The sequence below is a fragment of the Palaemon carinicauda genome, chromosome 9, assembly GCF_036898095.1.
Source record: "Palaemon carinicauda isolate YSFRI2023 chromosome 9, ASM3689809v2, whole genome shotgun sequence".
Lineage (NCBI taxonomy): Eukaryota > Metazoa > Arthropoda > Malacostraca > Decapoda > Palaemonidae > Palaemon > Palaemon carinicauda.
The window spans coordinates 918,387-990,475 of NC_090733.1; the positions used below are offsets into that span (position 1 = coordinate 918,387).

The 72,089-nt window shown below is 38.8% G+C and overlaps 1 pseudogene; it reads left to right on the forward strand.

The window, feature by feature from the left end:
- The first annotated feature begins 7,327 nt into the window (after positions 1–7,327).
- Positions 7,328–42,513, forward strand: LOC137647344 (frizzled-10-like; annotated as a pseudogene).
- The last annotated feature ends 29,576 nt before the right edge of the window (positions 42,514–72,089 follow it).

Consider the following 72,089-nt stretch of genomic DNA (forward strand, 5'->3'; position numbering starts at 1 on the left):
GGTTTGTACTAACTTTATTCTATTAGAATTATGCTCTTCATTTTATGATGATTTGGGATATTTTTTTTTTAAAAAGATTTATATAATGCATTTATACATGTAAATAGTCTTCAAATATAAATCGAAGTTGGTTTTTCTTTAGTTTTTGTCGCCTTTATTATATATTAAATCATATCGCACAGTCTCTTATATTCAGCATTGTTACCAGTAGCGTAACAACATATATAACTATATATTATGTGCATGTATATTATTATACAAACTCAAGTTCTTTACTCGTAAAAGCATTAAACTGAGGCCCTCAGCAAGGGAGAGGTAGAGTTAGGAGAAAAATCTGTGGCCTTTAGTGAACTCTAAGAGGGTAGAAATGTCCATTCGTCCCGTGCAGCCTTTTCAAGTGGGAGAAGGGTGCAAAGTATCTCAAGATGATTAAGATAGTTTAAAAATAGAGTAAAGCTTGATATCATTATAACTGTCCAAAATTGAACTAGGATGGCAAATATTAGATTTTGTCGGTTCTTTTAAAATATGGTCTGGATAAGTGTATTCCCTAAAACCAGATTGACTAGATTCGGAAAAAAAAGGCTTGGATGGACGAAAGTGGTTTCTACATTCTGGGAGAGAGCATAGCACTCTGTTATCAGGAAATAAATTTTTTTATTGAGCTGATAATAGGGAACACACTGCTTGAACAGATATACAAAAGCATACTTTGATACCTTTCTGTGGAAAATATCTCTACCAATTTGACTATTTTAGCAATAATTAAATGTGAAAAGTCACTACTGGATGGGAAATGGAGACAGAGACCTGACATAGGAAGAAACGACAAACTTTGGTCTCTACACTTAGAGACATTAAGTTGAAGACCAGGAAAAGTAATGCAAACTTACCTCATAATTCCAAGATATGACATTGAAATACTAAGATAATACAAGCGAAAAGGATTTTTATAGTGCTGAAACAGATTTGTGGCCTTAGAAACGTAACCTGAGGATGAAGTGGAAATAGATTCGAATATCCATTGTAAAATAAGTAGAAATCTTTAGGGAATCTGCCAACATCACAATCAGACAGTGAAGTGGAGTAAAACGAAAGAAATGATTATTTTGTGAAACAAAAACAAAGAAAAGAATAGCAAAACTTGACTTTGAATCATTAAAGGAAAACAGCCGATATTTGACCTAATTAAGAACTAAATATGAGCTTTGATAGTGAAGTAAACGAGATGATTTAGAAGAGAAAAGAAGGTTCACAATTCGTTTTGTTTTTGGGCAAGAATGAAAATAGCAATATGATGACTTATGGAACCTGTTTTAAATACTAGACATATAAAAATGTATGAAGGACAGCACATACATTAATCTGTGAATATGCGTTTTTATATGATTATATTTAGGCCTATACGTATCAACATAAACGTTTCCTATCGTACTAAAATGACTACATCCTTATACATGGCTTGTACAATGCATTTTAATTTTCGATTGGTCATTTATATACAATATAATGCACATTTAATAAAAATAATAATGATTAGGTTAATTTTATATTGTTTTACCATTTGTATGCAGATCGAACAATAAGCTACGCCATGAAATTATGCCAGTCAGAAATGAAAAAATGTAATGTCCTTTATATGTGAATAATATAATGTAGCATAAATTTAATGAAATATTATAACAAAGTAATTATTTTAATAAGATAAAATAGTTATAGTAGTATTGAAATAAATAATTTTATCATATGATGAATAAATTTATGATACTTCACTGGAAACTGCATTATAATACACAAAATGGTCTTTGTTTTGTTGGCCCAAATAATGCCAGCATATGTATTAATTTTTCATATTCCGTACTGTATCCTCAAATATCGAGACACAAAGTAAATTGAAATACAATTAAAATTTATATATAAACCTTTTAAAAAGTATGAAAACTCTCATAAAGCCTAAATAAGTATTTAAAATAACAAAAGTAAATTAAAAAACTAGAGCCCCTTAACTTTTCTTTCCGGTATTGGATCCCAGGATGAACGAAAGAAAGAAATTAAGGAAGAGTTACTTTATGACAACACATTTGCTTCAGTGATATTTTTTAAAGCAAGAACTAATACGTTAAAACTAAATATTGTAAATAGACACAATGGAGGGAATGTAAACTGTAATTTTTGTGAAAATGAGGAGGAAGATTTGATACATTTTCTGTTGGTTTGCCAGGAATATAGAAAAGAAAGGAATGAAGTAATTGAGCGACAACAACCAAACGAGGAAGACCTTAAGAAAGTAGTAAGATTATTTTGAATTAGTGAAACAGATATAGAAAAGAAAAAAAAAGAAAACCTGGTGTGGAGGAAGACAAAACGGGGTTATGTCCCACCTCAGAACTTGAACGATCATAAAACTAAAATTTATTAAAGGAAATGGCCCACAGTCGTATATCAGAGAAATAAATCTGGATAAGGCATCCCTTGTAATGAAAACAAGATTAATTATGCTCATTTTAAAAGCCAATTTCAGGGGAAAATATGAAGATAATTTGTATGACCTATGCAAAGATGAAGATACTACCGAACATTTATTTTTATGCCCAAAATTAGGACAGCTATTGAATGTAGACATAATTTAAGGTTCGCTGAAAAAAATCCTAGTAGGGATCTGACTGCATTTATAAGTAGGGCAATACGTATGAAGAAGAATTTAAGAAATCCAAACTGATTACTACAATAGGTTGCCAAAACTGATGATAGCAAGGTGTTATACTATCTAATTTCAAGGTAGAATGGAATAAAAGTAAAGATTGAGAATCTCATTATGATATTAATTTAAGACACAGGTGATATAAACTTAATAACAATAATAAGAAGAAGCTTAAAGAAGCTTTGCACCTATCTATAAAGGGATAGAGTGGCCGCAAGCTAATTTTGCGGCGTGAGGCTGAGCAATAACAAACCAGGAACCCAGCGGCCAAGGTAAATAATTGCGTAATATTGTATAATTGTATTACATTACGTAATTTATAATGTAATTATCATTACTCAAAAAGTAACTCTTAACTAATAGGAACACAGTAAGTGTATATAATCCTTTTAATTATAAGATAATCACGCTTGCTTGACGTGTAACTGCTAGCGGTACAGAATTGCGTTCGGTAAAGTTACAGTTTATCCTTATAGAAAGCAAAATTATATTGCATTAATTACATGTATGTTCATATTATGTTATTTTAACGATTCTTGTCATCTTTCTAACCCTTTTTGTCTTCGCATTATCCATTTTTGTCGTCGTAATATCCATTTTTGTCTTCGTTTTTTAACCATTTTTGTGTCTTCGTTCCTGGTTCCTGGTTCCTGGTTCCTTATTGCTCACTCCGCAAAGTAAGTTTGCGGGCACTCTATCTCTTTATAGATAGGTGCAAAGCTTCTAAGCTTCTTCTTATTATTGTTATTAAGTTTATATCATCTGTGCCTTAAATAAATTAATATCATAATGAGGTTCACAATCTTTACTTTTATTCCCTTATACTTTGAAATTGGATACGATAACACCTTGCTATCATCAGTTTTGGCAACCTGTTGTGGTAATCAGTTTGGGCTTCCTAAACTCTTCTTTTATATTCATTGCCCTATCTATAAATGCAGCCAGATCTCTGCTAGGATTTTTCAGCATACCTAAACTTATTTCTACATTCTTTAGCTGTTCTAACTTTGGGCATAAAAATAAATGTTCGGTGGTGCCTTCTTCCTCTTTGCATAAATCACACAAATTGTCATCATATTTTCCCCTGAAATTTGCTTTTAAGTTGAGCATATTTAATCTTGCTTTCATCACAAGGGATGCCTTATCCAGATACATTTCTCTGATATAAGGCAGAGGGCCATTTCCTTTAATAAATCTTAATTTTTTCATTATTTTCTTTTTTTCTTCTATAGTTTCTTCTATTTTTTCTATAATTCTTTTTTTGATTTCTTTTTTCAGGGTCCTTTCCCCCCAACTTCTTATTTCTTCCACTTCCATCCCATATTTACTGCAGATTTCTTCTACGCTCTTGCTCCAGCACTTCCCATACGGGTTCTTCAACTGATCCTCAATTATCTCTCTTATTAATCTTTTTTCCTCGGAGTTTATGATGTTATGGAAGAGCATTAATTTCTTATATTCTATTCTGCAGGACACCGGCCATATTCCTGTTTCTGCAAGTATGCCCCAATATGGAGTACTCGCAGGTAGTTCATACATATTTCTTATTATCTTGTATTGGAGGTTTTCTAGATCTTTCATATCTTTGTCCCTAATTACACTCCAGGTCTCCACGTTGGCAAATATTGTTGGTACAACTACTGTTTCATATATTTTCTTTCTGACTTCCAATGCCATCTTTCCAACTTTTCTCGTATCCCCATATTTTCTTATTTCTTGGGTCATATATGCAACCCTCTGGGTTTTTTTACTGATACTCAATTCTTTGTTTCCCTTCTCTGTATACCATTCACCCAGATACTTATATTCCTTAACTAAACTTACTTTTCCGTTCTTCACTTTTGTTTCAATCTCCACCTCTTTCTCATTCTTTCTTTTGTTAATTCTTAATACACCCGATTTTTTGGGGTTGGTGTTTATAGTGAATTTCTTTAGGGTCTCTAGGCTATGACAGTTACTTATGGCACTTTCGATACCATCTTTCCTTCCTGAGGGAAACATTATATCATCTACAAATACAAGTGATTCAATTTCAATATTTCTTATCAATGTGATATTTTTTCTGCTAATGCTATTAACTTTGTCAGTTGCTATACTGCATAGCTTGGGTCCATATATTGTTCCTTGTCTCACATTACCTTCAATCGTTATATCTTCTGTTGTACCTGCTGGACAGTTGATGGCTGCTCTACCTTTTTCATTCATTTTTTTAACTATCAATGCTTCTTTCCATCCTATCATTTTTCCCATTTCTTTTATGCAGTCCTTAAGGTCTAACTTATCAAAGCACTTATACGCATCACAGAACCATACGTATGTCGACCCTCCCAAGTAGGCGTTATAGTCTATTACTACATTTAGTGTAAGCAGATGATCGGCCGTAGATCTTCCTTCAATGCCTCCACACTGGAATCGACTCATCTCTTCTTTGAATCTGTCCTTATATCTTTTCATCCTTATTTTCTCGTATATTTTACTAATTATGCTTGTAATAAATAAGCCTCTTTTATTTTCTAGTTCCATTTTGTTTCCCTTTTTGTGGATTGAAAGTATCCACATCTCTTCCCACTCTTTAGGGATACATATGCTTTCATCAATTTCTGTGAGTATCAGCTTCAGACTTTCTATTATTTCTTTCCCCATCATTTTAATCATAACATTGTTCAATCCTTGCCTGTCCATTGTGTATTTGTCTTTCAGGCTTTTTACGATGGCTTCTACTTCTTGATATGTTATTTTCTCTTCCTCGCTGGATCTGACTCTGTCACTTCCTGACAGCCATTTATCAAACATGTTGTTGATTTCTTCTACCAGGGTCTCTTCTTCACTTTGGGGATTTTCTAGCTGTACGATTCTTGACTTCGTTTTATCGTCTCGAATTCGTTTCAACCATTCTTCTGTTTGTCCTAACGATTGTTAGATTTATTATAACGACTATTTTCATTATTTTAACGATTCTTGTCTTCATTATAACGATTCTTGTCTTCGTTTCTATCGGAAATAGAGTTTACGATGTACCTTACACACCACCCTTGGTCGAACGTAAAGAATACGAGACCACGGAAATCATTCGTCTAAAACAAATATAAAATAGTAATAGTTATGTTTTTGTGAAGGAAAAACCACAAATAGGTCATTTATTTGGTAAATACTTGCTATTTTACCTTGCTAATATGTGGCAATTCGTAGTTTATTGAGACGGACCCGGTCAGGAAATCCTGTGGGGTAAATCTTTACTGTAGTACAATAACCCAAATGAAGAAAATAAGAAGCTTTCTTGGTATATTTGTAAATACTTTAAACTGTACTGATGCAAATAATTAGGGGAAACATATTATACACATTTCAAATGTTTTGAAATTACAAAATTTTTTGGAAAAACTACATTTTAAAAGGGAAACAAACTTGACCCCATTTAACGCAGTCTAGGAGCCGTATCCTGACTTAACTACTGGGGAGGGGTTGGCCACTCCCCCATCAACCAGGCCTAGACCAGCGTATCCTGATCTAACCCTAAAACTAGTACTTAAAAGACAACTCATCGCCTCACTTATACTATATAGTATTTTATAGTAATATACACTGTTAGACAACTCGGAGCCACACTTGTACTGTATCGTATACTACTTTACATAGTAAGACAGCTCATATACACATAACCTTGTACATGTCAGAGTGTCATGTGTCCACACAAGAATATTATAAAGTTGTAACCAAATATTTGCTCTCCAAACACTCGGGTGTGACTTGCTTTAAGATAAGCCGGTTATAGGGATGGGTTGTTGGGAAGCAAACACAGGGTTACGACTTGTCTTAGGGTAAGAGGGGTTGTTGGGATGGGTTGTTGGGAAGCAAACGTAGGGTTTTGACTTATCTTAGGGTAAGAGGGGTTATAGGGATGGGTTGTTGGGAAGCAAACACAGGGTTACGACTTGTCTTAGGGTAAGAGGGGTTATAGGGATGGGTTGTTGGGAAGCAAACACAGGGTTACGACTTGTCTTAGGGTAAGTGGTGTTATAGGAATGGGTACTTGGGAAGGAAACACAGGGTTTTGACTTGTCTTAGGGTAAGAGGGGTTATAGGGATGGGTGCATGGGAAGCAAACACAGGGTTACGACTTGTCTTAGGGTAAGTGGTGTTATAGGAATGGGTACTTGGGAAGGAAACACAGGGTTTTGACTTGTCTTAGGGTAAGAGGGGTTGTTGGGATGGGTTGTTGGGATGTTTTGTTGGGAAGCAAACACAGGGTTTTGACTTTCCTTAGGGTAAGAGGGGTTATAGGGATGGGTTGTTTGGAAGCAAACACAGGGTTACGACTTGTCTTAGGGTAAGAGGGGTTATAGGGATGGGTACTTTGGAAGGAAACACAGGGTTACGACTTGTCTTATGGTAAGCAGGTTTATAGGAATGGATACTTTGGAAGCAGGGTTACCAGCACCATTTCAAACACTCCAGCCTGAAGGTGAGAGATAATACTTCTCAAAATGTGATGCTGTAAACTGTACTGTACCTTCTTTGTGTACTCATTTTGTAAATTGCATTATGCCCAATTTTGACCCGCATTGGATCTACCTAACCCATGATGATGAAGGATGAATTTTACCTTCTTATTGGCAGAATGCAGTAATGCTGAAAAGAAAATCATCAGATCTATTAACCCTTTTACCCCCAAAGGACATACTGGTAAGTTTCACAAAAGCCATCCCTTTACCCCCATGGACGTACCAGTACGTCCTTGCAAAAAAAATGTAATAAAATTTTTTTGTTCATATTTTTGAAAATTTTTTGAGAAAATTCAGGCATTTTCCAAGAGAATGAGACCAACCTGACCTCTCTATGACAAAAATTAAGGCTGTTAGAGCAATTTGAAAAAAATATACAGCAAAATGTGCTGGGAAAAAAATAACTCCCTGGGGGTTAAGGGTTGGAAATTTCCAAATAGCCTGCGGGTAAAAGGGTTAAGCAATGCTACCGAGGCAGTGATCATATTCAAAGAAGTAATCGGAAGAGTCACAATAACCCGTTAATAATGTCTACTCTAACCTAGGTCGCTGGGTCCTTATTGAAATGGGGGTGGGGGTGTGACGATTCGTCCCCTTTGCTTTATCCTTCAATAAGCCACTTGTGTGCTTGGGCTACTGGTGGCCCATTACATTTATTATCCCTTATTCGGAATAAGAAGTTGCAGATGGTGATTTGCCTTTTTGTGATGTCTGTTCTTTATCTGCATTAGGAAAAGCTAAATATTCATGACGTTTATTGTAAAATATACTGATGCATAATGTAGACCTGAAATATTGAGAGAGAGCAAGCTTAAATTGTAGTGCCTAGTATATAGATAAGGGTAAAAATGGAAATAAGCAAATTTAGTTCATCATTAGAGTCTACTTTGCGTGAATTATTGCTTCTCTTACTTATTATCACTACACATATCCCATATCGTATTTTGAAATTAGTTTTTATAGGATAAATAACATAGGAAATTGAAAATTTACGTTAAGAGAGCGTATTCTGAAAATTTAGGGCAGTGATCATACTACCATCAAATAACACAACTTAGGTCTATTCAAATGAGACTCTTTAGCTATGGTAAGCAGCTCTTCTAGGAGAAGGACACTCCAAAATCAAACCATTGTTCTCTAATCTTGGGTAGTGCTATAGCCTCTGTACCATGGTCTTCCATTGTCTTGGGTTAGAGTTCTCTTGCTTGAGGGTACACTCAGGCACACTATTCTATCTTGTTTCTCTTCCTCCTTTTTTTTAAAAGTTTTTCATAGTTTATATTAGGAAATATTTATGTAAATGTCATTGTTCTTAAAATATATTATTTTTCCTTGTTTCCTTTCCTCACTGTGCTATTTTCCCTGTTGGGGCCCCTGGGCTTATAGCATCTTGCTTTTCCAACTAGGGTTGTAGCTTAGCAAGTAATAATAATGATAATAATAATAGACTCTAGCTATGGAAAAATGAGTGGAGCCGATGTACAGCTTATATATGTATAGTGTGTGTATAAAATAATTACAGGGAACATGAAATTGAAGTTGGAAGGAGGGTATGTTTTACCCCCTGTTTGTGTGTTTGTTTGTGTACAGCTTCCTGGCCACAATTTTAATCGTAGAGTAATGAAACTTGTAGGATTAACTGTGGTAAAATGCTGGAAATTATTAAATTTTGGTTGATCAAGGTCAAAGTTCAAGGTCACGATCAAGCAAAATGTCCAATTTGCGTATTCAGCCATAAGTTTGAACATCGTTGTCACAGAGACTTCAAACTTGGTTCAATTGTGAGTGTATGAAAATGCACGCTAATTAATACATGATAAGGTCAAAGGTCAAGGTCGAGAAATAACCTGCCGTGGCAGAGGTCTACGCTCTACTAAGTGCCCCTCTAGTTTATGTATTTATTTGCCTGTGAGGTTACAAACATTTCTGTTGAATGATATTTCTTAAAGATTGTAAAGAAACAGGATAAGTGCCATAGTTGTTGTGGGTCTGGTTATATTATCGTTTCTAAATTGAATCCTCTCCCAGGCCAGGCTAATAATGAAATATGATAACTGACAGTGTTCCATCCATCCATATACCAAGGCACTTCCCCCAATTTTGGGGGGTAGCCGACACCAACAATGAAACAAAACAAAAAGGGGACCTCTACTCTCTATGTTCCTTCAGCCTAATCAGGGACTCAACCGAGTTCAGCTGCTACTGCTAGGGTGCCACAGCCCAACCTCCCACATTTCCACCACAGATGAAGCTTCATAATGCTGACTCCCCTACTGCTGCTACCTCCGCGGTCATCTAAGGCACCGGAGGAAGCAGCAGGGCCTACTGGAACTGCGTCACAATCGCTGACAGTGTTGATAGAGTTTAAAGTAGGATGACTTTGCCAAATTTTTCAACTGTGTTGGAGGGGATGTATAGCACATTTCTTGATTGAAATTTGAAAAAGAAAGGTGGAAAGTTAAAAAGAATAAAAGCCAAATGGCAGGAGTGGTTCCTAGCATGTTTATCGTTTGTCAAACTCCTGCGTCCCTTTAGGTTCAATGGATCATTGGTGGGATAGGCCATATACATCCGAGGGTAGTATTTAGATTTAGAGACCAGAAGCAATATTATTGGACGGGTAAAGTGCATGAGTGCTAAGATTGAGATTTTACTTTCCACGCATTAGTGTACTCAATATAGTGATTGATATCCGAGGTTTATAGTGACTTTAAGATAGCACAAAATTATTATAATGTTGATCCTGAAGTTAAAGCTATAAATCGTAATACAAAAAAGTTAAAAACGTAGGTGACATCATCTCTAACTTAGCATTGTTTAAACATAATCTAAATGTAGTTCACAGGTCGGCTTGGAACATTTAAAAAAGAAATATGAGCACCATGCACACCCTATAGGTAATTTTGATTAGTTTGGTAATAGAATATAGATTACTGGTACGATCACCCTACTGCTCCAACTGAACCAGCATTGACAAGATGTCATGTCACCTAATTATGAAAAATGCAAATTACTTGACCTTTCATTTAAAGGTTTAAAAATTGCTCATGAATGGCAGAGGCAAGGGACAGTGACATTGCCCTAGCAAGTAGGACAATGCTCTAGCAAGTAGGACATTGCCCTAGCAAGTAGGACATTGCCCTAGCAAGTAGAAAATTGCCTTATCAAGTAGGACATTGCCTTATCAAGTAGGACAATGCCCTAGTAAGTAGGACAATGCCCTAGTAAGTAGGACAATGCCCTAGTAAGTAGGACAATGCCCTAGCAAGTAGGACAAAGCCCTAGCAAGTAGGACATTGCCCTAGCAAGTAGTACATTGCCCTAGCAAGTAGGACATTGCCCTAGCAAGTAGGACAATGCCCTACCGAGTAGGACATTGCCCTAGCAAGTAGGACATTGCCCTAGCAAGTAGGACATTACCCTAGCAAGTAGGACAATGCCCTAGCAAGTAGGACAGTGCCCTAGCAAGTAGGACATTGCCCTAGCAAGTAGGACAATGCCCTAGCAAGTAGGACAATGCCCTAGAGACTGACCATATATACATATGATCAGCGCCCAAGCCCCCTCTCCACCCAAGCTAGGATCAGGGATGGCCAAGGAAAGGCTGCTGATGACAAAGCAGGTAGACCTATAGGCTCCCCCAACCACCCCCAAGCTCAGAAAGATGGTGAGGTTGCAGTGACCAAAGGTTCTAACGAGGTTTAAACGGGACTCTGACCCCAGTCTGGTGATTACCACATAACCGATTGAAGTAATGAACCTTTGCACACACTCAAGACTGAGGAAGAATGAAAATTGAAGGTTAGGGCTCCCCAATTCTTAAATTAGGTTCTTCTTGTATATGGGGAAATTATTTAGTAAACCCCAGTCATAAACTCTCAATGTGGAGTGACCCACAACATTTTCCTTGCCTCTATTATAGATGCACGTTTCAAGAATTAATTTCTGGGTGCTTAGAAGAATTAGCTTTAGTTCTGCGATTGAAAAAATCCTTGTTAAAGTCAAATAGATCATACAGGTTTTTATGTATTAAGATGTGTATTGTGTCAGCAAATTCAGATATAGTATAAATTTAGAGGGAATCAGTTTTTACAGACATGAATGGTAGATAGAAGTTAAAACTTAATAGATAATGGTTGATAGAATATTGGCTCTTTGGAAAAAAGTGACTTGTATTCTTATTAACTTTTGGCTCCAGAATGTTTAGCTAACATATGTGACATTAGCTAGAATAGTCAAGACTTATGTTGCAATTTATAGTAATTTTAATTAAATTATGGCACCAGAATTTTAGCTAACATTATTAGCATTAGTTAGAATACTCAAGACTAGTGAAGACCAATGTAACATATCTTCTTATATTTTCAGGGGAAATCTAAGTGCCTACCAGTCTTTAGGTCTTTCAACTTCTCGTGGCCAGCAGCTCTAGAATGTTCCCGTTTGCCAACACGAAGGAGTGCAGATGGGTTATGTTTGGAGTATCCCAACATCACGTCCCCAGAACCGTTGCCTCCGCCTGTGAGAGAGAGAGGCCTTACTCTGGAAACTCGGTCCTCGTAACCCCAGCTCCTCCGGGGGTGAAACAGGTATATGATGTGAAGGTTTCCCGTGCATTATTATCATTATTTTTATCATTATTAAAAACATATTTCAGTTGGCACTAGAAGAGAAAGAAGACCCAGGCCTACAGTACATGTCTAAGGGCCATGAAGCATGTAGTGGGAGATGATGAATGGAGAAGCATTGATTTAAAAGCTCAAGATAGAGACTGGCGAAATCTAACGGAGGCCCTTTGCGTCAATAGGCGTAGGATGAGATGATGATGATGATTTGTACAACACTAAAAATATTGATAAAATTCTAGAACAACAATAAGTTAATATAAGTTAAAATTAAAACTCCTTTCTTCTGAAAGTTGAGTTATCTAAGTTGAAACTAGGTTAAAGTTTTTCTATGTAAAAAGTTTTGAGTAATCTTAGCTTGATCTCAAAACAAGCTTTGCACAAGATACTAAAATCCTGATTAGAATTAGTCTTAAAAACTCCATGACAATTATTATATTTGATAGGTGTGTATTTATTTATTTGTTTGTTTGTGATTTGTGTAACTCTATTTGACCGAATCTCTTGAAATTTGGTGGGATGATTGGCCATGATCCAAGGACAATTTGATAAGATTTAGGGAGGGATTTGGTGAAAGGTCAAGATCACGAAAAGGTAAAAAACTTCTTTTTGCTAAAGCGCGCTCATTTATTGTCCAGTTTGTACGAAATAATTGCCAAGCTGTGCATAATTCAATCACCTATCTTATGATCTGAATTATACGTAGATATGTGCTCTACCGTGTACCCATTCTAGTTATTTATATGTTGAAGATTACACATACCCGGATGATGATGGTGAATGGTGAATCTGTACTGTTGAAATTTGGTAGAATGATTGCCCATGATCCATGGACAATTTGATTAGATTTTGGACGTATTGGGTCGAAGGTCACGGTCAAAAATGTCTTTTTGCTATATCGCGGCCAATTATTATGTGTTTTGCCTGAAGCAAGTGCCAAGATGTGCATAATTCAATTTCCTATCTTTTGATATGAACGAGGCAAAGGTATGTGCTCTACGGAGTGCCCGTTCTAGTTATTTATATATGTTGAAGATTAAATGTACCCAGATGATAATGGTGAATCTGTAATGTACTTTATATACAGAAGGTCCTTGAATTACAAACATTCAGATAAAAGCATAAATCCATCTGAAATACATTTCAGGTATTGTATCAGAAGTTCGTATACTGTAATTAGATAGAGAAATACAGCTATAAAACTATATCATCATTAAATACAGTAAGCAAAATAACATGTGCACTACCTTTTACCCCCAAAGGACGTACTGGTACGTTTCACAAAACTCATCCCTTTACCCCCATGGACGTACCAGTACGTTCTTGGAAAAAAATGCTATTTAAATTTTTTTTGGCATATTTTTGATAATTTTTTGAGAAACTTCAGGCATTTTCCAAGAGAATGAGACCAACCTGACCTCTCTATGACGAAAATTAAGGCTGTTAGAGTAATTTAAAAAATATATACTGCAAAATGTGCTTGAACAAAAAATAACCCCCTGGGGGTTAAGGGTTGGAAATTTCCAAATAGCCTGGGGGTAAAAGGGTTAACTAGATATGTATTTCATATGAAACAGGACTATTTATTTCCTTTTGTAGTTGGAAATTGTAGGCACAAGAGTCTGGTTAGGCTTACCCTAGGCTAAAATTTAACCAAATTTGACCTGCAAACCATTCAACTTGCTAACAGGATCATCTGTATATAGTATTACAGTTTTAATGAATTCCTTCAAACAATTGTTTTACATGTATTATTTACAGGAATCCAACTGCCCTCATCGACAAACTTGGGTGGCCACCAAAGAAGGTGGCGGTGTGTGCGCTTCTAAATGCAAACAAGATGTCTTCTTCAGAGATGCAGACAAACAGTTTGCTGAGGTAACAAAGTTTTTGATTCTTGCCAATTTAAGTTATGACAAATCTTTAGAAGTAGTGATTACAGGTGGGTTTTGAGAAAAAATAATGGACATAAAATAAACCTTTAAACCTTTATGACTAGGAAATCTCTGATCTTCATGAAGATATGAAATTATAGCTCTCTTCATTAACATATGAACTTCTTATCTGATGTAGATTTCCATCTGTACCCCTTTTTCATGATTTTGTAGGCCTTCTTATTGGTTTTTCTCTAAGTACTTCCATTATTATTATTATTACTATTACTGTACTACTTGTAAATCTACAATGAAAGCAGGATGCTGCAAGCCATAGGGCTCCAACAGGAAAAAACCCAGTAAGGAAAGGAAATAAGGAAATAATTAAACTACATATGAGAAGCAATAAATAATAAACTATAAGATAACCTAAGATATGTAACAATGTAAATATAAATCTTCCATACATAAACCATGAAGAGAGACTCATGTCAATCTATTTAACAAAACTATTTGCTTTTCCAATATTTTTCTTGATAATGGAGGTCTGTTTTCTATAATGCTGAATAATTATGTTTTGTCCTAGTGCTTCGTTTACAGCCTGAAAACCACTGTAAATCCAGTCATCTTCAGAAGTTCAAACTTGCAACAAATGTTTTTATGTTTAATGAGCTAACCTACGTCTGCCTTCGTAGTTTAGATTTTACTGATCTGTTTTAACCTTGTTACTTATCTTAAGATATTTTATATTCGTTATTTGTTCGGAGGTAGCAGCAGTAGGGGATTCAGTGTTATGAAGCTTCATCTGTGGTGGATAACAGGGGAGGGTGGGCTGTGACACCCTAGCAGTACCAGCCAAACTAGGTTGAGTCCCTTGTCAGGCTGGGAGGAACGTAGAGAGGAGACGTCCCCTTTTTTGTTAAATTTGTTTGATGTCGGCTAACCCCAAAAGTGGGGAAAGTGCCTTGGTATATGTATGTATTTGTTGCTTCTTATTTAGTGTTTTTAAATATTTAACTTAGCCGGTGAATATATAATAGCTGACGTCTCCGGCGGCTCGACAGAAAAACACAAAAACTCGCGAGCGATCGCTATGAAGGTTGCGGGTGTGCCCACCAGCGCCAACTATCGGCCAGATACCGCATATACATGTAAACAGCTCCAGTTCTTCTCTGTCAGTCTTGTCGACAAGTTGATTCCATTACTCGCTGTTAACCTGGAGTTTTTCATCAGTCTTGGTGAAGTACTTCTTTTTGGTTTTGAGCTTTCGCAGTGCAGGTGTTTTTATCTTCAATTTAAACTCTTGAACTCTTTTTTGGATAGATTTAATTGTTGATGACTTTGGATTGTTTTTTGGACTTTCTTTGACTTTTCAAAATGGCTGACCCTTCTCCAATTCCTAAATTTCGTAAATGTAATGCTAGGGATTGTAACAAACGTCTTCCAAAGGCCTCTCTCGACCCACATACTGTGTGTTCTAATTGTCGGGGTAAAACCTGTCAATTAGGAGATCGGTGTGATGAGTGCGTGGTACTTTCGGAATTCGACTGGCTAGAGTTTGATAAGTATTCTCGTAAGCTAGAGAGAGATAGGGTGAGGAGAAGTTCCTCTAGATCATTAGAATTTTCCTCCTCCCATGCCCCTGAACCTAATCCTTCCCCAGTAGTAGTTGTGCCTGAACCTTCTACTAGCACTCATGAACCATCAATGCGGGATATGTTACGTGCCATTCAAGCTTTGGGCGAGAGAGTTGAATCTTTAGCTACGGACCATAATCAACTCATGGCGGATGTAAAAGAGTTAAAGTGTCAGAGTGCCACATTAGAAAATCGTGGGGATAAAGTGATTAGTGCGCAAAGTGTTATCAGTGTTGCGACCGAGGGTTCGTCTGTTCGTGCCTGTCGTCCGCCTAGTCCGAGACCTCTTGCAAGCTCCCATGCACCAGGGAGAAGTAATGTCGTAGGACTTATGGGTTCGAGAGGCTTTAACCAACGAACAGACGTTCCCTCTATGGTTTCGGGCGTGTCTCGTCAAGACCGCCCCTACCATAAGACGAGCGAGGCGATTTTCTCCTCGTCATCCGAAGGCATCTCGCGTAAGAAACCGTGGAGCAAGGTTTGAGACCCTTAAAGCGGAAGTCAGTCCCTTCATGACAGGTCCAGCATCCTGGTTGTAGCCATTGGGACAGCTCTGACCCTGTGCAGTCATCGGAAGACTGCTCGCCGCCTAAACAGAAGCGTAACACAGGCTCCGAGAGTCTTAGTGTAGGCAATGTTTTGCAGTCACAGACGTTACCCTCGTCTCGAACCGCACCCACTCCCGTTGATCCTAAATGGGTTGTACTGCAAGATATGCAGAATAAGCTGGCCTCTCTTATGGAGGAGTATACTGCTGAGCAGGTTCACGATGATCCTCGCCGTTTAGCTGATCGAGATCCTGGCCGTCAGCCGCCCAAACGAGCCGTTGCTCGTCCTGTTGATGTTGACGTTACAAAGTCACTTCAGTCACGTGACGTAGAGCCTTACTCGATGCAGTCCCGTGTTGACTTTCAGCCGCTTGTGGATCAGCCGCTGCCGCATGCTCGTGTTGACGTTCAGGACGTTCGCCAACCAGCTAACTTGACTTGTTTTGACGTTGAGCGTCAAGCACCGCAGTCAAGAGTTGTTTTGACTGCTCAATCTAGGCAGTCAAGGCAGTCTCGAGTTGACGTCGAGCGTCCTCCCGCTCCTGTTGTTGTTGCCAGTCAGTCCGTTAAGCAGTTACATGACGTAGCGTCCTGGACTGCTACTGATGCTCCTGTGCATGTGGACTCTGCTTGTCAAGCATTGCCACCAAGGCAGGTCTCTCCCTTGCTTGAGACTCATCAGTTGTCGGACGAGGTTCTTTCAGTTGAGGACGTTGCTGACCCTCATCCTAATGATAATCCTTTGGACGTTTTGTCAGAGTTAGAAGAACCTAAGGATGTTCAACCTTCGATGGATTTTAAGATGATTTTCAAGGATCTTTTTCCAGATCATTTTGTTGCTGTTGCTCCTCGTTCGCCTCCATCTGAGTTTGCTCTAGGCTTAGCTGCTACCAAGCCTGCCTTTACTAAGCTAGTGCTTTCTCGCTCTTCTAAGAGGACTTTACGTCTTCTAGGCGACTGGTTGGATACCAGGAGGAGTTTGGGGAAGACGGCCTTTGCCTTCCCACCTTTTAAGCTTGCTTCTCGATTGAGCGTCTGGTATGACACGGGAGAAGTTCTCGGCTGGGGAGTCCTTGCCTCTGCCCAGGGTGACTTCTCAAGCCTCGTAGACTCTCCCCGTCGCCTGGCCATGAGACGCTTGAAGATTTGTTGGTCCTCCTCGGACCTTGACCATCTACTTAAAGGCGTATACAGGGCCTTTGAAGTTTTTAACTTTCTTGATTGGTCTTTAGGAGCATTAAGTGGGAAGATCTCGTCTGCTGACCAAGATGTATCCTTACTTATCATGTCCTGTATGGACAAAGCCATCCGCGATAGCTCCAATGAGCTCGCCTCCACCTTTACGTCGGGAGTCTTGAAGAAGAGAGAAACCCTTTGCTCTTTCCTTTCAGCAGGAGTTACTCCCTGTCAGAGATCGGAACTGCTCTTTGCTCCCTTATCGGCTGCCTTGTTTCCACAACAGCTGATTAAGGACATAGCTGCTTCGCTTGTGCAGAAGGACACTCATGACCTGATGGCGTCCTCTGCTCGCAAGGGTACTCCTTCTTCATCCTTTGTGAGACCCAGAATCGAGACTCCTGCGTCTAGATTTATCCCGCCCTTTTGTGGCAGAGCTCCCAGCAGGGGAGGCTCTCGTGCCGAGGGAAAGAGAGGTAAGAAGAGAGGAGCCAAGTCCTCACGTGGCAGAGTCTGACTGCCCACGGCCTCAGACAGCGGTAGGGGCCCGATTGAACAGCTTCTGGTAGGCCTGGGAGAAGAGGGGTGCAGACCAAGAGTTTGCTCTGTTGCTCAAAGAGGGGTACAAAATACCGTTTGTACGCAAACCTCCTCTAGTAACAACTCCCATAGACCTCTCTCCCAGGTATCGAGAGGAGTCAAAGAGACAAGCTCTACATCAAGAAGTGTCTCTGTTGCTAGAGAAGGGAGCGGTGGTGAAAGTCTCGGACCTTCAATCACCGGGGTTTTACAACCGTCTCTTCCTAGTCCCAAAGCATTCAGGAGGTTGGAGGCCAGTGGTAGACGTCAGTGCGCTCAACGTTTTTGTTACCAAAACAAAATTCACGATGGAGACCACGAAGTCCGTCTTAGCAGCGGTCAGAGAGGGAGACTGGATGGTCTCTCTCGACCTGCGAGATGCGTACTTCCACATTCCTATACACCCGGATTCCCAACCGTTTCTGAGGTTTGTTTACAGGAATGTGGTGTACCAGTTTCGAGCACTGTGCTTCAGCCTCAGTCCTGCTCCTCTCGTGTTTACGAGGCTCATGAGGAATGTGGCAAAATTCCTTCATCTATCGGGAATCCGAGCCTCCCTGTACTTGGACGACTGGCTTCTCAGAGCATCGTCCAGTCATCGCTGTCTGCAGGATCTACATTGGACGTTGGGTCTGGCCAAGGAGTTGGGACTTTTGGTCAACTTAGAAAAGTCCCAACTGATCCCATCCCAGACTATTCTATATTTGGGGATGGAGATTCGCAGTCTAGTTTTTTGGGCTTTTCCGTCTGCCACCCGAATAGAACAAGCCCTGCTCAAAGTCCAACTAATGCTGAAAAGAGAACGTTGTTCAGTAAGGAGTTGGATGAGTCTCGTAGGGACTCTCTCATGCCTGGAGCAGTTTGTCTCGCTAGGGAGACTGCACCTTCGGCCTCTCCAGTTCCATTTAGCCTCTCACTGGAACAAGGGCAAGACTTTAGAGACGGTATCAATCCCAGTCTCAGAACCAGTAAAAGCATGCCTGAACTGGTGGGACAGCAATATCAGTCTGAGAGAGGGCCTGTCCCTAGCAGTCAAGAACCCAAACCACGTGTTGTTCTCAGACGAGTCGGATTTGGGTTGGGGTGCGACCCTGGACGGTCGGGAATGCTCGGGTCTGTGGACCTCAGCTCAGAAGAGCATGCACATCAACGGCAAGGAGCTATTAGCAGTCCACTTGGCCTTGATGAATTTCGAAAGCATTCTTCGAAACAAAGTGGTAGAGGTCAATTCAGACAACACCACAGCTTTAGCGTACATCTCCAAGCAAGGAGGCACTCACTCCCACACGCTGTACGTGATCGCAAGGGACCTCCTCATATGGTAAAAAAATCGAAGCATCTCCCTGTTGACAAGATTCATCCAGGGGGACTTGAACGTCTTGGCAGACTGTCTCAGTCGGAGGGGTCAGGTGATACCCACGGAATGGACCCTCCACAAGGACGTGTGCAAAAGTCTTTGGGCGACTTGGGGTCAACCCACCATAGACCTCTTTGCCACCTCGTTGACCAAAAGGCTCCCAATCTATTGCTCACCAGTCCCAGATCCAGAGGCGATCCACATAGTCGCATTTCTACTGGATTGGTCTCACCTGGACTTGTATGCATTCCCACCATTCAAGATAGTCAACAAGGTACTGCAGAAGTTCGCCTCTCACAAAGGGACAAGGTTGACGTTGGTTGCTCCCCTCTGGCCCGCGAGAGAGTGGTTCACCGAGGTACTTCAATGGCTGGTAGACATTCCAAGGAGTCTTCCTCTAAGGGTAGATCTCTTACGTCAGCCCCACGTAAAGGATGTTCATCAAAGCCTCCCCGCGCTTCGTCTGACTGCCTTCAGACTATCGAAAGACTCTCAAGAGCTCGAGGCTTTTCGAAGGAGGCAGCCAGTGCGATTGCGAGAGCTAGGAGAGCTTCTACCATCAAAGTATACCAGTCGAAGTGGGAAGTCTTTCGAGACTGGTGCAAGTCAGCATCTGTGTCCTCTTCCAGTACCTCTGTAGCCCAAATCACAGATTTTCTATTACATCTGAGAAATGTTCGCTCCCTCTCAGCACCCACTATTAAGGGCTACAGGAGCATGTTGGCCTCGGTCTTTAGACATAGAGGCTTAGATCTTTCCAACAATAAAGATCTCCAAGATCTCCTTAAGTCTTTTGAGACCTCTAAGGAACGTCGTATGGCAACTCCTGGATGGAACTTAGACGTGGTCCTAAGGTTCCTGATGTCAGAGAGGTTTGAGCCATTACATTCAGCCTCCCTGAAGGATCTCACCCTCAAGACGCTTTTCCTAGTGTGCTTGGCTTCAGCTAAAAAAGTCAGTGAAATTCATGCCTTCAGTAAGAACATCGGCTTTTCCACAGAGAAAGCCACATATTCACTTCAACTTGGTTTCCTAGCCAAAAATGAACTGCCTTCTCGTCCTTGGCCTAAGTCTTTTGATATACCGTGCCTGTCAGAGATCTTAGGCAACGAACTTGAAATAGTACTGTGTCCAATTAGAGCTCTTAAGTTCGATTTAGCTCGTACTAAGTCCTTACGAGGTGGATCTGAGGCCTTATGGTGCTCAGTTAAGAAGCCATCATTACCTATGTCAAGGAATGCTTTGTCATATTTTATCAGATTTTTAATCCGAGAGGCTCATTCTCACTTGAATGAAACAGACCGATGCTTGCTTAAAGTTGAGACGCACGAAGTAAGAGCTATAGCAACTTCCGTGGCCTTTAAGCAAAATAGATCTCTGCGAAGTATTATGGACGCGACCTTTTGGAGAAGCAAGTCGGTATTCGCGTCATTTTACTTAAAAGATGTCCAGACTCTTTATGAGGACTGCTACACACTGGGTCCATTCGTTGCAGCGAGTGCAGTAGTGGGTGAGGGTTCTACCACTACATTCCCTTAATTCCAATATCCTTTTAATCTGTCTCTTGAAATGTTTTTAATCTTGTTTTTTGGGTTGTACGGAAGGCTAAGAAGCCTTTCGCATCCTGGTTGATTTGGCGGGTGGTCAAATGTCATTTCTTGAGAGCGCCCAGATTAGGGGTTTGATGAGGTCCTGTTGTATGGGTTGCCGCCCTTGATACTTCAGCTCCTGGGAGTCTTTCAGCATCCTAAGAGGATGGCTGGGCTTCGTGAGGAAGACAGACTAACAAGGCAGAGTAATCGTCTAAGTCAACTTCCTTACCAGGTACCTATATATATTTGGGTTTTGTTATGATATAACTGTCAAAAACTCTAAGCATATACGCTGTAAACTGTATTAATTCTGGTCTCTACCCACCACCATGGGTGTGAATCAGCTATTATATAATCACCGGCTAAGTTAAATATTTAAAAATGATATTTTGATTATAAAATAAATTTTTGAATATACTTACCCGGTGAATATATAAATTAAAGGCCCCCCCTTCCTCCCCAATAGAGACCCAGCGGGATGAGAAGAACTGGAGCTGTTTACATGTATATGCGGTATCTGGCCGATAGTTGGTGCTGGTGGGCACTCGCAACCTTCATAGTGATCGCTCGCGAGTTTTTGTGTTTTTCTGTCGAGCCGCCGGAGACGTCAGCTATTATATATTCACCGGATAAGTATATTCAAAAATTTATTTTATAAACAAAATATCATATTTATTTCCTTATTTCCTTTCCTCTAAGGGCTATATTTCCCGGTTGGAGTCCTTTGGCTTATAGCGTCCTGAATTTCCTACCAGGGTTGTAGCTTAGCATGTAATAATGATAACAATAATAGTAATGAAACTACTGCTAGCATTTGTTTTGGTAGAGACATATAACATGAATTATTATTAGCTTTTAGCATCTTCTCTTTGAAATACGTATAAAAAGATATGATATTTAAACTTCAGTTCACCCTGAGAGACGTTCTAACCATAGTGATCAAGTGTAGTATGGTACAGTATGTTCTAATAGCAACTTAAAGACGATTTTTGACCTTGTCAATGTTATATTGTTACTGTACATCCTCAGACATGTGGTGTGTTATAGATTTCACATACAGATGTTAAGCAAAAATTATTTACTGGTTGTTTGATTGGTTTGGCGAGAGTCTATTCATTGCAACTTGTAAATTTTTTTTCATATTTTATTCTGACAACATTGAAGGGGAAGATCAGGAATTTTTTTTAGAAGGAATTCATTACCATTAATGCATGGATGCATATACCAAGGCACTTCCCCCAATTTTGGGGGGTAGCCGACATCAACAAAGAAACAAAACCAAAAAGGGGACCTCTACTCTCTACGTTCCTCCCAGCCTAACAAGGGACTCAACCGAGTTCAGCTGGTACTGCTATGGTGCCACAGCCCACCCTCCCACATTATCCACCACAGATGAAGCTTCATAGCGCCAACGTTATCCCTGCGTGTCGTAAGAGGCGACTGAAAGGGACGGGACGAGGGGGCTAGGAACCTCCTCTCCTGTACCTACATCCTGTGAGACATCGACATTACCATTAATACTCTACATTTTTATTTCTAATAATGCAACTAAATTTTTTCAAGTTTTGCTTGTCTTTGTCCATTTAGAATATACAGTAAAGTACACCCATTTACTCTTGATAGTAAGGGGAATTATTCTGAGAAAATCTATTCAGCAGAAATGTAATCTCTAAATGATTTAGGACATTTGAAAAATATGAGGGTTGACTGATCACAGAGTCTGCAGCTTTCTTCCAATTTCAAGGCAAACTTATAAAACTCAGTCAAATTGATGAGTTCTCCTAGTCGGCTACTAAATTTTCCAATTATTATTATTATTATTATTATTATTATTATTATTATTATTATTAGCAAAGCTAACACCGTAGTTGGAAAAGCAGGATGCTATAAGCCCAAGGGTTCCAACAGGGAAAAATAGCCGATTGAAGAAAGGAGATAAATAAACTGTATGAAAAGTTATTAACATATAAAAATTAGAATAGCGCCAACGTTATCCCTGCGTGTCGTAAGAGGCGACTAAAAGGGACGGGACGAAGGGGCTGGGAACCCCCTCTCCTGTATAAAATTCCTACGAGACACCGACAAGGAGATGGAGCTGGGGGGAGAGTGACTGCTCCCCGCACTCTAGTTTTGGGGTGTTTGAATGTGCGTGGATGTAGTACGATAGAGAGTAAAAGATGTGAGATTGGAAGTATGTTTAGAAGTAGAAGGATGGATATATTGGCCTTGTGTGAGACAAAGATGAAAGGAAAGGGTGAAGTGATGTTTGGTGAAATGTCTGGTAGAGTGTCTGGGATTGAAAGGGGAAGAGCGAGAGAGGGTGTGGCGTTATTGCTGAGTGAATGGATGACAGGTAAAGTAGTGGAATGGAAGGAGATATCATCTAGGTTAATGTGGGTAAGGGTTAGGTTGGGTAGGGAATGTTGGGCGTTTGTCAGTGCGTATGGGCCAGGTAGTGAGAAAAGTGAAGAAGAGCGGAATGAGTTCTGGAATGAATTAACTAGGTGTGTAGAAGGACTGGGTAGAAGGAATTATGTAGTTGTCATGGATAACTTAAATGCTAGAGTGGGCGCTGGAGAGGTAGAAGGTGTCATTGGGAAGTATGACGTACCAGGTGAAAATGAGAGTGGTGAGAGACTGGTAGATATGTGTGTTGAACAAGAGATGGTAATAAGTGCTAGCTTCTTTAAAATGAAAGATAAGAATAAGTATACATGGGTAAGAGTGGCAAATGGAAGAGTAGTAGAAAGGGCATTAATGGATTATGTGTTGATAACTAAAAAAATTTTTGGAAGATTGAAAGACGTGCACGTGTTTAGGGGTATGGCAAACGGTATGTCTGATCATTTTTTGGTGGAAGGAAAATTAGTTGTAGCAAAAGAGTGGGGGAATAGAGTAGGTGGATGTAAGAGGGAGGTATTGAAGGTTGAAGAGTTAATAAAACCGGGGGTAAAAAGTAAATATCAGGAAAGGTTGAAAATGGCATATGACGAGGTGAGAGTAAGAGAAACTGGTAATTTAGAGGAGGAGTGGAAGTTAGTAAAAGAAAATTTTGTTGGGATTGCAAGTGATGTATGTGGCAAGAAGGTTGTTGGAGGCAGCATGAGGAAGGGCAGTGAATGGTGGAATGAAGGAGTGAAGGTAAAAGTGGAAGAGAAAAAGAAGGCTTTTGAAGAATGGCTGCAGAATAATAGTATAGAGAAGTATGAAAAATATAGAGAGAAAAATGTGGAAGTAAAGCGCAAGGTACGTGAGGCAAAGAGGGCAGATGACCTGAGGTGGGGTCAGGGATTGGGTCATTCATATGAAGAGAATAAGAAGAAGTTTTGGAAAGAAGTGAAGAGAGTAAGGAAGGCTGGCAGAAGAATTGAAGAGACAGTGAAAGATGGAAATGGAAGGTTGTTAAAAGGCGAGGAGGCAAGGAAAAGGTGGGCGGAATATTTTGAAAGTTTGCTGAATGTTGAGGATAATAGGGAGGCGGATATAATTGCTGTTCCAGGTGTTGAGGTGCCAGTGATGGGAGATGAGAATGAGAGAGAGATTACAATAGAGGAAGTAAGGAGAGCACTAGATGAAACGAGAGTAGGAAAAGCATCTGGTATGGATGGTGTGAAAGCTGAGATGTTGAAGGAAGGGGGTGTGACTGTACTTGAATGGTTGGTGAGATTGTTTAATGTGTGTTTTGTGTTGTCAATGGTACCAGTAGATTGGGTTTGTGCATGTATTGTACCACTATATAAGGGTAAAGGAGATGTGCATGAGTGTTGTAATTCAAGAGGTATTAGTTTGTTGAGTGTAGTTGGAAAAGTGTATGGTAGAGTATTGATTAATAGGATTAAGGATAAAACAGAGAATGCAATCTTGGAAGTACAGGGTGGTTTTAGAAGAGGTAGTGGTTGTATGAATCAGATTTTTACAATTAGGCAGATATGCGAGAAATATTTAGCAAAAGGTAAGGAGGTGTATGTTGCGTTTATGGATCTGGAGAAAGCATATGACAGAGTTGATAGGGAAGCAATGTGGAATGTGATGAGGTTATATGGAGTTGGTGGAAGGTTGTTGCAAGCAGTGAAAAGTTTCTACAAAGGTAGTAAAGCATGTGTTAGAATAGGAAATGAAGTGAGTGATTGGTTTCCGGTGAGAGTGGGGCTGAGACGGATGTGTGATGTCGCCGTGGTTGTTTAACTTGTATGTTGATGGAGTAGTGAGAGAGGTGAATGCTCGAGTGCTTGGACGAGGATTAAAACTGGTAGGCGAGAATGACCATGAATGGGAGGTAAATCAGTTGTTGTTTGCGGATGATACTGTACTGGTAGCAGACACAGAAGAGAAGCTTGACCGAGTAGTGACAGAATTTGGAAGGGTGTGTGAGAGAAGGAAGTTGAGAGTTAATGTAGGTAGTAGGTTGGCCAGGGCACCAGCCGCCCGTTGAGATACTACCGCTAGAGAGTTAGGGGGTCCTTTGACTGACCAGACAGTACCATATTGGATCCTTCTCTCTGGTTACGGTTCTTTCCCTTTGCCTACACAGACACCGAATAGTCTGGCCTATTCTTTACAGATTCTCCTCTGTCCTCATACACCTGACAACACTGAGATTACTAAACAATTCTTCTTCACCCAAGGGGTTAACTACGGCAATGTAATTGTTCAGTGGCTACTTTCCTCTTGGTAAGGGTAGAAGAGACCCTTTAGCTATGGTAAGCAGCTCTTCTAGGAGAAGGACACTCCAAAATCAAACCATTGTTCTCTAGTCTTGGGTAGTGCTATAGCCTCTGTACCATGGCCTTCCACTGTCTTGGGTTAGAGTTCTCTTGCTTGAGGGTACACTCAGGCACACTGTTCTATCTAGTTTCTCTTTCTCTTGTTTTGTTGAAGTTTTTATCGTTTATATAGGAAATATTTATTTAATGTTGTTACTATTCTTAAAATATTTTATTTTTCCTTGTTTCCTTTCCTCACTGAGCTATTTTCCCTGTTGGGGCCCCTGGGCTTATAGCATCCTGCTTTTCCAACTAGAGTTGTAGCTTAGCATTTAATAATAATAATAATAATAATGTGGGTAAGAGTAAGGTTATGAGATGTACGAGAAGGGAAGGTGGTGCAAGGTTGAATGTCATGTTGAATGGAGAGTTACTTGAGGAGGTGGATCAGTTTAGGTACTTGGGGTCTGTTGTTGCAGCAAATGGTGGAGTGGAAGCAGATGTACGTCAGAGAGTGAATGAAGGTTGCAAAGTGTTGGGGGCAGTTAAGGGAGTAGTAAAAAATAGAGGGTTGGGCATGAATGTAAAGAGAGTTCTATATGAGAAAGTGATTGTACCAACTGGGATGTATGGATCGGAGTTGTGGGGAATGAAAGTGACGGAGAGACAGAAATTGAATGTGTTTGAGATGAAGTGTCTAAGGAGTATGGCTGGTGTATCTCGAGTAGATAGGGTTAGGAACGAAGTGGTGAGGGAGAGAACGGGTGTAAGAAATGAGTTAGCGGCTAGAGTGGATTTGAATGTGTTGAGGTGGTTTGGCCATGTTGAGAGAATGGAAAATGGTTGTCTGCTAAAGAAGGTGATGAATGCAAGAGTTGATGGGAGAAGTACAAGAGGAAGGCCAAGGTTTGGGTGGATGGATGGTGTGAAGAAAGCTCTGGGTGATAGGAGGATAGATGTGAGAGAGGCAAGAGAGCGTGCTAGAAATAGGAATGAATGGAGAGCGATTGTGACGCAGTTCCAGTAGGCCCTGCTGCTTCCTCCAGTGCCTTAGATGACCGCGGAGGTAGCAGCAGTAGGGGACTCAGCATTATGAAGCTTCATCTGTGGTGGAAATGTGGGAGGTTGGGCTGTGGCACCCTAGCAGTACCAGCTGAACTCGGTTGAGTCCCTGGTTAGGCTGAAGGAACGTAGAGAGTAGAGGTCCCCTTTTTTGTTTTGTTTCATTGTTGGTGTCGGCTGCCCCCCAAAGTTGGGGGAAGTGCCTGGGTATATGTATGTAAGAACATTAACAGCATTAAAACAGATCTTTTATGTATAAACTATAACTATAGAAAGACTTATGTCAGCCTGTTCAACAAAAAAACATTTGCTGCAAGTTTGAACTTTTGGAGTTCTACTGATTGAACTACCCGATTAGAAAGATCATACCACGTCTTGGTCACAGCTGGAATAAAACTTCTAGAATACTGTGCAGTATTGCACTGTCTTAGACAGTAAGAGTTAATTGTAAACATTGAAGGAAACCAATGGAAGAATTGTCATTGAATTCCTCCTGACACATTGCTCTGTTTCATGTCCCACTGGAAACTTTGGAAGTTGAGGATTGTGCTAGGAATTTTATAACACTCTTTTGAGCCCATTATAACTGTACAGTATTTAAAAAACTTTCTTGGTAGACTCGTAATAAAAGGAAAGTGCATTTCCAAATTTTCAGATAGCATTTTTATTGACATATTTAAGTGAATAACAATGAACTTTGATTTGTTAGTTTACAAATGTGGTTACATGTATGATTGATTTTCAAATGTATGACAATAAACTTTGTTGTTTTATTCACAGGTATGGTTATTGCTATGGGCTGGACTTTGCTTTATGTCGACACTTTCCACCGTATTGACTTTCTGGCTTGAACCTGCCCGATTCAGATATCCAGAGCGAACAATAATTTAGTCTCTCGCTCTGCTACTTGCTTTATTGCCTCGCATACCTTACCAGGTACAGTATGTGTTTGTTGTTAATCTTTTATTCTACATATATCAATGTTATGAAAATGTATTATTTGTTCCTTTGATTGTACAAATCTTTTCGTCCTTTAAATTAGGATATATTTTTAGCGGTGCTTAAACAGTGATTGATTTGTCAGCACGATACTGACACGAGAGAAGCCTTACCCACTGAATAGGTACTTAAGTCTTTGGCCCTAATGGGCACAGACGTACCGTCGCTCTCCTCTCTGGTGTTGAATCTTTTCTTACATTCATTTACGATAAGGTGTTAATATTCTATTTTTGTGAGTACTCTCAAGGAAGGGCAAAAGCATAAGGCAAAGTGAATTTTGTTCCCATCAAGATACAAAACTTTGAAACCCCCATCTGTTCTGTACCTTTGTAATGGGGTGATTGTAAGTAGCCTCCTCCCATTGGAGTGTTGTTTCTACTCGTCCCATCAGGCAGAAGATGAACTTGCAGTGTGACTCATTTTGCTTTGTGGTAGTTTCTCTGCCTTGGGAAGGAGTTACCCAAATTTGACAGAGTGGCGCCCATACCTGATAGTGAAAATTATTCATTGGTCGAGCTCACCTAGTCTCGACAGTGTTCCCTTGATGGTGATCCTTGTGTTGCAGTGTCATTGAGTGTTTACAGTGCACCCCTTTTCACAATTTTGTGTTGTGGCAGAGTAAGCTCGCATAGCTTCCATCTCGGAGGGAGCGCAGTTATAATTGGTTGCCCAGACGATGACTTCTGTGACGGTAAGAAGAATGGTTGGCTTGGAAGGAGAGTTCACCCTCTCTTCCCTCTTTATCAGTCTTTTCTTCCTCCTCCATGTGGGGAAGCCTTTTGCTAAATGATCTGTGGGACTCATAGCAATCACTACTTTGAGATAGTGATAGTACTCGCCTGCTAAATGTTACCTTCGGTGATTGTGAACCAGTGTTAGTTACTGCTGTGTCACCAGGAACAAGTGTTTGGACCTCCTTTGATTGAGCATAAGCACCGTAGGTCAAGGGAGTATTCCAGCAATATGTAGCCACCTTTCTCATTCCCATTGCAAAGTGGAGGATTGTACCGTATGCTGGTGTGTGTGTGCTGTGCCGTTTGGAACTTGAGGTCACAATTGTGAGCCACCATTGTTTCATCAATTGCAGATGAACGGTTTTGGACCGTTCTCCAGTTCCATATAGTAGGCTGATATGGTTTTGTTCACTCTACTGCCTCGCACTGGTACAATATTCAAGCATCGCCCAGTATCTTCCAGTCCTGAAGTGGTTGCTAAGTAGATGTGTAGCACTCCCAACTATCTCATGGGATTTGGCATGTATCCTGTCTGAGGTCATAAGTCTCGAGATGATAAATCATAAGTGGCTCTTCTACCTCATTCCTGTTCCTCTACTGAAACAACATCTACATTAGTTACACACTGTTCGAATGTCTGGTGCTGGTGAGTTACATGATGGAGCATCTTTCTTGCAGACTAGATCTGCTAAGAAGTAATCCTCTATCCTCCTGTCGAGGGGGAGAATGGGTCAGTGTCTTCAAAAAACGTTTCTCTTGATGTGCCTGGTTTGTTAGGGATATATGTTTTTCATGTCTTTACTAGCTTCCTTTTAAGCAAGCATGTTTTGAGGCCCCAAATGCTTCCACCTCCCTATGATTAGCTGAAGTTGGTGGAGTTACCTTTCTCCCACCCATACAGGACCAGTAAGGATGACATGTCCAGGAATAAGAAAAACTTTTGTATAGTTCTATTGGAATTTTTTCTACCAAAGTTAGTTTCCCTATTCAAAAGATGAGAGGTTTATAAATACATAGAAACAAATAACAAATTTTGAAGTTAATTTATATTTTTTTTGTAGCTGTATAACCTGAGATCTTTGGATTAAATTTTGCACCTCAATCATCTCGGTCAAAAGTTGCTAGTCAATGGCAAGGGTTTAAGCTGGGCTTATCCCTTGTACCAACTACCATGTTTACTTTTCAATCACAGCACCAGTACCACAGAAGACTTATCGTTTTCAAAGGACTCAGGTTCACATAGCTAGGAAAGATCAAATTTAGTTTTAAAGCTTGTAAGATTTTTAAACCCTCTTGTATATTATATAGCCTGTCTTTGATATTCAGTTTTCTTGCACATTTGTATTTGCCAACGATGGAGAGAAAGTTTATCCTTCAAATAGAAGTAAATTGTAGTTTGTCAGTAATAGTAATTGAAAAATGGCATGAAATAAAATACCCTTCACATTTCAACTGCTAGACTAAATTTATCATTTAGTGACAGTCCATTTTTACATTTGGATTCTTACAGTATTTGTTTTAAATAAATTCTCATTTTAGTATTGAGTAAAAGCTTGTTGTAAAAAACATGTTTAGTACTGTATATAAGACATTGTTTTAACAATATAAAGTACTTTATCAGTGAAGAAATTTATTCTATTGAATGTTTGTGTGCTAATTTCATAAGCTTCCCAACCCCTCGGCATTTTTGTTCCATCAGTGACCAACACAAAATCTTTAGCAACGTTTGTATTTTGCATTTACCAATATAAAGTACTTTATCAGTGAAGAAATTTATTCTAATGAATGTTTGTGTGCTAATATCATAAGCTACCCAACCCCTCGGCATTTTTGTTCCATCAGTGACCAACACAAAATCTTTAGCAACGTTTGTATTTTGCATTTAAGAATACAGACTACTTTTTATTTTGTTAATTTGTAAAGACCCTGTAAAATATTAGTATGAGGGAGAGGCACTAATCAGTCAGACAGACGTTCATACTATTGCAAAAGTTCCCAAATTTTAATGTTAAGTTTCGTATACAGTTCCTTACAGCTCTTCCTGTTTATGATGCAGTAGATTTATTTGGTAAAGGGTATCCATTTAAGCAGATTGCCCAATACAATTAATGATAGGAGGTGGGCTAGGTTTATATTAGAAGTATAGTAAACTATTTTAATGAAACTGAAATGCATGTTTTATACGTATTTGTTTTAATTGTTTATTTCAAGACAAATGCTTGGTATATTGAAGATAATGATGTCTTAGGATGCATTGCATTAAATCTTTAGGTGTGAAACAAAAGGGGCAGTATCATCAGCATAAGAGTCAATTAGTTTGTGTAAAAGTTATTTTAGTATGAACAATTAACAGACTGATTTTTAACACGGTTACAGTTCATTTTGTCTTCTATTTGGGCCTCCTCTTTTTCAAGTTTTCCCTGTGTTAGTCATGCAGATGAAGAGATAGATAGAGCAGGGGCCAAAACATATCTCTTCTTTACTCCCATTTCCACTTTACATGATATATGCACAGTACACTATTACTCTGGCTTGAAGTCATGTAAAATACAAGGTTGAAAGATATATATACTCTAGCCACTGAAATTAGAAATAGGAGGAACAGCATTACGTTACTGCTCTCAGAGGGTGTCAAACTCGAGTAGAGGCCATCTGGCAAACCATTGTAATGAACCGTCTTGCTGATAGTCCTAGGAGCACTGACTTGCATAGTCCCAGGATCATTCACCTGAATATTGTTTCTCTTGATAAAGATTTTGTTCATTTAAACTGTTATCCATTTTAACTAGAGGCTCTGTGCTATCACATATAAATTACAGTATTACTTTAATGTACAGTAATAGTGACAAAATCTCAAAAAAGTAATAATTTTGGATAAGTAGGACTCCTAACATGCAAAAATATGGTAACTTTACAGTCTTCTCTTGTACTTTAGTGCTCTATTTCGATGTAGGTAAGGGAGACGCTTCGAAGTAACCTGCAGTAGGGAGAGTTGTTTAGATCTGGGAAGAAGAGGAATATACATGCAGGTCTAGTAGTCTGATAAAATCTCAAAAGGCTGGGAGTCCAAGATAGAGTACCAACAAACTGAAGTAATTGCTCTATTCCTATCGAATGTTACCTTGAAAAAGGTATGAAATAAAAGATTGAGAAATATAGATTGGTAGTAAATGCAAGGGTAATGATTTCCTGCAAACATCTGGGGAACAGTAAACAGCAATTAATGGGATTGTAATTTCGAGAAGAAATGGGAGAGAGATTGAGAGATACCTGGTCACATTTAGTAATACATTGAGACTACCTTCGTATGCCAACAACAAAAGACTGGAGGTAGCAGCAGTAGGGGATTCAGCATTATGAAGCTTCATCTGTGGTGGATAATGTGGGAGGGTGGGCTGTGGCACCCTAGCAGTACCAGCTGAATTCGGTTGAGTCCCTTCTTAGGCTGGAGGAACATAGAGAGTAGAGGTCCCCTTTTTGTTTTGTTTCATTTGTTGATGTCGGCTACCCCCAAAAATTGGGGGAAGTGCCTTGGTATATGTATGTATGTATTTTAGTAAAAATATATAAAGGAGAATGGAACTGTTGACTTTGTTTTAGTATTAGACAAAAGTTTTTTTTAACTACATTTGGAAAATATTTCTCACCCCTAGGCTCGTCACCACCCCTATGTGCCACATCGTACCAAATGGCGGCGAATGTCAACAAGCTCGAAAAGCTGATGGTATGCATCGGAGTATTTTACGTGCTGTACACAGTCCCTGCAGTGTGCGTCATTGCATGCAATGTTTACGACTACATGAACCGCCAGCATTGGCATATGCTGGCCTCTTATGCAGCCGTAGAATGCAGTTCCGGGTCACACCACTCGGGGATTAATCGGCAAAAGTATCCGACCAGTCTACTAAACAGTGCAAGTAAGTAGAGTCTAACTTGTAGTTTTGGACTGCCTTGATCGTGAGATTTCAATTAAAAAGGTTAATTAACTCTTCTTTTCCACTTTTATCACTACTTTGGAGGGTCGGTTGCCTCATGCACCCTCTTCAATGCCTTCTTTCAAAGGCCTCCTCTTCCACCAAACCTCATCTCTCCATATTATCCTCCATCTTATCTCACCATCTGATTCTCTGCTTCTTTCTCAATCTTCTCCCCCCTAACAGGTTCCTCACACACCCTCCTCACTCCCTCCCCACCGTTCATCCTCAACACGTGCCCAAACCATCTCAGTCCTGACACTTATTAGTTCTGTTATCTTCACTACATCTGCCATTCTACTATTTCTTCATTAAATACTTTGTGCTAATTTTATGTATCAATCAGTATATACACCACATTGCACAGATGTATTTTCTATTTTAAGTACAGTACTGTATTTGAAATTTTTTTTGGTAAAATAGTGTTTTACGTATGCATATGAAGTGTTTATATCATTTTGTAACCTTAGCTTTCTGAATGAATTTTGTATAATATTGATCTTCTGTACTATACTGTATTAAAAAGTGATATCCTATAATTTTTCAAATTCAATTAGATAATGAAAGCTGAATTAGAATGTTTAGTTAGTGACAACAAACACATCTCAAGTAAAACAAAGTAGATGAAGTGATGAAGTACAGCATGTAAAACCTTTAGACCTGAACTAGTTACTTGTTTAGAAATATTTAGAGCTTGCTTCTCTCCCGGCCATTGATTAGCGTAGAGATTTTAGGGATGATAAAACAAACAAAAATAGACAATGATAGACTAGAATAATTCAAGAAAGCAGGTTCTGGAAATTTATCGTTTACAATATCAGGCATGGACAACCTACGTCCTGCAATATGTTGCTGTGCGACCCCCAAAACTTTGTTGGTCATTGAAACTATTTATACTAGTAATATCATTTTTATCATTAGTAAATGATAAAAGAGAGGTTAGTTTTATGTAAACTTTCATAGTACATACATACATATACCATGGCACTTCCCCCAATTTTGGGGGGTAGCCGACATCAACAAAGAAACAAAAACAAAAAGGGGACCTCTACTCTCTACGTTCCTCCCAGCCTAACAAGGGACTCAACCGAGTTAAGCTGGTACTGCTAGGGTGTCACAGCCCACCCTCCCACATTATCCACCACAGATGAAGCTTCATAATGCTGAATCTCCTACTGCTGCTACCTCCGCGGTCATCTAAGGCATCGGAGGCAGCAGCAGGCCCCACCAGAACTGCGTCACAATCGCTCGCCATTCATTCCTATTTCTAGCACGCTCTCTTGCCTCGCTCACATCCATCCTCCTATCACCCAGAGCTTCCTTCACTCCATCCATCCACCCAAACCTTGGCCTTCCTCTAGTACTTCTCCCATCAACTCTTGCATTCATCACCTTCTTTAGCAGACATCCATTTTCCATTCTCTTTCATAGTAAGACAAATAAAGCAAGGAAGACTTGCAAAAAACAAAATAAGTACAGTATATATTGTGCAATTAACATTTCTTGCGTACTGCATGTGTATTATCATGTGGTCCTCACTCACTCGACTATAGTAAATTGTGTCCCCCAGTTGACAAACAATTGCTCATGCCTAGTTAACATCTATATCACAATTCAATGAAGGATTTGAAGTTTTCTGGTATCCTGTCGAAATCACAAAGCCTAATATTAATACTCTACAGTACATTTAAGTGTCAGAACATTCAATGGCACTAGGAAACCACGGGATTAACACACAGTACTCGATACTCCGCATAAGCTAAACATCGTGCAAATAAATTAATTTGAGAATCGAATATATAAAGGCAATATGAATTAGATAAAATATCAAAGAATTTATGATAGGGCTATAAGTCTACTGAGAGAAGAGGCTATAGTGTCAACAATGACATTTCTATTTCGCTACATTCTAGCTTCTCAATAATTACAGGTCCTTGTCATTGTTTGTATTATACAATAATGTATTATGGCATACCTTTGCATAAATGAATACAATACACCACCAATATGTAATACAGAAGGTCTTCAGCGTACAAACGTTCGGATACAAATACTGCGAAAGTATTTTTGTTCGTGGTGTACCAATTTTTGGGGTCTTCGTGGGTGGCCGAATCCACGAATTTACAAATCCAACGAAAATTTTTATACACTATCAGATTTTGCTATTGAACTCGGACACATTCGTGAAAGTGTGCCTCGAGTTCTTCTTTGTACTCTCTGTTGACGGACAGGTCCAAAGGTTGTAGCTTGGGATGTTATATTAGAAGAGCTTGGGTAGTTCTGTAATTTTCTTTTCTGGGCTCCGACCCGTGCCGCCCAGTGAAATGCTCCTTTAACATCATTTCTAAGGTAAAAACTGCTATGAATTTACCAGAGAAAAATTTGTATAGGAATGCTAGGTTGAACCCAGCTCGCTCACCTTAATAAGGTGTAGGTATAATACTGGGGCGCTGAATAAATCACAACCAGAGGCCTCGCACCATTTAGATATCTCCTGTCAATATCCCCGAACAGCGAGGTGCCGTTCAACATCCTACTACTACTAGCAATCCCACGCCAGCGACGTCACTCCTTTTCTTAGCACGCGCTATTTAATCCTTATTTTGCCTTAGTGTGTGAATTTCGCTGGTTTTTTCTGGATTTACCTCAAGATGTCGGACTCCAATGTCACTCCATCTAAGTTAAGTACCAGATCTATGAGTTTTGAGATTTTGGAGGGGGCCTTGCCCTTTTTTGCTTATTTTATAACAGTTTTATTTTTCTTTCTTTTTTGGCGGCGACATTATAACAATTTGCAGTGATAAGTAATCCCTTAATTAGTGTTAATTATTAAAATTTTTAATAAATGAATAAAAGCAATGCATTGCAAATGAACACTCTATCATAATTGGGGTTCAACTAATAACCAAAAAGTTAAAAGTTCCAAAACGGAAATCCACGAATTTAGGAATCCACGAATTTAGGAATCCACGAACCAACATTTTTTATAAAACAACAAAAATTGGAACCCACGAATGAAAGTACATTCACAGTACAAATCTAAGATAAGATAAAGAAATACCTTAATAAAACAATATTGTATCATTTAATACAGAAAGCAAAATGACATTTGTGATAATCTGATATCTAATATGAAACCTGACTATTTGTTGACTTTTGCAACTGGAAATCATAGGCATGGGATTCAGGTTAGGCCTTCCCTAGGGCAAAATTTAATGAAATTCAACTTAAGAACAATTTGACTTACAAACAACTTCTTGGAACCTATTAACTTTATAAGTTAAGGACCTTCTGTACTGTATGGAAATATTAAAAAGGCTGCATTTGCCTTTCAAAGTTGAGCATTGAGATTGCAGCGTTATATATTCAGATTTATACAGTAGAATTTCTTGGGCATCCAAGTTAGGAAACCATTATTTAGCAGTTTAGTAATGAAAAGCCAACAATATTTATAGTCTTGTCTCCCTTTCATACAAGCATTAGCAAATTATTATTATTATTATTATTAAATGCTAAGCTACAACCCTAGTTGGAAAAGCACAATGCTATAATCCCAGGGGCCCCAACAGGGAAAATAGCCCAGTGAGGAAAGGAAACAAGGAAAAATAAAATATTTTAAGATTAGTAACAACTTTAATATGAATATTTCCTAAATAAACCAAAAACCTTCAACAAAACAAGAGAAAGAGAAACTAGATAGAACAGTGTGCCTGAGTGTATCCTCAAGCAAGAGAACTCTAACCCAAGACAGTGAAAGACCATGGTACAGAGGCTATAGCACTACCCAAGACAAGAGAACAATGGTTTGATTTTGGAGTGTCCTTCTCCCAGAAGAGCTGCTTACCATAGCTAAAGAGTCTCTTCTACCCTTACCAAGAGGAAAGTAGCCACTGAATAATTACATTGCAGTAGTTAACCCCTTGGGTGAGGAAGAATTGTTTAGTAATCTCAGTGTTGTCAGGTGTATGAGGTCAGGAGAAAATCTGTAAAGAATAGGCCAGACTATTCAGTGTATGTGTAGGCAAAGGGAAAGAACCGTAACCAGAGAGAAGGATCCAATGAAGTACTGTCTGGCCAGTCAAAGGATCCCATAACTCTCTAGCGGTAGTATCTCAACCGGCGGTTGGTGCCCTGGCCAACCTACTATCATACAAGGAGGAATACATAATGAACAAATAAGTCTTCATACTTCATACTATAGTTATTGTATTGGAAGAAAGTGCCTGATGTCTTATTATGCCAGACTTGTTATTTTTTGTCTTATTCTTTAATTAGAATTTTCTCTAAAACTTTCATTAAGAATGTCAAAAAAGGAACTTGATTTCATGTTGGTTCCTAGTAGCATTCAAGACTACGAGGAATGAAAATTAGATGTAATCATATGATTTCATGATTGTAAATAGGGATTTTGACGAAGGAAAAATCTATTTCTGGGCGAGGAACCTGTGTCGCCCAGTGAAATGCTCCTTATAGCACCATTTCTAAGGTATAAATACTGCTAGATATACCAGAGAAAAAAGTTGCATGGAATGCCAGGAATATACCCAGCTCGCTCACCCTTATAGGGTGTCGGTATAAAAACTGGGGCGAGTGAATCCACTACCAGAGGTCCCTTTCTAATTAGACTTCTCCCTCCTCAACATCCCCCATTACTACGAGGTTTCGTTCTCTACAGGTACTGCCCCCCCCCTCCCTCCACTACCACTACCTATCCTTCTCCTTTCTTGTTAGCACCCGTGAACGTTCGGACGTGTTTTTAGTAGCTCTGTTATTTTGTGTTTTTGAAAATGTCAGTCGTTTTGGAGATCCCTGCTCCCAAGTTGAGTATTATATTTGTCTGTTTTGGGATTTCTAGGTAGCGACAGGCATTCGTTTAATCTTATGTTATCATATCTATATCATCTACAATCAAAATGGACAATACAATTGTTGAAAATCAATTGTAAAATGTGGATGAAAATTGGGCAAATTATTACCAAATAGCACACAGTGGTAACCATTTAATTTGTTTTATGATTAAATGTATAGTATTTTCTGATACAAAGAAAATTATCCTAGGAATTCTAGTTAATCTTATAGGAATGTATTTGAAAATGATATTTGTATTTGAATTCTGTATCTTTGGGTCACATGTAACTACATTCTGTTGCCTCTTGTGATTATTAATCCAGTGGTGTATAGACAAGTGAGTTTGCTTAACATCATTTATATAAAATAGGCAAAAACTGATTTTAAGTTAATTACTCCTCGTAACAATTTCCTTGAATAATCTATGCAGTAATTACTAGAAAATCCAGGAGAAAACATCTAAAAGCACTGGAAACCAAAATGACCGCACAATCTGATGTAAGGGGTACCAACGTTAACCCTTTTACCCCCAAAGGACGTTCTGGTACGTCTCACGAAACTCATCCCTTTACCCCCATGGACGTACCGGTACGTCCTTGCAAAAAAATGCTATAAAATTTTTTTTTTCATATTTTTAATATTTTTTTGAGAAAATTCAGGCCTTTTCCAAGAGAATGAGACCAACCTGACCTCTCTATGAAAAAAATTAAGGCTGTTAGATGAATTTAAAAAATATATACTGCAAAATGTGCTGGGGAAAAAATAACCCCTTAGGGGTTAAGGGTTGGAAATTTCCAAAGAGCCTGGGGGTACCAATGTTAAAACGATGCAGCAATTGAAAGACGAAAGATGATGTGGCATGCCTAAGCTGTTCTTAGTGCCATTAGATACTAGATTGTCTCATTACCTTTATTAGAGGTCAAAGTCTTTTGAAGAAAGAAAATGGTATTTTTTTATTTTAAGGGTAAACATCGATATTAGACTTTTATTATCATCATTATTGCTTGCTCAGCTACAACCCTAGTTGGAAAAGCAGGATGCTATAAACCCAGGCGCCCCAACAGAGAAAATAGCCCTGTGAGAAAAGGAAACAAGGAAAGATAGAATATTTTAAGAACAGTAATAATGAGAGAACCTATATGAACATTGGAGAAGCTTAATGGAAATAATGTCTTTCATTTTTTCAGAATGCACCTTAGAACAGAGTATACCGTCTGTTGAAATCTTCATGTTGAAGATTTTCATGTCCTTGGTCATTGGTATCACTTCTGGAATGTGGATTTGGTCATCAAAAACAGTAAGTTTATTTTGTCATTGTGCATTAGATAAACAAAATACTAACGTACTCTTCATTAATAGTCTTTGTGTAATAATGTTCTCTCTTTAGTTTACAGCTCTTGAATTTGTTGGTCATCTATTTTTGTTTAAGCTTCTTGGTAACATTGAAATAAATATTTTTTTTCTATTATCAGCAAGTTTAATGCCTTCTTATCTATACTGTACTTGGTGTTTTAAGTGTTGACCATAGCTGGATGTTAATAAACTTAACTTTTAGATCTGGCATTCATGAGTTGTTTATTCTTTAACGAAAATATTCAACTAAAGTAATAATAATTATTATAAAAGAGAAGACTCCTTCTTCATGTATGTAAAATCCTTTGTTCTACCTGAGTGGAGACTTGGGTAAATAGTGGTAAGTGTAAACAAAGTCTCCTTACCCCACAAACTTTGACTCTCCGCATTTGAGGACTTTATGCTATCTATCTATCTACCTCAGTACTTCTCTCAGTTATGGGAGGTAGCTGACATCCAAAAAGAAATAAAAGGGTCATTTGTAATGTCATAGGAAGAGGAATTGTCACACTAGGATGTTTGGCTTACCTCTATCCTGTCTCATATGCGACTTGATTAAGTAATGCTTGATAGTGATGTTACATTTTCTCTTTAGTATTATGCTAAACTATGTTAATTTTACATGCATATATTGTGGGTTTCAAAGCTAAGGGAAGAAGTCATTGTTTTTATGTTTATTTTTTGGATCCAGGGTAAAGAAATGACTGCTACAGAATTGAAAATTTTATTTTCTCTGTGCTCCATAGTATTATTTGAATAATTATAAAGGTATTTTGACGAAGGAAAAATCTATTTCTGGGCGAGGAACCTGTGTCGCCCAGTGAAATGCTCCTCTAGCACCATTTCTAAGGCATAGTTACTGCTGAATATACCAGAGAAAAAGAGATGCATGGAATACCAGGAATAAACCTAGCTCGCTCACTCTTTGAGTGTCGATATAGAAAACTGGGGCATGATCGAACCACGACCACAGGTCCCTCTCCAATTAGACCTCTCCTTCATCAACATCCCCTGGAACAACGAGGTGCCGTTCTACACCCGTCTGTGCCTCCTCCTCCTCCTACTACTACTACTACTACTACTACTACTACGACTAACCCTCTCTACCCCTACATCTCCCAACCCCCTATCTGCATACCTCCTCAGCACTTGCATTGGTCAGACGTGTTTTGTTTTTCTCTGTGTTGTTTTGTGTTTTTTGGAAGATGTCCGACGTTTTAGAGATCCCTACTCCCAAGTCTAGTATTATATTTGTCTGTTTGGGATTTCTAGGTAGCGACACTTATTATTCTTAACCGTGTTTTCACGAAGCGACACAGGTCGAGCCCAGAAATTATATTTTTCAGCTTATATACAGTATTCAAGTTCTTAGTGTCTAGAATGCCTCTTGCTAAATTTAAGTGATTTAGATACATTTTCCTCCCTATTGTCAAAATCAAAGACACGAGCCTTCAGTTGAAGCTACACAGGCTTCTTCAGTAGTTTTGAAACTGGAGTAGGACTTGCTGGTGTCTGTGCAATACATGACATATCACAGATGAATGTATACATTAATTCAAAACCGCTTTTTTATACTTGGTCAGGTCCATGTCAGTATCAATGCTGGACATGCCCTATTATTGTTATTACTAGCTAAGCTACAACCCTAGTCGGAAAAGCAGGATGCTATAATCCCAGGGGCCCCAACAGGGAAAATAGCCCAGTGAGGAAAGGAAATAAAGAAAAGTAAAATATTTTAAGTATAGTAACATTAAAAAAAATATTTCCTATAAAAACTATAAAAAAAAACCTTAACAAAACAAGAGGAAGGGAAACTAGATAGAAGTGTGCCCGGGTGTACCCTCAAGCACGAGAACTCTAACCCAAGACAGTGGAAGACCATGGTACAGAGGTTATGGCACTGCCCAAGACTAGAGAACAATGGTTTGATTTTGGAGTGTCCTTTTCCTAGAAGAGCTGCTTACCATAGCTAAAGAGTCTCTTCTACCTTTACCAAGAGGAAAGTAGCCACTGAACAATTACAGTGCAGTAGTTAACCCCTTGGGTGAAGACGAATATTTTGGCAATCTCAGTGTTGTCAGGTGTATGCGGACAGAGGAGAATCTGTAAAGAATAGGCCAGACTATTCGGTGTCTTTGTAGGCAAAGGGAAAGAACTGTAACTAGAGAGAAGGGTCCTATGTAGTACTGTCTGGCCAGTCAAAGGACCCCATAACTCTCTAGCGGTAGTATCTCAACGGGCAGTTGGTGCCCAGGCCAACCTACTACCTACCCTAGTACAGGTATGTATGTAAACTCTATATTTGTATACTCTGAGAAGGACATAGCAGTCCCTATGCAAAGTATGGTCTGAACAGGTTATATGCTAAGAGCAGCCCTTGCCATATGCACTGTATATTCTGTTAGTGTTTTTTTTTATAGTCTCCTGTCGACCTTATTATGTCAGCATCAAGGCCATTCAATATCAGGATGCCAGAAAACTTGAAATCTTTCATTCGACCTTATTAGTCTTACCGTATAGCTGTGTCAGCAGCCAAGTCAATTTTCCATCCATGTTATTTTCTTGCATCTTCATCCATCAGTCCCACCTCACTTTAATTGGAATTTATCCTTGGAGAAAGTTTTAAACTCATCACAGTAGGGTTGGGATTCTGTATTCGGTAATCATTATTTGAAATAAGTAAGGTTTAATTTAAATAAAAGTTTGTCCCTAGGCTTGGCAAATGAAGGAGTATATTATTTAAAATTGCTGGTTTTGTTGAAATTCCAACATCGTATTTTGGATTAGGAAGGTGAGGAAACATGTTAGCATTTAGTCGTACTTTTTCAAGTTATATACACATTTATTATGAAATATAGGTGTTTAGATGATCACTATAAGTGGCTATCATTTTGGCATTACAGAAAGTATACTGTAGTTGATTACACCATTTTTCAACTTCTACAGAATTTAAGTCTGAGATCAAATTTCTTTGGAGGAGTTTATATTTTATTAATTGACAAATGTTTGACCTAATTTGTTTAGAAAGAGTACTGCTGTCCCTACTACAGGCAGTAGGTTGGCCAAGGCACCAGCCACCAGCCGCTAGTACTACATTGGATCCCTCTTGGTTACAGCTCGTTATCCCTTTGCGTACACATACATTCTTCACTCAAGGAGTTAATAACCGCACTGTAACTGTTCAAGGGCTACTCTCCACTTGATATGGGTAGAAGAAACACTTAAGCTATGGTAACTAGCTCTTCTAGGAGGACACTCCAAAATCAAACCATTGTTCTTTAGTCTTGGATAGTGCCATAGTCTCTGTACCATGGTCTTCCACTGTCTTGGTTTAAGAGTTCTTATGCTTGAGGGTTAAACTCAGGCACGCTATTCTATCTATTTGCCTATTTCCTTTCCTCACGGGCTATTTCCCCTGTTGGAACCCTTGGGTTTATAGCATCCTACTTTTCCAGCTAGAGTTGCAGTTTGCCTAGTAATAATGATAATACCCTGATAGTGTGGTATTTATCACACGAACTCGGAAGTTTTATTGAAATAAACTGAATTTTTAAACTAAGTCTTGATTATTTCAATAACCAACTGGAGTACATGTAAGTTCACACCTGCCTCCTAACCCATGGTGCCTCTTTTCTTCACAGTTGCTTATACTAAAGAATAAATGAGAATCCTCTTTGGTGGAACAGATGGCTTACCGTACATCATACCAAGTATTTTTATTTTCTTAATTTTAGTCGGAACAGCCCTTAAACTTCAGGAAAGTAATGAAATAATTAATTTTACTTTTAAAATGTAGGTTATCATAAGGATCATTCAAGTCTGTAATTGTTGTTGTGACCAAAGGGAAGGATATTATACTAAGAGTAGCAGATAAAAGCTACTAGAGGGATGTCAACACTGAACCCACAATCATTTCTTTGCTATCAAGATTTATGTTTTATGTTCTTTGATCTTGTCTTTTTTATCATTTGAACACAGTTCACAGGACAATTATTGCAGTTATTATAGAAACTGAGTTTCCTTTTAAATAGGTGTTGCTGTGGCAGAAATTCTTCTTGGGTCTGTGTTGCCAGCGTCAAAACCTAAGAAAGAAGGACGGGCACGTTTACCACTTGCCAAACCAGGTGCCAACTATAGTCGAAGTCCACCAATGGTTGTCAAGAATCAAGATCACCCTCCACAGCCGTCTGGCTATCCAGCACACCATACGAACAGGCCACATCCCGTTAGTGTGCACTTATCCCAGGTTTAAGTGTTACTTACGTTGTTATTAAAAGTTAATTTTTGAATATTTAACTTAGCCGGTGAATATATAATAGCTGCTGCACCAGCGGCTCGACAGATAAACACACAAAAACTCGCGAGCGATCGCTATGAAGGTTGCGGGTGTGCCCACCAGCGCCAACTATCAGCCAGATACCACACATGCATGTAAACAAGCCTCAATTCTTCTCTGTCGACCTTGACGACAAGACGTATCAATACTCGCTGTATAACCTGGAGTTTTCTCAACATATTTGGTGAAGTACTTCATTTTGGTTTGAGCTTTCGCAGTGCAGGAGTTTTTTCCTCAACTTAAACTCTTGAACTCTTTATTGGACAGATTTAATTGTTGATGACTTGGATTGTTTTTTGGACTTTCTTTGACTAATTCAAAATGGCTGACGCTTCACAAGCCCCTAGATTTCGTAAGTGTAATGCTAGGGATTGCAATAGGCGTCTTCCAAAGGCCTCTCTCGACCCACATACTGTGTGTTCTAATTGTCGGGGTAAAACCTGTCAATTAGGAGATCGGTGTGAGGAATGCGTGGGCCTTTCGGAATTCGATTGGCTCGAATACGACAAGTATTCTCGTAAGGTAGAGAGAGATAGGGTAAGGAGGAGTTCCTCTAGGTCAGTAGATTTTTCCTCTCCACATGCCCCTGAACCTAATCCTTCCCCTGTAGTGGTTGTGCCTGAACCCCCTACTGGCACTCAGGAACCATCGATGCGAGACATGTTACGTGCCATTCATGCCTTGGGTGAAAGAGTTGAATCGTTAGCAACAGATCGTAATCAACTCATGGCTGACGTTACAGAGCTTAAGTGTCAGAGTGCCACAGCGGAAAATCGTGGGAAAGTGATTAGTGCGCAAAGTGTTGTGAACAGTGTTGCGACCGAGGGTTCGTCTGTTCGTGCCTGTCGTTCACCTAGTCCGAGACCTCTTGCAAGCTCCCAAGCCCAGGGGAGAAGTAATGTCGTACGACTTATGGGTTCGAGAGGCCTTGATCAGCGAACAGACGTTCCCTCTATGGTATCAGGCGTGTCTCACCAAGATCGCCCCTACCATAAGACGAGAGAGACCATTTTCTCCTCGTCATCCGAAGGCTTTTCGCATAAGAAACCGTGGGGCAAGGTTTCTAGGCCCCTTAAGCGAAAGTCGGTCCCTTCAGGACAGGTCCAGCTGTAGCCATTGGGACAGTTCTGACCCTTTGCAGTCATCGGAAGACTGCTCGCCGCCTAAGCAGCAACGTTACACAGGCTCAGAGAGTCTTGGTGTAGGCAAGGTTGTGCCGTCTCAGACGTTAACCCCGTCTTTTACCGCACCCATTCCCGTTGATCCTAAATGGGTTGTGCTGCAAGACATGCAGATTAAGCTCGCCTCCCTTATGGAAGACTATTCTGCCGATAAGGTTCACGATGATCCTCGCCGCTTAACTCATCGAGAACCTGGCCTTCAGCCGCCTAAACGAGCCTTTGCTCGTCCTGTTGACGTTGGCGTAGCTAAGTCACGTCAGTCACGCTTTGTAGAGCCTCACTCGATGCAGTCACGTGTTGACTTTCAGCCGCATATGGACGTTCAGCCACTTCCTAATGCTCTTGTTGACGTTCAGGACGTTCGCCAACCAGTGGAGTTGACTTGTTTTGACGCTGAGCGTCAACCACCGCAGTCTAGAGTTGTTTTGACTGCTCAGTCTAGGCAGTCAAAACAGTCTCGAGTTGACGTCGAGCGTCCTCCCGCTCCTGTTGTTGTTGACAGTTCACAGGCTGTTAAGCAGTTACATGACGTAGCGTCCTGGACTGCTTCTAATGCACCAGTGCGTGTGGACTCTGCGTGTCAAGCATTGCCAACCCCTTTGCTTGTTACTCAGCAGTTGTCGGATGAGGATCCTTCAGATGAGGACGTTGCTGACCCTCATCATGATGATCATCCTTCGGATGTAGACGAACCTAGAACGGTTCCTCCATCAATGGACTTTAAGAAAGTCATGTTAATTTTCAAGGAGCTTTTTCCCGATCACTTCGTCACTGTTGCTCCTCGTTCGCCACCGTCTGAGTTTGCTCTAGTCTTACTTGCTAACATGCCAGCCTTTACAAAGCTAGTGCTCTCTCGCTCTTCCAAGAGAGCTTTACGACTTTTAGGCGACTGGTTGGAAACCAGGAGGAGTTTGGGGAAGACGGCCTTTGCCTTCCCTCCGTCAAAGCTCTCGTCTAGATCGAGCGTCTGGTATGCCACGGGAGAAGTTCTCGGCTTGGGAGTCCCTGCCTCTGCCCAGGGTGACTTCTCAAGCCTCGTAGACTCTCCCCGCCGCCTAGCCATGAGACGCTCGAAGGTTAGTTGGTCCTCCTCGGACCTTGACCATCTGCTGAAAGGCGTATACAGAGCCTTTGAAGTTTTCAACTTCCTTGACTGGTCTTTGGGAGCCTTAAGTAGGAAAATTTCATCGGCTGATAGAGATGTCTCCTTACTGATTATGTCCTGTATGGATAAAGCCATCCGCGATGGTTCCAATGAGCTCGCCTCCTCTTTTACGTCGGGAGTCTTAAAGAAGCGAGAGTCCCTTTGCTCTTTTCTTTCGGCAGGAGTTACTCCCTGTCAGAGATCAGAACTGCTCTTTGCTCCCTTATCAAAGTTTTTGTTCCCGCAACAATTGGTTAAGGACATAGCTTCTTCACTCGTGCAGAAGGACACCCATGACTTGGTGGCGTCCTCTGCTCGCAAAGGGACTCCTTCTACATCCTTTTCTGCTAGACCCAGGATCGACACTCCGGTGTCCAGATTTATTCCGCCCTTTCGTGGCAGAGCTCCCAGCAGGGGAAGTACTCGTGCCGAGGGAAAGAGAGGAAAGAAGAGAGGAGCCAAGTCCTCATGTGGCATAGTCTGACTGCCCACAGCCTCAGACAGCAGTAGGAGCCAGATTGAAGAGCTTCTGGCAGGCCTGGGAGAAGAGGGGCGCAGACCAACAGTCTGTTCGGTTGCTCAGAGAGGGGTACAAAATTCCGTTTGTACGCAAACCTCCTCTAGCGACTTCCCCCATCGACCTCTCTCCCAGGTACCGAGAGGAGTCAAAGAGACAAGCCCTAAACCTAGAAGTGTCTCTATTGCTAGAGAAGGGAGCGGTGGTGAAAGTCTCGGACCTTCAATCACCGGGGTTTAACAACCGTCTCTTCCTAGTCCCGAAGAAGACAGGAGGTTGGAGACCGGTGCTAGACGTCAGTGCGCTCAACGTCTTTGTTACGAAAACAAAGTTCACCATGGAGACCACGAAATCAGTCTTAGCAGCGGTCAGAAAGGGAGACTGGATGGTCTCTCTCGACCTAAGAGACGCGTACTTCCACATCCCTATACACCCAGATTCCCAACCGTTTCTGAGGTTTGTTTTCAAAAATGTGGTATACCAGTTTCGGGCCCTGTGCTTTGGCCTAAGTCCTGCTCCTCTCGTGTTTACGAGGCTTATGAGGAATGTAGCAAAATTCCTCCATTTATCGGGAATCCGAGCCTCCCTGTACTTGGACGACTGGCTTTTCCGAGCCTCGTCCAGTCATCGCTGTCTGCAGGATCTTCATTGGACATTGGATCTGACCAAGGAATTGGGACTTTTGGTCAACCTAGAAAAGTCCCAGCTGATTCCATCCCAAACTATACTGTATTTAGGGATGGAGATTCGCAGTCCAGTTTTTCGGGCTTTTCCGTCTGCCACCCGAATAGAGCAAGCCCTGCTCAAAGTCCAACTGATGTTGAAGAGAGAACGGTGCTCAGTCAGGAATTGGATGAGTCTAGTAGGAACTCTATCATCCCTGGAGCAGTTTGTCTCGCTAGGAAGGCTACACCTTCGACCTCTCCAGTTCCATCTAGCCTTTCACTGGAAGAAGGACAAGACGTTAGAGACGGTCTCAATCCCGGTCTCCGAACTAGTAAAGGCATGCCTGAATTGGTGGAACGATAATATCAGTCTGAGAGAGGGACTTTCCCTAGCAGTTCAGAACCCAAACCACGTGTTATTCTCAGACGCGTCGGATTTGGGTATGGGTGCGACACTGGACGGTCGGGAATGCTCAGGTCTGTGGACCTCAAGTCAGAGGAGCATGCACATCAACGGCAAGGAGCTTTTGGCAGTCCACTTGGCCTTGATGAAATTCGAGAGTCTCCTTCGAAACAAAGTGGTAGAGATCAACTCCGACAATACCACAGCCTTGGCGTACATCTCCAAGCAAGGAGGCACCCACTCCCTCACGCTGTACGAGATCGCAAGGGACCTGCTCATTTGGTCAAGAGATCGAGGCATCTCCCTGTTAACGAGGTTTATCCAGGGCGACTTGAACGTCTTAGCAGACTGCCTCAGTCGGAGGGGTCAGGTAATTCCTACGGAATGGACCCTCCACAAGGACGTGTGCAAGAGTCTTTGGGTGACTTGGGGTCAACCCACCATAGACCTCTTTGCAACCTCGATGACCAAGAGACTTCCAATCTATTGCTCTCCAGTCCCAGACCCAGCAGCAATACACATAGACGCATTTCTCCTAGATTGGTCTCATCTGGACTTGTATGCATTCCCACCATTCAAGATTGTCAACAAGGTACTGCAGAAGTTCGCCTCTCACGAAGGGATAAGGTTGACGTTGGTTGCTCCCCTCTGGCCCGCGAGAGAGTGGTTCACCGAGGTACTTCGATGGCTGATAGACTTTCCAAGAAGTCTTCCTCTAAGGGTAGATCTGTTACGTCAGCCCCACGTAAAGAATGTACACCAAAACCTCCCCGCTCTTCGTCTGACTGCCTTCAGACTATCGAAAGATTCTCAAGAGCTCGAGGCTTTTCGAAGGAGGCAGCCAGTACGATTGCAAGAGCGAGGAGAGCTTCTACCATTAGAGTATACCAGTCGAAGTGGGAAGTCTTTCGAGACTGGTGCAAGTCAGCATCTGTGTCCTCGTCCAGTACCTCTGTAGCCCAAATCGCTGATTTTCTCTTACATCTGAGAAAAGTTCGCTCCCTTTCAGCTCCCACGATCAAGGGCCACAGGAGCATGTTGGCTTCGGTCTTTCGGCATAGAGGCTTAGATCTTTCCAACAATAAAGATCTCCAAGATCTCCTTAAGTCTTTTGAGACCTCTAAGGAACGTCGTTTGGCAACTCCTGGATGGAACTTAGACGTGGTCCTAAGGTTCCTCATGTCAGACAGGTTTGAGCCATTACATTCAGCCTCCCTGAAGGATCTCACTCTCAAGACACTTTTCCTAGTGTGCTTCGGCTAAAAGAGTCAGTGAACTTCATGCCTTCAGTAAGAACATCGGCTTTTCTACAGAAAAAGCCACTTGTTCTCTTCAACTTGGTTTCCTGGCCAAAAATGAACTGCCTTCTCGTCCTTGGCCTAAATCTTTTGATATTCCTTGCTTATCAGAGATCTTAGGCAACGAACTGGAAAGAGTATTATGTCCTGTTAGAGCTCTTAAGTTCTATTTAGCTCGTACTAAGTCATTACGAGGTAAATCTGAGGCATTATGGTGCTCAGTTAAGAAACCATCATTGCCTATGTCAAAGAATGCTTTGTCATATTTTATCAGATTTTTAATACGAGAAGCTCATTCTCACTTGAATGAGAAAGACCGATGTTTGCTTAAGGTTAAGACGCACGAAGTTAGAGCTATGGCAACCTCCGTGGCCTTCAAGCAAAATAGATCTCTGCAAAGTATCATGGACGCGAATTTTTGGAGAAGCAAGTCAGTGTTCTCGTCATTTTACTTAAAAGATGTCCAGACTCTTTACGAGGACTGCTACACACTGGGTCCATTCGTTGCAGCGAGTGCAGTAGTGGGTGAGGGTTCTACCACTACACTTCCCTAATTCCAATATCCTTTTTAATCTGTCTCTTGAAATGTTTTTAATATTGTTTTTTGGGTTGTACGGAAGGCTAAGAAGCCTTTCGCATCCTGGTTGATTTGGCGGGTGGTCAAAGTCATTTCTTGAGAGCGCCCAGATTAGGGGTTTGATGAGGTCCTGTTTGTATGGGTTGCAACCCTTGATACTTCAGCTCCTGGGAGTCTTTCAGCATCCTAAGAGGATCGCTGGGCTTCGTGAGGAAGACAGACTTACAAGGCAGAGTAATCGTCTAAGTCAACTTCCTTACCGGGTACCTATATATTTGGGTTTTGTTATATTGATAACTGTCAAAAACTCTAAGCATATACGCTGTAAACTTAATTAACTCTGGTCTCTACCCACCGCCTTGGGTGTGAATCAGCTATTATATATTCACCGGCTAAGTTAAATATTTAAAAATGATATTTTAATTATAAAATAAGTTTTTGAATATACTTACCCGGTGAATATATAAATTAAAGGCCCTCCCTTCCTCCCCAATAGAGACGCAGCGGGACGAGAAGAATTGAGGCTTGTTTACATGCATGTGTGGTATCTGGCCGATAGTTGGCGCTGGTGGGCACACCCGCAACCTTCATAGCGATCGCTCGCGAGTTTTTGTGTGTTTTTCTGTCGAGCCGCTGGAGCAGCAGCTATTATATATTCACCGGGTAAGTATATTCAAAAATTTATTTTATAATTAAAATATCATTTTTCATAATGAAAGATCATACAACTGTTTATTGTAGTGTTAATGAGAGAAACTTGCCAGTGAAATGGCAGTTGTACCCTCAACAACCTGAGAGAGTTTATACTTGTTAAGGTTTGGCATTTGTGAGAAAGACAAGGAAGTGTTGTATAGAGTACCTGTGGGTGTTCGTTGATTAAAGACAGTAGCTCGGAAAGCTCCGTTTTTCAGTTATGTAAGGTTATTATCTGTAAGTAATATAATGAAGGAAGACATTGTAATTAACTATCTTGCTGATAGTCCTAGGAGCACTGACTTGCATAGTCCCAGAAAAGTTCCAAATAGCCTGGGGGTAAAAGGGTTAACATTGAAATCCAGGATTATTTTAGACATCTTTCAGTACATATACGTTATGTTGACTAAAACTAGAGACCGGTTGACAAAATCGAATGACATGTTTTAACTGCAGCCTATGATCGAATGTAGATTTAAGCAAAGAACAAGTTTATTTTGCATGTAGCATTTAATAGATACTTTGGATACTTTGCGAGGAAACAGATTTCTGTTCCTTCCGCTTTATATACTATATGTATTGTAAGGCACCTCTGTGAGAGAGAGAAACATTTTATCTCTCTCTCTCTCTCTCTCTCTCTCTCTCTCTCTCTCTCTCTCTCTCAGAGGTGTCCTATGTGTCAAACAACCTATAATAGTTATAAAGGAACTATATGAAAACTATTGAATGCTATAACATATTGATGCTAAAGTAATATTCATTATGAAGATATTTTGAGTACGTTAAGAAATTATATAAACAATACTCTGCGATAATGTTGTCTGCTAAAACTGGAAATCAGCTGAGGAAATCGCAATGCTGTATTTTAAACCTTAGTCTATAATAACTACAAACAAACTGTATTATTATTGTTATCATCATTACTAGCTAAGCTACAATCCTAGTTGGAAAAGCACGAAGCTATAAGCTCAAGGAAAAATAGCTTAGAAAGGAAATAGATAAACTACAAGAGAAGTAATTAACAATTGAAATTAAATATTTCAAGAACAGTAACAACGTTGAAATAGATCTTTCACAAATAAACTATTAAAAGAGACTTATGTCAGCCTGTTCAACATGAAAACCTTCCCTGCAAATTTGAACTTTTGAAGTTCCACCGATTCAAGAACAGTACCCGATTAGGAAGATCATTCCACAGCATGGTCACAGCTGGAATAAAACTGTGACAACACTGCGTATATTGAACCTTATGATGGAGAAGGCCTGGCTATTAGAATTAACTTCATATCTAGTATTACGAACAGGATGGTGCTGTCAGGAAGATCTGAATGCAAAGGATGGTCAGAATTATGAAAAATCTTATGCAACGATGGCGCCAGATATTAATATATAGATAAGAAAAAAAGAATGTGATAGATTGTAAGTTAAGATTGGATTCAGCACCTGAAGACCAGACAGGAAAACAATACTTGAAAAATTTTAAATGAAAGAATTGAAGCACGCTTCAGAATAGATTGATCACCGAAAATCTGGAAAGACTTCCTCCGCAAGCTAATTTTTTTGTGTAACTGAAGAAGAGACAGACCTAATGTGTTTCTCAGATGTAAATTTGCTATTAAGAATCACCCAAAATTTTAAGCCTTACAGAGTTGAGAAACTCATTAACAGTGCTGAGATCCAGATGTTGAGGAGCCACAGTCCTAGACCTACTTACAATCATACAGTACTTTGAGTTTTGTTACGGTTCAACTTCATGTCCCATAATTTGCACCATGAACTAATTTTGGCTATAACTCTATTAGAGGATTCAATAACCCCAGATCTACATTCTTGAGATGGAATTGATACAAAGAGAGTGGCACCATCTGCATATGCAATGAGCTTGTTTTCTAGGCCAAACATGTCATGTGTATATAGTCTGAAAAGTTATGGACCAAGAACAATACCCTGAGGAACACCAGATATTACATTCCTATAGTGTACTTGCTATGGTGTCCATCAACAAGAAACTTTGCTATCTATTACTTAAAGATTCAATAATGAGGCTAAGGAAAGACCCACCGTCTCCCAACTGTTTGAGTTTGAAAACAAGGGCTTCATGATTAATACAGTCAAAGACAGCATTAAAATCAAGGCCAATCATATGAACGTCCTGACCACAATCAAGACATTTCTTCACAGCATTGTAGATTGTTAGAAGGGCATCATGTACAGTACAGTACTCCAAGACTTTTACGAAAGCCAAATAGCAAACTAGGGAACAGATGATTACCTTCCGCAAACCTTTTTATGTTTTACCAAAAGACGTTCAAGATCTTTAGATAATATGGGAGCTATGGAAATTGGTCAGTAATCAGATGGTCTTGAGCTACCACAATCACATTTACATAATGGCATAACATTACCAATCCTCCAACAAGTGTTGAAAGAAAGAACATCTTGCTAACTTGCAGAAAATGATAAATGAAGTTAAACTAGTTAGTTTAGCTTCTGGAAAATAAGAATGAGGAAGATCAAGTTTCAAATTACAATGCTTACTGTCTAACACGTCAGTCAAAAGGGTTGACTTTTCTTTGGAGAGTGAGTGACAGCCATCTGGTTTAAGTAAAGGAGGAATTGCTACGTCTACACCAAATATTGCAGATTTAAGGGTACCCCACCGCTCATGTTCCTAGGTTATACAGGAAAGTATTTCTTTTAGGGCTAAATTGTATTCCTTTTCAGTTGAAGCATAAACACTGAGGAAAAGCTCTTATGTTAGTATAGTTATTCCAAGTCAAATCTGATCTGTTACCTTTCTAAAGATGATTTTATTACTTGAATATCATGACAACCACATTCGTAGCGGGATTTATGTGAAGCAGGGTACTCATTCTCAGTATACACTTCCATTTCCCTTGCCCTAGGAATGGCATCCCGTTTCAAAATTATTGGCTTCTCAAAACCAGTTATAAGGAGCTCAGATGAGTGCTTCGTTTGAGAAAGTTTATGAGCATAAAAGAATATCATACTGTGTGGATGCAACTGTAAGGTTTTTAATATTGGCACGCAGACCACGAACATTGCAATGCAATAGACGACACTGGAAAAGTCTAGGATGTATTGGTCCCGGATTTTGCTCAATGACAAGCGAAAAATTAAAAGCAATTAAAATGATTCATCATACATAAAAACTAACTTAATAATGATAACAAAAACAATATGTACCGAAATATATCCACAGAGTTGAGATAAAAAGTTGGGTAAAATAGGGTCAACATGGCCGAGCCACACCACGCAAGGCTAATTACCCTCCAGCATAGGCACTTCAGCTGAAGGGAGGACACTAAGGATGGTTTTGAAAATAAATACTTGTGAGAAAGATAAAGAAACAGATGGGGCAAAGACAACCTCTTGATAGTTTATCTTTGCCTCATCCGTGACTCTCCTATTAAGCCTACCCAACACACCATTTCAAAGAAAAGAGGAAGCATAGAATAGTGTGCCTGAGCGTACCCTTAAAGAGGAAAACTCTACCCCAAGACAGTGGAAGCTTTGGTCAAGAGTCTTTTCTTCCCTTTCTAAGAGGATATTAGCCACTGAACAATGACAGTGCAGTATTTAACCCCTTGAGTGAAGAAGTATAGTTTGGTATTCACAATGTCAGATGTATAAGGATAGAGGAGAATGTGGAAAGAATAGGCCAGGGTATTTGTTGTCTGTGTAAGCAAAGAAAAAATGAGCCATGACCAGAGAGAGGGATTTAATGTCGTACTGTCTGGCCAGTCAGAGGACCCAATAACTCTTCAGCGGTAGTATGTATGATTTGCTAGAACATATTTGTAATGATGTAATACTCATTAAGAAGATTTTTAAATAAGTTTAGGAATTATATAAATGTTACTCTTTGTTATTTGTAAAAAAGTCAGTAGTTGTTGATTGCTAAAATGCTACCAAAAAAAAAAAAAAAAAAAAAAAAAAAGAAGACAAGATTTTGATAAAGAACAGTTAACATTTTAAAAATCATGATTTTTTTTAAGAGTGTGACAATGATCTTGGATAAAACTAGAGATTAGCTGACGAAATTGAATGACGTGTTTTAAGCCCAGCCTACGATCGAACAAAGATTTATGCAAAGTACAAGTTTTATTATGTGTAGTATTTAATAGATACTTTGTAAGGAAACAAAGAGAGAGAGAGAGAGAGAGAGAGAGAGAGAGAGAGAGAGAGAGAGAGAGAGAGAGAGAGAGAGAGAGAGAGAGAGAGACTCTTTTCATTATTGGTATGTGCCTATGCTCTCAATACAGACTACAGTATTGTTGGCTTGAGATCAGCTGATCATAACCATAATGGATTTATAGATCTTAATTTATTTTGTCATGTAATTGACAATTTTTTTTTAAGGAAACAGATTTTTTTTTTTTTATAAACCATTTACTATAAGATGATTACAGCATCATGACACAGTATAACATACTTATGGTAATTTAACAAATGTTGACTTACAGGCAGATTGGATTATGACCTGATTGTCGGAACCAAACACAATCGTATGTCGACGAGTATCTGTACACTTTTATTAGTTTTTTGTGTACAAGGCTCAGTTAAAGGAACATGATAAGATTTTGCGAATGTCTTCCCAGGTCCATTTAGTTATTTTACTTGGTCATATACACTTTCATTAGATTTTGAGTTCAAGGCTTAATTGAAGGACCGTTATAAAATTAAAAGCGCCCGCAAAAATCAACCGAACTGTAGCCATCAGCTGCGTTCAAAGAAATGGGAAGCAGGAACGTATAGGGGTCCTCGAAGGTGATAGGAGGTGTAGCGGCTCCTTACTTATCCTTTCCCTTAGTGGATTAGACTGGGTAAGGTCTGTTTTGGGTGCAGATATCTATGGTTTTCTTAGGATACGTCCCTGATTATACACGATATCTTCGGATAGTCGTTTCCTGGGGTTGGAACCCCGTGATACCTGATAGTAATTCTCTTGTAATATCAATCGCAGAAATATTATACTGTAGCAGTCGCGAGAAGGAACTTCCATCAGGACGACATGGCTCGAGCCGAAAAATAGATTTTTCCTACGTCAAAATCCCTTAAAAATTTCTGCAGTACCAATTAGCTTTTTTCTTTAATATATCCTGAGACAAAACAGTGCTTATTATTCCCAATCAGTTACCTTAGAATGCTATTTTGTGTAGAATATACTCATCTAATTGAACAATTTCAATTTCTAAGGCATACAGGTATTAGACTATTTTTCAATGAGCTCGGGGTCTATTTACTATCTAGTTTCACACCAATCTTGTTTTATTAGTAGTTAAATATGGTTTTTGATAGAATAAGAAGAGGTAGATTTGGCTGAAAGTATTTCAGGTCATAAAATGGATTTTGACTTAGGAAAAATCTATTTTTGGGCTCGAGCCATGTCGTCCTGATGGAAGTTCCTTCAGGCAGCTTCTTATTGTATAATATTTCTGCGATTGATATTACAAGAGAAATACCGTCGGGTATCACGGGGTTCTAACCCCCGGAACGACTATCCTAAGATATCGCGTATAATCAGGGACGTATCCGTTGATAACCATAGATATCTGCACCCCAAACAGACTTAACCCAATCTAGGAAACTAAGGAGGAGGATAGGCGAGGAGCCGTTACAAAGAGTTGAATAAAGAAAAATGTAAGAGGAAAGAAATTCTTTGGTGCCAGTATTATTATTATTACTATCCAAGCTACAACCCTAGTTGGAAAAGCGAGATGCTATAAGCCCAGGGGCTCCAACAGAGAAAAATAGCCCAGTGAGGAAAGGAAATAAGGGAATAGATAAATGAAGAGAACAAATTAACAATAAATCATTCTAAAAAAAGTAACAACGTCAAAACAGACATGTCATATATAAACTATTAACAACATCAAAAACAAATATGTCATAATTAAACTATAAACAGAGAATTGAATAAAGAAAAATGTAAGAGGAAAGAAATTCTTTGGTGCCAGTAAGCTTAGATTGTACTTATGATTATATCTATGGTAGAATGTCTTTTAAAAGATTGAATGATAGAATCCGCGTAATTCGTTAGAAGTTTTGCAAAATTTCTGTGGTTCTTGTTTCATAATTTTTCCATTTGGTGATAATATTACTGGTTGAGTAATTGTAATATTTTAAAGGTTTAGAGATGCCAGCGAGTTTAATTAAAGATTTTTGTTGATTTGAATGGATTAAGTAATTTTTCTTGTTAATTGCATGTTTGCCATTATGAATATTTCCTATTTATAAGTTACTGAAAATTATTCAAAGTACAGTATATTAATTTATATTGAATTAGGGTATGTTTTGATTCATTTGGGATAGATCCAGACAATTATTTTTTGTGTGCTCTTATAGAAAAAGCAATCAGGATCCCATAAAATTTGATTTCTAAGATAAGCAGGTTACAAATAATTTCACACTATTCTTGCAGTTTTGTAGTTCCTAGAAAGGGAAGAAGCACATTCATAGTTTTGATTTTAAAGTAATTTCAGTTACCTTTGTTTCTTCAACTTGTTTCTCTTTCAAAATTAGGTTAATAAATTTCATAAGACTTAGGTTTACCTCGAAGAAACACTCATGAGCACTTAGCAAAATCAATTTTAGAAGTTGCTGTGGCCTGATTGGTAACGTCTCTGCCTAGTGTTTGCCAGTCGGGGGTTCGAGTCCCGCTCAGACTCGTTAGTGCCATTAGTGTCTGCAACCCTACCATCCTTGTGAGCTAAGGTTGAGGGGTTTGGGGGAGCCTATAGGTCTATCTGCTGAGTCATTCAGCAGCCACTGTCTGGCCCGCCCTGGTCCTAGCTTGGGTGGAGAGGATGCTTGGGTGCTGATCATATGATATATGGTCAGTCTCTAGGGCATTGTCCTGATCAGTGTCACAGTCCCTTGCCTGGGCCATTCATGAGCGGCCTTTAAATCTTTAAATATGACAAATTTGGAAGTTTATATATTGCCTAACTATACAGACCTGAAGTTCTTTACTAGGAGTGGAGTCAGTTCGTGCTGTATCTATTCATAGTCAATCACCAGGTTTTGTATTTTGTGGAGGAACACCTTTATAATAACACAAGCAGCAAAACACGGTCAGAAAGTATTTTGTATTAAAGAATGTCATATGATATAGGTAGTTAGGACTTCATAACACCAGTGTTCTTTACTACAAATTTAATAAACTTACTAATTTATTTTACATTCTGCATTTAGAGCACACCCCATTACAGTTCATTTCTTGTTTAAAACACAGTTTATTTCCTTTTTTCATTGTCAATCTGGATTTCAAAAGCACCTCTGTATGTTGAGAATTTCAAGGTATGTTTATACTCCTAAACTATTAAGCACTTTTTTATTATTTTACAATTTTTAATGATGTTTTATTAAAGCTAAGTTAATAGGAAACATTATTATGAGGGCAAAATTTAAGTGTGTAAACCCTTGTGGTCTAGGTCTCCTCTAAACTAGATTTGTTTTGGCCACTGTTAAAACCTCACTGGCATTCTCTGTACATTTTATGTTTTTTTGTTCCATGTTTAGCATTTTTATTATTAGCAGACAGAGCACATTTTGCTTTGCCAAAGAGTTTGTTTGTTTATGAAGCATAGATTCAATTTTAAATTACATTTGATTGCTTTAAAGTTACCAAAAAGAATCCTTCAATTTGGGAAGATGCATCTATGAAGGGAGTCAATATTTTTTTGCAGGATATATTTATCATGAATAGCTTAGCCAGAGTTCTTAGTCAAATCTCTAGGCTATTTATTATATAGTCTAGAGTAGGGAAATAGTTATATAATATGGATAATCTAATACTGTACAAGGAAAGTCTAAAAGTGTCATTATTAACCAGTTTTAATTGAGTCTAGTTTGATTAGCGGTTTGAATGATCTGCGACTTTGCATAGTCTTCATTTTTTTACTTTCAAAATCCTTTTTAAAAATTTTTGACATGATTCCCTTAGCTATTTTTTGGAATAGAAATATTATTCATCCTTTGTTACGTATTACAAATGTGTTCTGCCTGTTAATAATCGTAGTAGAATTGTGTATATATAGGATGTTCTGTAGTATCCCATTGCAGCATTGGCCAAATCCTTGAATTCTATTGAAAAATGAAATGTTGGTGAATGTTTTCATGGCTGTGAGCATAAGTTTTTCTTAACGCAGACGGAAAGGAACTTTTTCCTCTTTTAGTCGGAAAGGGAAATGATAGGTGACAAAGAGAGTCAGAAATTCCAATTTGCAATCGAATTTCCAAGGGGAACTAACATTAAGTAGATCAGCCGGTACTATTATAGTATGCTATCTACTGCCGATTTTGCTATCTACCACCCTCTCTGACTATAGTATGATACCCACCATCAGTCCCTAAGGATACGGTCTACTTGCTAATCCGCCTCTAATAAGGAGGATCAATACCGACTTGATAACCTAACCTAACCTTACCTAACTCAACCCAAGTTAACCTAACCCAACCTAACCTAACTTACAAACTGCTTATTATTATGCACCCATGTCCTAACATAGTCTAACCCAACCTAATCTAACCTACAAACTGTTTATAATTATGCAATCCATGTTATCCTTCCAATAAATATTATTAAACTATCATTAAAGTCCAATGAGGATAACATACTGGTGGTAAGTAATCTGTTTGATAATCCTCATCAAACAGGAGGATTAACATTGACGGTAGATAACATATTTTGTGGTAGATACCATACTATAGGAGACATTCGACGGTAGATAGCATACTATAATAGCACCGATCAGCCTCTTAGTCTTAATGAATTTGCCTAGTGAGTCTAATAATGCGTATAGGTTTGTTTGATATTTGCTAGATATCAAAGCAGATTCAAGTTAGTTTAGCGATATGATATTTGCTGAAGCAGACTCGAAGTCAGTTTAGCGTCATGTTAATTACTGAAGCATACTCTGTGGTACTGGGTCTTTTTATATATTTTGCTATCCATCAGAATTACGGATTAGTTTGTGTGATACTTAATTTAATTTTTATTAAACTTTCAAGATGTTTTTGTATAGATAAGGTTCTGTCAACATGCTTGAAAATTATGAACATTTCGGTCTGTTTTGACGGAAAATTACATCATTAGTACAATAGTTTGATCAGAATATATTTGGCAAAAGTATTTCTTACCTGAATCTTTCATATCAATTTGTTTTAATGGATATTGTGTAGTAGTGTAGAGTTTAGAAAAACATTTTTTTAGGAGTTTTTGAGTAAAATACTGAGGTTCTAAACCATTTCAGGGAATTTCTTGCCTACTGGCTAGTTGTAGTTTATATTGCGAATGCTTAGACTAAATAACGGTTTGATGATTATGTATACAGTAGTACAGTCTGAAAGCCTCTGTACAGTAAATAGATTTGGTCATTGCTGCTGTGTGGGTCTCTAAACTGTATATTATTGTATATATCAAATGATTTTGTGACTTATAATTTCATTATTGTTAAAGAGAACTTTCATGTTTACAATCAGTTATTATGTTTTGAAATTGACATTGTAATTTCATTTGATATAAGTCTGGGTTTCTACATTTAGTTTAAATTGAGGATTATTTTTCATAGACTTCTATAATGGTATAGAATGAGGAACAGTATCTAAAAAAATAAGTAGACATGAAGGTAGCAGATGTGAAAAGACCCAGAAGAATATGGATCGAGAGAGCAGATGGATACTTAAATCTTTTCACATCTAACTCCATAAAGGTGAAACCTAGTGTACAAATTCCATTATGAATGAAGGAAAACATTATTTGATAAATGCTCATTTTGACCTGTATTGATGAAGGTTTAGTTTACAATATGCAATTGTAATAGTAATGATTAGTTAGGTAAGAATTATGCATATAGCTGTACAATGTTGAATTTGTGTTCCTAGTTCAGCGTAAGCATTTCTGTAATTATTTATGTTGGTCGGTTTTGTGGATGTTTATAGAATAAGACCAAGGTGAACATTTGTAAACGCTTTAGACAGTTAGGGCGGAAGGTTCTGAAATATGATAAGTAAAGGTACAGCGGATTAATCATACCACTCTTTGATAAGTTCATTTTGCAAATTGATGAAATTTCTCATCATTGTTCGAGTTAAACACGATCCGAGTGTTATAGTCAAAAGAAAGTCTTTTTATGTAACTGACATTGCCATTGTATCAAAACTAAGGATGAAGTTCTCTTCCAGGTGTAGATGTAGATGAAATTTGGAATGAATAAAGGCATACTGTGCCCACACCTGAAGGGGCTGATCTTACTACTTACTTGTCGTACTACTTGCGACATCCCTCCCTGCTTGCCGGAGGCCAGGCAGTCGTCAAACGGTCCCAGAGCTACTCCCATTGCAGATGTGGTATATGTGTTTTTTGGAATGGAAAATTATTTGACAACTGTTTGTATACTGGGAGCATTCTTTCTCTTTGTCGTCTTCCAGTTGATAAGTATTTGTTGAAATGGATTATCTTGATTAGCTTTGATAAGAATGTAGAGAAAGTTATAGCTTAAGATTATGCTGAAATTTTTATCCTATTTATAAAGTTTTTTAGATGAATAATAATTCTAGAAGGTGTTTTTCAAATGTCACAGAAACAAAGATAATCTTGAACTCCGGAGGACTTGATAATTTTGAGTCACAACTGTAATTTGCCTGATTGCCAGAGTTTATAAGTTTCATTTCACTAACGTAAAGCAAAGTTGCTTTTTGAAATTATGACATTGAATAAGTGAATTTATATTTTCTTTAGACTTTCATTGAACAGAGACCATCTATGGCAATGCTGTTTTGTATTACTCTTTATGAAGTTAGACCAGTCATATTAATTCCATACTTATATAATGATGGATTTGAAGAAATATAGTACCTGGAAGGTATTTAAAACATGAGTATAGTAGCTTGGTTTCTTTGCCATAGAAGTGAGGGGTTCTTCCTTATCAGATATCCTCTGGGGGTGTTTTGATTTTTGCTGTATAACCTGATTCCTATAGTGATTGTATAAAATAGATTGTAAGTCCATCTTTTATGAAAATAGTCTTCTGAAAGCTAAAGAATTAGCCTTTGGGCTTCCGCGTTACTATTTAGAATGAAAACACTCGGATGAACTTTAGATATTCTGCTATCAAGATGCTGATTTGCTAAAATATCATTGTTTCAAATATGACTTTATTTGTCGAGCAATTAGCCTTGTATGTATAAGTAAATGGATTGATTACAAAGGATTATTTTACTGCTTTTTTGTGAGAATTGTCTTAATGTAAACAGTGTGTGCATAAATGAACTTGAGAATTTTGGAATGTAGTGTGACTTCAAGGCGAAAACATAATAGTTAACCTATTCAATTTTTTTTACCATTGCATTTGAAGAAACAAAAAGCACGAAGGATGTGAATTAAAGAGTTGTTAAATCAAGGGCCTTTTTAATTTACGAAGGACACAGAGGAGTTCAGGCACAGTTTTCTCTATAAGGTTTTAAAAACTAACGGGAAAGGAGACCCGTATCACCTTGTACGCATTCGTTTTTCATCGCACGCATTGTTCCTCTGTGGGCGATCGAGTGAGGGAAAGTGAACAAGCATCTTTGTTGCATCATTTCATCCCGAGGTGATACAATTACTTTACGTTATAATGAAATTCTGTATATGTTTTATAATTTCCTCTTAATCTGTATCAAATGGCTAGGCTAATGTTGAGTAGACTCGTTGTTCTAAAGGAAATGGTTGTTTTTTCGTTTCCTGGAAGCGGCTTGGTAATTGTGGTCCTGTGAAATACCTCGAAGCTTAATATAACGATGTCATTGTCATGTATTGGAGTATGTCTCTAGATACGAAAGGATTTTGGTATATTGCTGATGTGTTTTGAGGGCTTTTCAAGAGTCAAGTTATGTTTTTTCTTGAAAATTTTCACAGTGATGTTCCCGGAAAGTTTGGTTTCATCCAGCCTCCCTTGGTTGTAGATTTTTTTATGTGCATGTAAATCTACATGTCATATGGAGAGAATATGATTATCTTCAATATTGCATTGTTTATTTGGTAGTCATTATTGAAGATTTTTGTTATCCAACCTTACTGAGGTTGGCAAACATGAAAGTCGGATGCTTTAGGAAATCAAGTTATTCTATGTTTCTACCAAAGGATAAAACATATTGCACTTTGGAATCCTGTAAACATAGCCATATTGTAAGCAAAGATTACAAAAGGCAGTTGTTTAAGTTGTTTATTTTTGTTCATATGCCAGGAATCTTTAGAACACAAGGACCTGATAGTGAATGGAAATTTATAGAAAATAACTATATCAAATATACTATAGATTTTTTGAAGTAGAAGATTTTGGAAATAACTTATGAGACTGAAGTAGATATGAGATTGATAAGGTTATGATGAAGAATCTGTTATTTGGTAACCGTTAGTCAATTTCCATTCTTTCAGTTTTTCATGTAAGTTAGAAGACTCCAAAGAGTGAGCTGTCATGACAGATGTCTGTCATATGATTCTAAAGTAGTTTATCAAGGTATGTCGTATTTGCTATAATTTACTCACGTAGGACGTTCACAATAAGTTTTATCAAACAAACTTGAATAGAACATGTGAAAGTAGGAGAAATAAGACAGCTAAGTGAGAAAAGGCAGAAGGAAACAATAACAGATACGAGACAGTGTTGGTTAGAGTTATCGAGTTATCATTTAGACAAAACGCAAGGTTATCTGACTGCCGAATTAGTTGGAAAATAGATAGAGAAGATTTAGACTTGATAAGAAAAGTTAGCGCGGAAGCAACAAGATTAAAACCTGTATAAATTTCATAGAAAAACTTTGCCGAGATTGAGTAGAAGTTCAGGCAGATGATGATAAGCTCATTCCGAGATGTTGAGCAGCAATCAGGATTCATAATATCAACCCTAATGTTTTGTTAAAAGATTTAAAAGTTGGTATCTCATCCATTTTATAGCGGCCATTATTGTTAGGCACTTACATGGACTGATAAGAGCGGTGATACATAACAGCAATGAAGAGTACTAAAGAGTCCAGATTCATTTTGATTTCCTTGTAAAACTATCAACATTTTTTCAGTATGATGAGAATGAAATTCACAGTTTTTTGATGACCAATTTTATCTAATGGCATAATGGTTTTAATCTAATGGTAAAGGATTCCAAAGTAAACCTATTGTTTTTTTTTTTTTTTTATTATTGAAATGAAGGATACATTGAGAGCATGAAAGATTATCAAAACTATAAAGGATTGTGCAAATTAGGCAGTGTTTTACTTACACTCTGTTGAGAAGTTTTATTTGGTAATGCTGGACTTACTCCTCTTTGGAAAAGTTACTTGACGATTCATTTTATTAATTTTGGTCGTTCTTAAGAGTCAACATTTGAGATTAGAGGGTACTTTTGGGAGACTGTGATGGAAAATATATCTTGGCATTATCCACGGATGCTGTATTCCTACTGTTGGCCCTTGTTCAGGAATTTTGCATTAACTTCTGACCCCTATGGGTTGTCTTGTGTTTTAGAATACAAAGCTTGTAAAGCAGTGATTCATGTCTTTATTTCCAAGAGTATTTCTTTATATTCACAAATTATAAAACTTTTCACAGGGTTCACTTTCTTCTAGCAATATCATGGAGTTTTCTTGCTTACATTGCATTCCTAATTCTGCTCAATGCTGTGAGAGAATTAGCGTGCCCTCTATTCCTAAATTCACATAGTATAATGTCTTTCTGAGGTGGTTTTTGGCCTGTCTTATATAGATTTACACTTAATGTACTCTCTTTTTTCCAGTTAAGAGAATGTGGTTAGTGCTAAATCTATTGTAAAACCTCTTTCCCATTTATTTGATTAATTTCATTTGCACATTTTTCCTGGAATTATTCTGCTCGGGTCTGGGAAATTTATTTTTGATTCAGTTCTTACAACTGATTTTGATTTTTTTTCTTCTAAAGGTTTCATTTTGTGTTCTATGATCCTTCGTCCAATATGGAAGGTTCACGACACCATAGCTTTCTTCTTGTAAAAGATTTGTTTTTTGGTTAGTCTTTGTTGATGTGTTCCTTGAAAGTCAATGTTCTATCAAGTGTGACACCAAGATAGACTGGATGTGGATTTTTATCTGTTTTGTGTAAAATATCTGGCTGTTCCTTGCATTGATAAATCCCTACTAAATTTCTCTCTTGCGGATCTGAGGAAAGTACACTATGAATCCATTAGGAAGGTGGCCAAAGTGCTCTTCAGACACGTTTACTTTTTCTGTACTCATATCTTGTATGTCTTCACTGGATGTTTTTCTTATTTCTATGGAAGATTTGTTTCCTTTCATATGTAATTTTTAAAGTTTTTCATCTTATTAGCTGCCCCTTTTATTTTTTTTTGAGCGGAAGTTAAAGCTTAACACGCTTCCATCTGATTTCACTTCCTTGGCATTCATCTTTTAACTGTTCACCTGAGCTACTTTTGGAGCCAATTTTATTTCTTGATATCTGGTCCCTTTTTATAATAAGAGAGCCTATTATTTTCCAAACTTCTAATTTCACTTGCAGGAAAATCTAACTTCTAATGTCTTTAGTGTCCTTGTTACTCCTCATGAGTTCCAGTTCTTCTGTCTTATTAGGAAATAATTTTTGCTTTCTGTACATATCACAAGGTGCTTTCCACCTGTGTTGAATCAAAATAAAGCAGCACTCAGTTTTCTTAATACTGTATTTGTGTTTGATTTGTAATTGACTATAGGAAATGTTGTGCTTTAGGTTAATATTTGGAACTGACTGGTTTCTGTTATCAGATCAAGTTTGTCTTTCATCAGTATTGACTCTTGAGTCATTCGTATGGTCTGCCTTCAGCATTGCTTATGGATTGGCTGTGTAGCTTCTTTATGGGTAAGAAAGTAAATTGGTTGGTAGGTTCTCCATTTCTCATATAAACTTTGTAGCTTTGAGCCCTGGTTGAAGTTAGATGATCCAAGAAAGGGATGATCATTGATGTGAAATACTCTCCAACACAATGAGATAGGTCACAGGAAGTTCTTTTTTATGGACTAGGAAATGGGTTAAGCCTTTCGTAGTATGGAGTCAGTCAGGAGGAAAAAAGCCAAAATATTTCCTTATAAGGGTTTTCTACATAGTGCCTTTTCAGTTATTGATCATCATTGCTGTAACAAATGTACCGGATGGCAATCTTGGTATGTAGTTTTAGTAGGAGGCGGCTGTCTTTGGTGCCGTAACTGCAGGGCGAAAAGTGTCAGGTCAATGAAGTGAATTGTTAGTTATTTTTCCCCTTCACTAACAGGTTTTGTGATGGATTTGTTTTACTCTAGTTTTACAGTTAATTCATAGCTGGTTACCTTAGATTAAAATCAAAGTGTTTTTAATGATGGTTTATAGTTGAATATTTTATGCTCCTTTAACACTTGGCAGATATTTTTATAATTACTGCCATATTATGCTTTATACCTTTCAAGTAAATGATAAAGTAGAAATCTCTATAAGCAATTTACAATAATAAAGTTGACTTTGATGTTAAGTACTGCTCAGTGGAGGTCAGGTTCATCGCTTCTTGGTATTCCTGTATGCCTTAAAATCAAATCTGCTTTTGACTTTTCTGTCAGGTGCTTTTTCACTGAATATATCATTCATATTCTCTGATCTCTATCCCCACAACAATGGGTCGGTTTCATTACATCAGACACTGTTTCAAAGGGTTTTTATGATCTCGTGCCCTTCCTGTCATCAAACAAAGTTATTGGCGGTGGGCTTAGCCTTTGAATTAATAGTCTTGCTGCAAAGCAGCAGTTTTTAGTTATTGGCATTGGTCATAGCCTTTTGCCAAAAAGCAAGACTGCAAGGCAACAGCTGTCTTTTTAGTAATTTTATATGACAAGCAGGACATACAGTGGTAGTATACTTACACCCTTACCACAAGGAAATTTCTCTTCCCTGGAAATACTATTCGTTAATCCTATTTTAGGTTTAGTTTGTGAGACATTGTATTACTTCCAGGATGTTGCGTCTTCCTTTTCTATAAAAGATTCCCCCATTAGTCTGGTGCTTGCTACTGTGTGTGTATTAGTCTGCAGCCATTCTGTCTCTTATCGCACCAGTGTTCTACCCATTAGAGTACTGAATTGTTTGCTGTTCTTAGATCCATGTCTGAACAGGTGGGGCTTTTTAGACAGCTACACAAGACATGAATTATTTTTTGTATTGGCTCCTTGCAGGGGCATTCAGCACCATTTGTGTAAGCCCATCTCTGCAGGTTATCCCCTGTCCTAACAAATTTTCTTCTTCCTCTATTCTGGGTGACCCATTTCCTCCTGGTAAGGGAGAATCATCAGTACAGTTCTTTACCAGGGTTAGGGGGGGCATTGTTAGTGTTCTGACTGTCACTCATTCTCCATTTATGCAGTGTATATTTTGATAGGTCTGAGGTCTCTAGTTCCTTCATGGTCTTGAACTCTTCTGGGATTTCAGATGTCTTCCTGTTTCGTAATGGTTGTAGAGTGGGTGCTTGGGATCATGTGTTTTTGGTCTTTTCCTTTAAAGCTATGGCATCTCGACGGATGCCAGATGGTGCGATGCTGGCTAGTCTGTATAAAGTTGGTTGGGGTGTTGCTCTCAATGTACCAGTAACTTTTACTCAGCTCAGTATCCACTCTTTTGGAGTGGCTTGATCTTCCCCACACAGAAGCACAATATTCTGCAGTTGTTTGCTTTAATTTTTTTGCCTCAGCTCCCCACTTGGTGGATGCTATTTTGATTAAGTTATTTCTGGTGGCCACTTTTTTCTTGAGCTTTTTGACATGCTCCTAGGAAGTCAGTGTTCTATCAAGACAAGAAGTCAGTGTTCTATCAAGACACCAAGATAGAGTGGGTGTAGATGATTTTGCAGTTCTTTCTTTTCCCATTTTAATTCCACTTTTCATGTATGCTTGGTGGTTGTTAAGATGGAATGAGCATACCTGGGTTTTTATGGTGTTTTACTTAAGATGCCTTTTTTTGTAATAATCTGAGAGAAATGATTATGCCCTTGTCAGTATCCCTTCGATGGTTTAAAAGGACCGTGACTGCGTTGCAATGCAGAGATCATCAGCGTATATAAACCTTGGAATGTCCTAGAGTTGTAATAGATCATTAGTGTAGGTGTTGAATAATAATGGGGCTAGTACAGAGCCCTGCTGATCCACCATTTCAGCAGATGTTGGTGAATAATGTGCAATTGATAACTTTTTGCTGCTTTTATTACTGTATTTTGTTTTGGGAAGTGCTATGTGTATTTAATGCTATGGGAAGCCATTTCTAAGGTCATATGAGCTCTGCAAATTGGATGAGGTTTTAGGATAGCAGCTCTATTATTACATCCTGTTTCCCTTATATTGTATAGTATTTCGCTTCCTTTGAGGTTTTGTAAAAGGATCAAGCTTTTCATTGTGATAAATACCCTTCATTTTTCTATGATTTGCCTATGGTTATCCTCACAACCTTGCTATATTTCTAACGAGTCTGCTTGCATGCTTTTTGCCCATATCCTGCGCTCCTTTGTGTGCGCTGGTCTGCAGTATGCTAAAGTTGTTTTGAGTGTTGAGTAAAGTGATACGCCACATAGCAATTGATCTCATTTGTTTCTTCTCTGCATTTTGTATTTCCTCATTTTTCCCCATTGCCATTTGACCCAAATTCAGCAATCTAAATCTCATTTGACGTGAGACTGAAGTTCATTCTTACTTCAAGGTATGAGTGAAGGATCTTTTAAGCTGGACGTTGTATTCCGATTGCTTGCATTTTATTGGCATCGAATTGATTTGATAGCTTTTGTGCATTTATCTGCTATTGGGGACAGGGACTTTTGCATTTCCTCTTGAAAAGAAGAGACTTATAAATGCTACCTTATGGACAGATTGAATGGGATTCTGTTATTGGGTCCTGGCACAATTACTACCATTTGATTAGTCTGTGTTCATAGGCCTTTTTATCCTCGTTGCTTTGCATACTCGGCTAAATTGGATGCTGTTCATTTTGTACTATTGGTAATATTTCATCCATTTGTTTGTTGGCATTTGATGAACATAGTACAATAGGTTTGCTTCACTCCTAACAGTTTAATTGCATTGGTAGAGGATTTTCTTCTCAAATGGTGTAGGTTGTATCTGTTTAGAATTTGCTGTTTTGTCAGTCAGATGGTGTGAAGTTATGTGTAAGGTATTCAAATTGATACAGTATTAAGGAGAACCAAGGATTGAAGATAGCCATTTGCACCAAGATGCATGATTAGAAAGGCGCACTGAATTGATTTTGCCTTTTGGTTTACAGACCATGCAGGAAATTACTTAATATGTACAGATGGTTTTGTATAATGTAAAGGTCAGGTAGTTAGTTGCCTGCCAAGGAAGGTATTTGACTGCTGCCTTATGGTATTTAAGACTACCTTAGTGCCATATGCACGTCTCTCGGAGCCTTGCCTAGGTGGGTGCGCTGCCTGTGCTAACTCGTCCGTGTAGGGGAATGCAACACTGGTTCGATCTGCCGTCTCGCTGGGGTGAAGTTAGCGGGCGTCAGGGTAGTACCCTGCACAGATGTCATCCCCTTTTCCAAAGTCTTTCGCACATCAAAGAAGCAGCGTGTGAATGGTATTTCTCGGACGTGTATTCGGTCTTACTGCTTTCTTGGAAGTTTTTGAAACCTCTTATAATGAACTGTGCTCAAAACAATGACTCGTGCCTTCAGCTGTGACTTGTCACTTTCAAGTAAATTACAAATGTCTGAACATTAATGATGATTCATTCACATTCAAGTTTCAAGTTGCCTTTTATTTCAAATGATGCAATGGTATGAATAATGTAGAAGTCAGGTTAACTATTGTGTAATTCACATGAATAAATACTGCACGATATAATTCTTGCGTTTGACTATGCACACACTGGTTATTTTGGACGAAGTAAACGGATACATTTGCATGAAAAGTAGTGAAATAATTTCTTTGTGATCAAAACATTTGGTTGTAAATGCAAGGAAAATCTTTGCTCAAACCTTGAAGTCACATTTAAAATGTCTTAGTTTGGTAAAATTATCATTTATTTAGTCAGAATTTATTCCGCTTATCTAAGTAGTATCGATCTAGGGAAACGTGGAAGTCAATGGCTAGGGGCAATGCTTTCTGAATATGCTATTTTCTTAAACTGGACTTTATTCTAAGGTTTGCATTCCATTATAGAAATTGAGCTATACAGAATACACCCCTAGAAGTGTCTTATGAAGAAGACACCTTTCAATCATGTGGTTTTGCTACCCAGGTACTCATCTTGTGCATCATACTTTCCATGCACAGTATTCTCTCAGACCATTGTGGAGTAGGAGTTACTTAGACTGTCCTTTTCAAAAGGAGTATGTAACTATAGTCAAAGATGGTCTTAGGGCATTGAATGGGTAAAAGAATATAAATTTAATATCCAGTCATAAATAATGCAAATTTGCTTCAGTTAGTTAAATGGTACTTTTAAAAATCTGGCAATTAGCCAAACTACAAGTGTAACTTGAGAATTTTATCAAGTACTTCTGGGTTCAAGATTACTTTTCACTGTAACATTTTGATCACCTTTAAGAATTTCATCTAAGTTAAAACTTTATGTTGAGGATAAAAAAAACTTGGCAGCATTGTCTTAAAGTTATGATTACGTTCTTATCAACTTTCGTAAGATACTCCATTTCAGTGAATGTTAACCAAAACTGGAAGATGACAAAGTGACAATACTTCCAGTAGCAAATACACAGTTGCCAAATGCTCAATTTTCCATTCTTAAGAAACGCACACTCCACAGCTGTTCATGGCGGTTGCTCTGGGATCGTTGTTTGACTACTGTCTGAGTTCTCTGGTCTGCAGGGCAGCAAGGGATGGTCTCAAAGTGCCATTAAAGCAGTTGTAAGGTCAGCCCCTATTTTGGGGGGGTACACAGATATAGGAAAAAATGAAAAAAAATTAAAAAATATTTTTTTTATTAATATATTTTCAAGAAATATTTTGTATGATTCAAAATAAAAGATTCTGGTCAAATTATATTTATTATTGGTCCTCTATGTATTTTTATTACATAAATATTCATTTTTTTTACATGATGCATAATAGAAAAGCACTGAACTTTAAAAAGATGTCATGATAAAATGTTGACACAAAGTATGAATAATTCAGACAATTATTGATGAATCACAGTAATATAATATTCTAATTTGAACAAATTTAAAAGTTCAGGAGTGTGACAATCCAAAATCATTTTGTTGTTTACTTGATCACTCTGAAAAAGTTTAATTTCGTGAGGTTTGAGCAATGCACTATAGAATCCTTTTACTGTAGTTGAGATATCAGTATGGCAGCATGTGAACAGCTGTACCAATATCACAGCTATAGTTTAAGGATAACGTAGTGCATTTCTCAAACTTCAAGAAATTAAACTTCTTCGAAGTGACCAAGTCAACAACAATGAAATTGTAAATCTCAAAATGATTTGGGATTGTCACATTCCTGAAGTTTTAAATTTGTTCAAATTAAAATTTTATATTACTGGGATTCGTCAATTATTTTGATAATTGTGAACAGTAAATCTCAAAATTTGTGATTGTAACACTCCTGAACCTATACATTTTCTTCTATATTTTCTCCTTAAACTACTGTATAAAAACACTTAAGACATCTATCCATAAAATTCTGTATAGTTGAAAACTTATCTATACAATAAAAAAAAAAATTGAATTAAGTTCAAGAAAACATAAGCAAATAGATCGACACACTTTTTCTGCTAAAGGTAGTTGTCCTTAATTTAAACTAGGTTCCAATTTTTCTTTGCATTTTCAAGCAGTTTGAGCTCAGTTGTAAATTTGGCTTTCCATAAAACACTAAAATCAACATTACTAAAACTATTTAAAAGAGCCACGACAATGTTTTTTTCATAGGGGTTTGAGGAGGCTTTACCCTGAGGCGAAAGGGTTCATGAACTCAGTAGAATCATTAGTTCAAGGACTCAAAATCACAAATTTTTAAGTAATGTGTATTTTTCCTAGCTATACAAACCTGAGATATTTAATGAGACGATTCTAGCACAGCTGGATCTCGGCCATTTAACTTATATTTAAACGTGTTAGCAATTACAAGCCGGTAGCAGGGAAGCCTCAACCCCTTTGCCAGTACACTGAGCAGTCAGTCACTTTGACTGCTTCAGTAATTACAAGCCGGTAGCAGGGAAGCCTCAACCCCTTGCCTGTACACTGAGCAGTCAGTCACTTTGACTGCATCTGAGACATAGGGGGTGATGGCAGGAAGCAAGTTGAACAACTCGGGGATTTTAGTTAGGAAAAATACAAATTGTTTTGTCCTTTAATTAGCAGACTCATCCTTAGGACAGAGGTCCACTTACCAAACTAATTGGCTAACATCCTAGGATTGACGATCTCAGGTCTGATAAGGTGCGGAGAATAGCATTCCAGACAACTTGTGAACCAGGATTAAACTTACCATGAGGTTCACGACCCAGGAAATCAAGGGTGTTGCAGAGCAAAAATCTTTATTATTAACTAGCTATTCCACAATGCTATTTGGAAAAACAGGATGCTATATGGCAAAGGGCTCCAACAGGAAAAATAGCCCAGAGAAGAAAGCAAATAAGGAAACAGAATGGTGTGTCCGAGTGTACCCTCACGCAAGAGAACTCTACCCACAGAGGGAGAACATGGTACAGAGAACAATGACTTGATTTTGGAGTGTCCTAGAAGAGCTGCTTACCATAGCTACAGTCCCTTCTACCCTTACTAAGAGGAAAGTAGCCACTGAAAAATTACAGTGAAGCAGTTAACCCCTTGAGTGAACAAGAAATTTTCGGGTTTTCTTAGTGTTGTCAGATGAATGAGAAGACTGCTTGTGTAAAGAATTGGACAGACTATTAGGTGTATGTGTGGGCAAAGGAAAAATCAGCTGTAATCTGAATGAGATCCAATCAAGTACAGTCTGGCCTGTCAAGGGACCGGATAAATCTTTGGACTAGTTAGTTTGTGACGTTAAGCATAAACAAATGAGGGCTTTGCCCATAAACATCCATCTTCCCCTCGTGTGGAGGAAGGAGGAATGAATACTGTACTTCTATTTAGTAAAATAGAAAAGATGCTATGTGAAGGTGATGATTATTTGTATCATCATCGGTCTAGCCAACTAGGATTCCAACTGCTGTATCCCAGGAGAGGAAAAGGGGCCAGGCACTCTCTCTCTCTCCACCTAGAAATAGGTTGTAACTGCTATCTTCGATGTGATTCTTTTGGTTCTGTAAAGGAGTTAGGGTCACTACATCATTTTCTGAGCATCAATCACAAGTCCCAGGGAAAACATGTCTAACGACCTGCGAGTGCTTTCCCGCAAATAATGAGCAGTGGTGGTGGTTTGGCGCTTCCATATTCCAGAGTCTAAAACTTGAGCCACCAATAGATTCTTCTTGAAGACGATTCGTACCGACTCCACTGATGATATGGGGGAAAGGGGCACCATAACTCGTTCTGGTGCTCCAGGGGATCTAGGACTCGGCGCTCTTATAGGCCCCCCACAGCCAAAATGAGACAATTTTTGGCGACCTTTTTCCTTCTGCCAGGGCTTGCAAAAAGGTTCTGTAATCTGCATAAAGCAGTCTGGGTTCTTTTGAGGTAGCGCTCTTACAAGACACAAAAGTAACTCATCTGAATTGTTGGTTACATCCCTAGGGGAGGATACTTTTAAAGATGAAAATTCTCGAATTCAGGATTGATGGATTTTGAGTCTGTTACAAAGTCAAGAGCAAACGATAAAAACACCTGCCTCTGGTGTTCCAAGTAAGAGAATAAATACGAGAGTCCACGTAACTCGCCTACTAACTTTGATGAAGCCAGGGTTGAGTACCTATCTGAGGCCTTGCATCAATGGTTAGTAAGAAGCTCTCATTTTAGAGACTGTAATACCTTGGTTACATCCCCAGCAGAAAGTTCACTCACATGAAAGAAAGGTCT